The sequence below is a fragment of the Theobroma cacao genome, chromosome 7 (genome assembly GCF_000208745.1).
Source record: "Theobroma cacao cultivar B97-61/B2 chromosome 7, Criollo_cocoa_genome_V2, whole genome shotgun sequence".
Lineage (NCBI taxonomy): Eukaryota > Viridiplantae > Streptophyta > Magnoliopsida > Malvales > Malvaceae > Theobroma > Theobroma cacao.
In genome coordinates, this window is record NC_030856.1 from 14,086,486 (window position 1) to 14,158,574 (window position 72,089).

The 72,089-nt window shown below is 33.5% G+C and overlaps 1 protein-coding gene and 1 long non-coding RNA gene across 3 annotated transcripts; one reads left to right on the top strand and one right to left on the bottom strand.

Moving 5' to 3' along the window:
* Nucleotides 12,685–14,018, top strand: LOC108662905. The gene is made up of 3 exons (XR_001928764.1): nt 12,685–12,929; nt 13,171–13,245; nt 13,814–14,018. It is a non-coding gene; the product is annotated as an uncharacterized LOC108662905 (long non-coding RNA).
* On the bottom strand, nt 17,718–47,829 carry LOC18594886 (ATP-dependent zinc metalloprotease FTSH 12, chloroplastic). 2 transcript variants are annotated; one of them, XM_018125173.1, is made up of 19 exons: nt 47,209–47,829; nt 40,577–40,761; nt 39,538–39,764; nt 38,918–39,195; nt 37,118–37,195; nt 36,787–37,029; nt 36,558–36,698; nt 36,302–36,469; nt 32,559–32,671; nt 31,968–32,184; nt 26,426–26,497; nt 24,345–24,464; nt 23,728–23,844; nt 23,439–23,615; nt 21,643–21,762; nt 21,468–21,542; nt 20,318–20,425; nt 18,796–18,876; nt 17,718–18,433 (listed from the first exon to the last, which is right to left on the bottom strand). In XM_018125173.1, the coding sequence occupies exons 1-19, from the start codon at nt 47,605–47,607 to the stop codon at nt 18,356–18,358; spliced, it is 2,997 nt and encodes a 998-aa protein (XP_017980662.1). In that variant the 5' UTR covers nt 47,608–47,829; the 3' UTR covers nt 17,718–18,355. The 2 variants fall into 2 exon arrangements, with proteins under 2 accessions (XP_017980662.1, XP_007022616.2); XM_007022554.2 differs by lacking the exon at nt 40,577–40,761 and having other exon boundaries at nt 47,209–47,623.

Consider the following 72,089-nt stretch of genomic DNA (forward strand, 5'->3'; position numbering starts at 1 on the left):
TGCCGGGAATGGAAATTTGTAAAGATTAACAATTGAATTTTGGGCCCCTTATTATACTTTTAAGCCCAATTAAACCTTAGGTTAGCTTAAGGAACTTTAGGTTAAGTTTATTAGTATAAATAGGATATGTTTAACAACATTAGAAAAAAAAAACCTTTGAGAGATTCAAGAAACTAGAAGTTGAGGCTGAAACTTGGAGATCAAGACGGTAAATATTGTTTTGTTTTATTCCTTAGCTTTTATCGTTCTTGATACCTTCAATGGTTGAATTTTATACAATGTAATTTTATTTTGCGATTATGAGTAGTTAAATTTTCTTTTTCTAGGATTGCAATTGAACTCACATGTAGTATAAGTTTTTAATCTCTGTCTTACTTATTTTCAATGGGATTTGAATTGTTTATTTCAATTTGTTCTTAATACTTTTAATTGCTTGGCCACCAATTAAATTGATTTAGGAACCTAAACAAACTTGGAAAAGGGAGTTTAGAGTAGGCTAAAATTGGGATAGCATATGATCATATTAATTGATTTGCGCATAGGATAGGGATATACCTATAGGTCATATGTAGCTAGATTAGAGCCTGAACTTAATGAGTCTGTTTTAATTTTAATTCACATAGTGATATAGTGTTTTGATTAAAATAGATATTTTTATAGGACAAGTCGAGAGACTTTTATAAATAATTGAGGACTCTAGGTTAGCAATTCAACCAATTGAAATAAGTTAAGAAAGAGAGGTAAGATTTAGATGAAGTGTGAGGGATATTGTAATCCTAGGCTTGTTTGATATTTTCTCAAGTTATTATTTTGATTTTTCTTGTTGGTTTTAATTTTAGTTTTAATCAATTATTTAATTTTGATTATTTGGATAAGATTAAATTGTTCTAATTTTAGTACTTAGTAAAGTTTTAGATCAATTCCTGTGGGATCGATACCCTGCTTGCTAATATACTATCTATTCGATACGTATACTTGCGTAGTAGGATTTTAATTGATAGGCAATAAGAAAAAATCATAAACTCAGCAGAGACTATCCAATAAATTCTCTTAACTCTTTTAACTATTCTTTCTACTCAACCCTTTCCATTCACTGTGCTCCGCTACATTTTCCACCTTTTTTATTCCTCACTACTTGCCACTAAAGCACTTACGCTTCAAGGACTGCTCCAGTCTTCCTCTTTGCTGATTCTAGTGCATTCAACTTCACTTATTGCAACATGTCTTCTTCCTTTACTAGAAAAGCCCTTTACATTTTAACGACTCCACTGGGGAAGAGTGATTATAGTAAGTGAAAAAGTTGTCAAAAAATTCTTGCCAAAAAATATGGAGAGTTTTCCCGAAAGTTAAGAAACATCCACTGCTACTTATGTCCAAGAGCTTTTAAAAATGCTCTAAGCTTCCCAATAAATGATACAAGTGCTAGAAGAAAACAACAAATAGATGATGAAGACTATCACATAGTTTGCATCCTCAACTACCACAACCTCTTAACCTCCATCCCTGCTAATCGAAAATGTCACGAACATGGCCAACAATACAAATGGTAATGGAGGAAATGGAGAAAGTATGACTGACCCATTCCTTAATACCACCAATCCCTCTATTATAGTTGATTCGTTACAGTAAATCCTTCAACTAGTGCTTAGAGCTTTGTCACAAAGGAAGAGTTGGAGAAGTTGCTCGATCAGAAAAACAAGAGTCTCAATTTTTTAGAGTTTGACTAGAAGTTACCCTATCTTGCCAAGGTAACGGCCAAGTCGCATCTCAAGGATTACACTAGCCCAAAATTCAAACAATTCAATGGCAAGGCTGGTGATGCTCGGGAACATTATATGAAGTTTGTGGAAACCTTTGGAGTAGCATGCTTAGATGATGATTTAAAACTGAAGGAGTTTTTGGAGTTCCTTATTGAGAAAGCTTACACTTGGTACGTTAATCTCACTCCTGATTTAGTTGACTTTTGGAACCAAGTATGTAAGATGTCCAAGGAAAATTTCTTTTTCTACTTAAGAAAAAGTTATTCTTGTTGATTTGGGAAAAAAGCATCAAAATTTAAAGATCTCATGAAATACATCCAACACTTTAGAGAAAGGAGGTTGGACATATAAGATTCCCATCATGAGAAAGAGCTAGTCAAAGTCTACATCCAACGTATGTTCAATGAATATATGGTGCATTTGAAAAACTTACCTCTTTCTACTTTTACCATTTTAGTCAAAGTTGTACGGTGGACCAACAATACGAATTTTAGGAAAAAGGGAGCTAAATTGTTTTGAAAGGAAAAATACCCTAATAATAAATCCAATTCAAAGAAAAGGCAAAGAAAAAAAGAAACCATTGACCTCCTTTACATCCTAGAAGAGACAATCTAAGAAGAAGACAAGAAGAATAGATTGATTCTTCACCACCATTCTCAATCTCACTAGATGGAGTGAGAGTGCTTTTCCATGAATGGATAAGGATGTTCAAGTGAACTTACCCTTCATTTCAAAACCACCAACAATAGAAGAAAAGTCCAATCCAAGGTATTGTGACTATCATCGTACAGTTGGTCATTCACTTGTTAAATGCAGAGATCTATGCAAAAAGTTTTATAAGAGGGTGCAAGCAGGAGAAATAATGGTTGGAAACAACAAGATCAATAACAACTCGTTTCCCGCTCATTCATGATATGTCTATGTTTTCTACTATCGATTATTTCATTATTCAAAATTTAATATTTGCAAAAGAGAAAAGTTATTTTTCAACCTTAAGCTTTATCACTCTTACTTTGGTTGTAATGTATTGTTACACTTGGTCGCAAGCTTTATCACTCATTCTTTAACCATATAATTCATTACTCATATTTCAACTGCTAGCTTTATCGTTATTACTTTGGTTGTAATGTCATTATTGCAATCGGTATTAAGCTTTATCGTTCATTCTTTGACCATATAATTCATCACTAATATTTTAGCTACAAGCTTTAACGCTTATAATTTGGTTGTAATGATATTATGCTATTGGCTGCTAGTTTTATCGCTCATTTCTTAGCCATAGCTTGCTATTCACAAATAGGTCACAGCTTTAAATGCTCATATAAAAAAAAGTGTTATTTTCCTTCATACTAGGTTGAAGATTATTCTCCTAAATGTGAATTTAAGAATCCCTTTTTGGTTGCACATAATGATACATGTGAAAACATTCATATGCTTGGAAAGAGTGAAATATGAAACAGTGTATCTCAATTTACAAGTGAAGAAATAAAACGGACGAAGAAAGCAAAGTAAACATTTACTATGGAAAAGAAGTCTACAAAAGAAGAACAAATCAAAAAGTTCATAGAGGAGGAGAATCTATCATTCTCAAAATTAGAAAAGCTGTCTAATATTTTTTGCAACTTCATTTTTCGATCTTTCACTAAAACCATCTATACGTTCCAAAAGCTCCAAGTGTTGCGATAATACTAGAATACCATGAAAGTCTTCCAAATGAATGTTAAAATCATTAAGTTTACCTTCTATCACTAGAAAAGATAACACATGGAAATAAGAAGCGTTACAAGTTTATTCGGGACATCCCAAGAGAAAAAGAAGCATTTGAGTTATATTTGGAACACCCTAAGAATAAGAAGCATTACGAGTTGTATTTGGAACATCCCAAGAGAAGAAAAAGCATTATGAGTTATATTCGGAACACCTCAAGAAGAAGAAACATTACAAGTTGTATTTGAAACACTCCAAGAGAAGAAGAAGCAATGTGAGTAATATTCAAAACACCCATAAGAGAAAAAACATTGATGGAATGGCTTCTATCTAGAGCGGTTTCACTAATGATAACCAGTAGACGCACATGGATGACTATCCATTTGTTTTGCATTCATTACTTCCCAAAAGTAATCTTCTCCTCCTTCCCTGAAGACACTATCATCCTAATTTTCAAGTATAGGAGAGTAGCCTTAGTAGGCTTACCATAGCAAACTTTTTAGGTAAAATGAGTCTTGGCCATACGATGACACAACAAAATTCCTATAAACATGAACAATAAAGATAACCAGATAAGTATTCATGCATTATCATTCCTACTTATGCACTATTACGTCCTCTAAATTACAGTAATATGCTATGTTTATCTTTACCCCATGTTTGTTTGTTCATGTCACAACCCAAACCCGAGGGAGGGCCATGATCGGCGCACGAGCCTAATAAGCAAGCCCACTAGACCCAAGCAAGCCTAAGAGTTCAAATCACATTACACATATGCCAAGAGATTTATAATCAAATATTTATAACAAACTCAAACATAATACATTATCCCTGGCAGACAATACATATAAATATTCAAAAGGCCATACATTGGCCATTCAAATAGAGTTCGTATATAACAACCCTTACATATAAGTTCAAATGGCACGTTTGTGTCTACATACATCAAAGCCAACCATATGCGAATGCTCATGATAGACTCAGCGAAGCGACCAAAACAGAGGACCTATTAGATGCCAAAATCGATTTGTCTACAAATGACCTTTGCTAAGTTCCTTCATGGTCTATTTATTTGCACGTGGTACATAAATCAGCAAGCACTATACTACTCAATGAGTGGTGTAGATAACAAAGTCATACATATATTAAACTCATATATATAATATATGAACCATCCATGCACCTAGATGTTTTAGTAAACATTTCCAAATGTAAGGGATATCAACATCCTCAATCTCTCCAAAGATCATCACATATATCAATAAGCTTACCCTTTGAAGAAGATCAAGTCATTTGAATCATTCTCCATGGCACACTCTAGTTGTCAGAGTTTCACATTAGAATCACATCACAATTATTTAAGCCTTCCATGGCTATCTCATGTCATATGCATATCAAATCAATGAGTGGTAGTCCCCTAGACATAGTCAATCACGTTCAACGACCAACCGGGGGAGAATCAAATCACGCACAAGGCAAATCCGCTGGTAGAGAACAAATCATGTGCGTGCCAAAGCAACGGGCGGAAAATAGATCACTCTCAGTGCCAAAGCAGCTAACAAAAAGTCAAAGTCATCGACCTGAGTAATCTTTTGATGGTCGGCATCATACACTACAAGCTAGAATCATAGGTGGAATATCAGCCACTACCCTTGCTTACCACTGTCCTTAATGCACGAACATAATCACAGGGTCTTAGACTCCACTCATTCACATATCAGATCAACGTCCATAATTCATCCGTCGGACGAAACCACAAATCCACAAGTAAAGCTATCCTTCCTTTTATCATTCACATTTCCTCAACAAATCATAAATCATATTCATCGAACTTTAATCATCTCTAAGCTCATTAAGGTTCAAAGGGTCTTTAAGTCTCCAAGGCATCATTAAATCGAATCATCTCAACATATCATTCACCTAGGGTAGTTTACTCCAAGGGGTTCATCATAGCCTCTAGACATCTTAGTCTAGGCACACACATCGTAGACCATCCTTATGGCTCACATCACAGCACAATCAGACAAAATTCACATATATACATATATATACATATATTGTTCTCTAGCTTAGGTTCATTTGTCTAGACTTGTATACAAAATCTAGTACTAGTGTAGCGCATCTTCTATGAGTCATGCATTACATGCATTTTTGTTTAAACCCACTCACAATTACAATAGGAGGCACTCCCTGTCAAGCTCTGATCCTTAGCCTCCAATCATCATCTAGCTTGCCAATGAGTTGATTTAACTCCATTTTCCCTTTCAAACACACCAAAACATAAAAATGTTAATTTTTCCTAGCTTTCGAAAAGTGCCAACTTTTCACACAATTAACTAAATTCTAGCAATCCAACTATTCAAGCTCAAATCCTTCATCAACAAGCTAAACCCATACCTTAGAAGCTGGATTGCACTAGTCTTAGCTCTAATTCTTTAATCCAAGCCAAAAAGGAAAATTTACCAAATTTGGAGAAAAGTCAGATTCGAAGTTATTAACCAATTAACTTGGAAAATAATTAGTAAAAATGTTAAATCTTACATCCAGAATGGTTTCCCAAGCTCCAAATAGCTTCAAACGGTTTAGAAATTCAATTTGGAGGGTTAAGGTTTCGAGTTCCTAAAGAGAGAAAGGTAGAATAAAAGCTGAGAGAAAGAAATGGGCGAAATGCCCTTGTGCCTTTTTTTATTTTTGCCTTTTCTCTCTAATGTATTGATAGATTTTGGCAATGTATCAATACATTTGCCCTTATTTTGAATGAATGTATCTATACATAGGGGCAATGTATCGATACATTTCGTGCAGAATAGCCCTGGGTATTTTCTACTTCAAATGTATCGATACATGTTCATCTTTGGCCAAATCTATTGATACATTCTTAGATGTATCGATAGAATATTCTTCCTAGGGCCTTTGTTGTTCATCCTACCAAGAATGTATCGATACATTAGGGTATGTATCGATACTTTTACCCCTGTATGCAGTTCTAAGCTTCCCAAGAACTCCCAAAATCCAAGTTCAACACCCTAAAATCATTCCTTGTTAATATCACACCTCAAATCATTCACTTAACTTAACCCCATACATATATATCCCTAAACATAACATCAAACTTAGATCAAAATATCAAATTATGGGATTTATCACATATTTCCTCAAAGTTTTACCTAAGTGTCAATACATACACTCTCAAGCACTAGGCATACATATCATTTCATCAAAGTCCTTGAGACTTCACATATTTCATACATCATTCTTAGTTTAATTAATTTACATTGAAAATTGGGGGTGTTATAGTTTATTCTTATCTTTATGCCAAACAAAACAAATAAAGAATATATTTGTCGATTTTGTACATGTAAATATACGTATCAAACAAGTAATATAGAGAACAAGTTCAGAATTGTATCCCACATGGATTTGTTCCTAATTGTTCGCTAAGTACTAAAATTAAGGCAGATCAATCTTATTTAAGTAACTCGATTTTGTAAAAAATTAATTAAAACTAAATTAGATCAATAACTAAACTAATTAGCAAAAACTAAAAATTCATTAGATAAAGGCAATAGATTAAAACCTAGGATTATGGATTCATTCAACACTTCATCTGATACCAGTTTCTCTCAATATTTATATTCATGGGTGGTTTTGCTAACCTAAAATCCAAACCTATGCACAAGTCTCCATCGAGATGTTTGCGCAAATGCTTAACTTAATTGGATCACTATATGTCTATAGTATTCAATTAAATAAGGTTCATTATGCTAGTGTTTTAATTTGACTATGTATGGCCTATAGGTGTATTTTATGAGACCTCGACCCCTATTGACCCGTAACTAGCAATAGACGTGATAACATGAACTATGGGTAATTTTGTCATTTCTCCTGGTTAGCCTTTGAAATTTGCTTTCTAATGTTATTAAGGTCCAAGTAAGGCCAAGGAATGAATGGATGAGGATAAGATAATGAAGAAGATACAGATAATTTTCACAGTAGGGGTAAAATGATCATTTTACATCTCGGGATGAAATTTTTAAGTTTTCATGAACCCGAGTATTTCTAGACCCTTATGGACCTTGTCTCAATGTTAAAGAAGTAAAAAGATTGCATAAAAGCAATGAAAAAAAACAAAATGACATAGTTAAGGGCATTTTGGTAATTTTGCTAGAAATGGATAAACTTAAGCCATAAAAATCTAAGTTTCTAGGATGTTCTTCAAATTTTTAGCACTTCTTCTTCTTCTCCTTCCTCTCCCACGTTCTCTCACGCCCCATGGAAGCTTGCCTTGAATTTCCATAAATTTCCTTGAGTTAACCCCGATTTTTCATGTTTTTGTGTACCCTTTCCCAAAGTTCTTTGTGCTCTTCTACTTTTTCACCATAAAAACCCTTAAAAACCTTTCCTTATTACACTCTCTNAGTTTTGAAAGTAGTCCACTCACTAATTGATTGTAGAACTTTTAATTGACTCAAATTCCCCTAATGATCCAATTGGAATGATGGTGCTTCCTTAAAAACCTAGGACACATTAACATAAATAATGGATTAATTTACACACTATGAACTCTAAAAGCTATCTCTTAACTAGTTTTCAATTGCCACTTTAAATGGCTATCTATGTTCACTATCTTAATTACTAAAAAGTAATGAACATACTAAACAATAAAATAGCTCATAAATCATAATTACTAGCCATTTTCTGCAGCTAAAAATCAAAGTTGGTGTATCACTCACCCTAGGGTTCCTTTGTAGTTGGATTCTCTTCCAATAGCTTCCAAATCAATGGAGTGATTCTCTTTTTCTCTCTCTAGAATGCCCAACTAGTGAGAGAAAGTATCAAAACAAGATATTTCAAGGTTTTTGAAGTGAGAAGATGAAATAGCACAAGGGTTTATGGAAGGGTGCACCAAAAGCATGAAAATTAGAGCTAGAGAGAGAAAGTTATGGAAGTTTGAAAATCAAGCTTCCATGGAGTTTGAAGAAACGTGAGAGAGGAGAAGGGAAGAAAAAGACCAGCTGCTGAAAATTCAAGAAGGTGCTGGAAATTTCAAGATATTTATAGGCCATCTTATCCTTTAAAATTACAAAAATGCCCTTCCACCGATTAACTTACTCTTTTCCAATCTTTTATGCAATCTTTTTTCTCTTTTAACACTAGGACAATATCCATAATGGTCTAAACATGCTCGAGTTCATAAAAACTTAAAATTTTACCCCGAGGTGAAAAATGACCATTTTGCCCCTGTTATGAAAATTATTGAAACTTCTAGTTTTCTTCGTGTTTTCATTAGTACACATCATTTATACTGTCTTATGCCTATTTAGGCCTTAAAATCTCATAAAACTTTCTTCTAGAAGTTTATTAGAGAAAATGAAGAAACTACCCCTAACCCATATTATTACATCTATACTTAGTTTCAAGCCTATAGAAGTTGGGGTATCACATTTCTAATGACCCAACAAGCATGTCAATTGGACTTCTGTAGTGGGAGATATGCTTGAAAAATCGAAACATATGCAAACCGAGAATGCCTTTTGTTGCAGCGAGAAACATGCTGTCACATTGCTACCTTGCTCAGTTTTTTATATAATTTTTCTTCACTCTTTTATCTTCATGATTGACCATGGGTCTTTTCAACACTAAGAGTTTATTTACCAATGATCGAAACACAGGGTTTAGGGAAGAAATTAAACTAAACTGCGTTGTTTTCAAAACAAGTGCATCATGATTTTTAAATTTTCCTTATCAATTGCTTGTCCCTTTCCTATGTTCACTCACTGAGTTCATACTCATAGTTTTCAACTTCATGTTTTCATATCAGGAGGCAATTGGAACCCAGGTCAAGGTGTCCACATGGACTCATCTCTTTGGTAGGTATCTTGGCATTCAATAGCTGTACCTTCGCCAAGGTCGCTCCGTTGGAAGTCGAATGTCTTTATGCTATATATATAGATAAACGAAATGTAAAATTTTAAGATACTTGTCTTAGACAGTATATATATATATATATACTTTGAATGGTAATGCCATTATGAGTTGGCGATGGTTAGCACCATTTTGGGGTAATATATATATACATGCGAATATTTGATCATGATAGAATATCATTCAAGTACTTACAGTTGAGATCATGAAATGTGACTTTAGGAATACTCAATAGATTGATGAACAGGTTATATAAATAGGCTTGCTTAGACTTAGTGGCTATGCTCATTGGGTCCATGAGCCGGTCACGGCCCGAAATTTGGGTCGTGACATATTTCCACCCTAATTGCGAATCAGATCACTTAAGTAACGTGAACATACACTATTCAAATCTTAATCCAATCTAAAATCTCTTTGTCAAGTCTCAATTAGATTTACAAATCAATTACTTGTTATCCAAACAATCAATAGCATTAAGAACAAATTTGAATAAGCAAAACTATACCCATTCATAGCAAATAAAAGAGAAACTAATATTTAGATTACATGTTGAAATGTACCACGATTCTAGAAAGATAATTTAGCTCATAATAACTAATAAAAACAACATCCAAAGAAATTTAACTATGAATCCAAGTCAAAGAATATAAGAGAAATACAAAAGTAGAGAAAGAAACTAATAGTGGAAACTTTTAATCTCAATGGTCTGGTAAATGCTCTTGTTTTCTTGCTTTGTTCTTGGCTTTTTTTCTCCAAAATAGTTGCTTGTCGTCCTCTCTTGAAAACCTCTGAAAACGTCCCTTTAAAAAAGCTTCAAAAGACCTAATTTCCAAAATCCCCATTAAAATTTTATTTATGGAAATCTCTCTAGTACAACGGCTCTGCCTTCCTTGGTACTACGGCGTCATGACCACGAGTGACAATATGATGCCTTGTGGTGTTCTGGCCTTGCTCTCTTCAACGCCGTGGCACTTTACTTTCAGGATCTTGTATGAGGCTTTTCTTTTCACTAGTGTCGCGACCTTGCTTTCCTCAACACTGTAGCCGTGCTTTCCTCAGCATTGCAGCCTTGTTATCCTCAGTGCCACAGTGCTTTGCTCTCTAGATTTTGTATAAGGCTTTAGTGCATCACGACACTGTAGCCTTGAGCAACTCAAGGCCGTAGCCATCATTCCTTAGTGTTGCCTTGTGCAAAATTGCAGTAGTCGAACCACTTTCAACATGATTTTCACCTTGATCTAATCCAAACGAAGTGAAGTGATAAATGAAAGTTGTAGCCATGTCTCTTATTTTTCCAATGGATTAAGAATTATATCAATTGGACTTTTGTAGCTTAAGTTTTCCTTGAAATACTACAGCATATATGAATGAAGTCATCACCATATTTGCACTGATTTTTATCAAGTAAGCCTTTCTCGTCAATTTTCCTACAAAAGCAATACGAGAAATCAGTAATAACTATACTTAAAGTAAACTAAAATTAAATAATATAAAATTAAACTAAAATAACTTAAACTACCAAACATATAACAAACTTAACTAAGAGAAACACCTAAAATACTAAAATTTGACCCTAAAATCTCAAAGACCTAGCTACTTAAGCCCCCAAAAAATGTGTTAAAATAACTCTATATACTAGAGTTCTCATATATATATATATATATAGCTCCTTTCTAGGAAAGGCTAGCAGCAATAGTAAAAAAAAAAAAAAAATTTCTTTTCTTTCTTATGAAAGCTGCGTTACAACAAATAAAAAATATATATATTGTTGAAAAGGGAACTTGTTCAAAGAAACCGTAAGGAAAAATCTTAGAAGCTTATTGTGAAGTTTTTACAAAACTATTCTCTACTATTTATGATTTTGGGGAATTATTTTCCATATAACGATTTAAATTTTCTTATCAAATCTTTTTCTACATCTCATTGCTTTTCCACATATATCTCTACTTTGCTCTCTTATTTTGAACTTTTCATATTATCATACTTTATTAAAAAAAATTGTAAGGTGTTCAAGTCTAAAATAAGCTCACATCTTACTTGCCCAACCAAAAAAAGAAAAAAAAAACCTAGAACAGTTCTTTCTCTTACTCAAGTTCACGATAAATAAATAAATAGATAAATATATAAAATGAGATATGAAAAATGGTTTCTTGTAACAAGATCAATGCTTGAGTCCCTTTCCCAAGATTTTTATAATAGTTTGCAAACTACCTTCCTCTTCCACTAATATCTAAGTGTTTCCTAGGGACATTCCAATTGTGGAAATGCACAAGGGTGTTCCAAACATGAAAACGCACAAGGGCATTCCAAGCGTGGAAATGCTCAAGGATGTTGCAAGCGCAAAAATGCCTAGGGACATTCCCAAGTGCATAACACATAATGACAACAAAAAATAATAAAAATAAATAAATGCATAAATTTTCAAGCTTTTCTTGATTTTCATATATATATATATATATATATATATATATATATATAAGCGTTGCCTTGCTTATTCTATGTACATCTTCTTGTTTTATGAATAAAACTCCTTATAAGAGCTTTTATGTAGGAGCAGAATGTAGATACTCAATTTTGGGTTATTACAATTTCTTGAAGTATTGTGTTATGAAAAAGAAACAAGTGCGGAACAACTATTTCATATGTTATGCTACAGAATAGGAATAAATGTGGAATAGCTATTTCATATGGATAGTGAAAGTAACTCATAATGAGTGGCAAGGTTCATGGATTATCTTCACGTTTGGGATGTTTTAAAGAGCTTGGCTTGAAGGTTTAGATATGAAGATAGTTAAGGATACTTATTCTAACTTTTTCTTGAAGTACATGTGCTTTTGTGAGACCTTGATTTTTATAGACTCGTAGCTAGAAGTTGACACGATAACACAAACTAGGGATAATTTCGTCATTTTCCTTAGTGAGCTCTTAGAAGTAGGTTTTCTAATATTATTAAGGCCTAAGTAGGCCTAAGGAATAAAGGAATGATGAAAATAAGGATAAAATGACGAAGGAAATAGCAATAATGATGATTTCCATAATAAAGGCAAAATGGTAATTTTTCATCTCGAGTCAAAATTTTTAAGTTTTAGTGAACCCGAGTTTTTTTTTACTACTTTGGACTTTGTCTCAGTGTCAAAGAAGTAAAAAGATTGCACAAAGGATTGGAGGAAGACAAGCTAACTTGTTAAGGGCATTTTCATAATTTAAGTAAAGTTTGGATAAGCTTTAGCTATAACTATCATTTCTTCCAGCAGCTTCTCTTTCTTCTTCCTCCCATCTCACATTTCTTTCATCCTTCATGAAAGCTTCTCTCAAAGCTTCCATCACCCTCTCAAACTTAACCTTAAATTTCATGCTTTTACACACCTTGTTATAAGGCTTTTCACGCTCTTTCACTCTCTCACCTTAAAACCATTAAAAAAAGTCTTACTCCCATAATTTCTCTCACTAGTTAGGTGTTTTAGAGAGAGAGAAATAGAGACTTTTCATGATAACTTGAGTATTCTTGAGAAGGAATTCAACTACAAATCCACCAAGGTGAGTAATGAATGAGGATTGATTTTAGGTTGTTGATAATGGCTAGTAATTAGAGTTATGAGTTGTTTTATTATTAAGGTTTGTTTATTTATTTCTAGTGTTATTAGAGTAGAGAGAATAGATAGCCATTTAATAGTAGTTGGAAGCTAGTTAGGGATGACTAGTAGAACTTGATTTAAGAAATAGCTTTTAGAATTGTATTTATGTAAATTGGGTTAGTTGTGATGTTGGTGTGTGATAGGTTCCAGCAAGACCTCACATCTTCATTTGGAGTAATAGTCGAAGTTGGAGTCGAGCAAAGATTCAACAAATACCGGTGAGTGAACTTGTATTTCAAAATATCTTTGGGAAATGTAAATGTTTTTAGATGAAACATTTGAATGATTTTATCCAACCTTTCTTTAAAAATATGTGCCAGGGAACAATCCCTTGATAAAATGTTTTGATGTTGTGAAAATGTGAAATGTGTAAAAGGATGAATCCATGTGCTCCTGTATTATGTTGGTATGTATATATATGAATATACATTGTGCATTGATGAATAATGTTGTGTGATGATGTTAAAGTGTGCGAGTAGGGAGTGCACACACGATGATGTTAAAGTGTGCGAATACGGAGTGCACACACGATGATGTTGAAGTGTGTGAGTAGGGAGTGCACACATGATGATGATATTGCATTCAGTTGAGTGTGGCGGGATGGTATGCATGATGATGTATGTATATATATATGTGTGTGTTATAGAAAGTTTATGAAAATATTTGTGATTGTCTTGCATGTTGTCATTGTTAATTGCTCCCAAATTGCTTTTCATTTCAGCAAGAAAATGGCTTTTTGATGTAACAATACCCTTTTTAACTAAATTGCTCTGTTTCTCGTTGCAGCGAGAAACTTTCAAGCTAAGAGGGGTTACACTAGCCTGGTTTTCACTGCAATGAGAAATTTTCTAAACATTCTCACTGCAACAAGAATGAAATCTCTCTGCAGCGAGAAACTCTCGGGTAGTTCCAAAATCTTGGTGCAATGCTTTCACTTTGATAATGATTTTGACTACATTTCGGTCAGAATTGGGCAAAGTGGTAAACATAAAAGTTGTAGCCCAATCTCTTGCTTTCTAATGGTCTAAAAATCATGTCAATTGGACTTCTGTAATGGGAGATATTCTTGAAAAACCAAAACCTATGCAAACTAAGAATGTTTCTCGCTGCAGCGAGAAACTTGCTGTCATGCTTGCTACCTTGCTTGATTTTGACATATTTTTCACCCATTTAACTTCATGGATTGATCATGGGTTTTTGCAACACTATGAGGTTGTTAATCAAAGTTTGAAATGAGGGGTTTTTAGAAGAAATTAAATCAATGGCATTGTTTTTGAAACAAGTGCATCATGATTTCCAAGTCCTCCTTATCGATTGCTTGTTCCCTTCTTATGTTCACTCACTGAGTTTTATACTCATGTTTTTAAACTTCATGTTTTCAAAATTGGAGGCAGTTGGGACCTGGATTGAATGTCCACGTATGCTCGTCTTCTTGATAGGTACTATGGCATCTCAGTAGCGGTATCTTCTCTTAAAGTCACTCCGCTGAAGGTTGAGAGTCTTTTGTCTATGTACACGTATATGTAATGTAAACTATTAAGAGTCATGTTATAAATGAAGTATGTATATGTTGGATTGATGATGATGCCCTTATGAAACGGCAATGAATGACAGGACTTTGAGATAATACAAATATGAATATTCGGTTGCTATAAAATATTACTGAAACATTAATCGTTGAGAATTACAACACATGGTTTTAAAGATGATGGATGGAATGAGGAACAGGATCTCATAAAGAGGCTTGCTTGGGCCTAGTGGGCTACCCATGCGCCGGTCATAGCCCAGAAATTGGGCTATGATAGCTTTACCCTTTTTTTTTCTTTCTTCTAATAGAGTGCACGTGGTGCACTATCAAGTGTCACTACTCCACTACCCAAAACTTACGCCCACTACCCAATTACTTGGTCAGTTTTTTAATATCCCATAAGTTGTTCTTTAACACGCTCTTCCATGACAAGCACGTTCTCTTATAATTGAACATATTCTCCCAACTGCTCTTAAAAAAGTGTGCTTGTTGAGTGCAAATATGAAAGCCTTGGAGGTTGAAGGTAAAATTCCCTCAAAGCTCTTCCTACTATTCTTTTTACTTAACCTTTTCCATCCGTTGTGCTCCACCGTTTTCTCCATCTTTCTTATTCTTCACCACTAGCCACCAAAGCACTTATGCTTCAAGGACTACAATCTTCCTCTCTGTCGCCTCTAGTGTATTATGCTTCACTTATTGCAATATGTCTTCTCTCCCTACTAGAAGAACCCTTTACAACACTTTATTCCAGAAATAAAACTGGTTTTGTGAATGGAACGATTAAAAAACCAAATGTTGAATCTCTAGATTTACAATCATGGATACAATGCAATGCAGTGGTTCTTTCATGTCTTACAAATGCAATAGCTAAGGAGCTTTAAGGTAGTGCTGCCAAGGTTGAAATTGTGAGAGAAATATAAGTAAATTTAGAAGAAGGATTTACTCAAAGCATTGAACCAAGGGTTTATGAGTTGGAGCATGCCATAGCTCTTTTACAATAAGATAAATCCTTGATCTCGTGCTATTACGGTAAATTAAAAAGCATTTAGGGTGAGTTGCAAGGTCTCAATCTGATCTCGTTATGCAAATGTGGATGTACTTATGGTGCGGTGAAAAGAATGCGGTCTATCAATGAGGAAGAAAAGGTTTTTTTTTATTTTTTATGGGACTTGATGAAGTGTATTCAACTTTCTAGTCACATATATTGAGTGTTGACCCATTGCCAAATCTTGGAAGAGCTTATACCATTGCAACATAGGAAGAAAAGTAACGTTTGGTTGTTGCAACTTTTGCAACTATTATTGAAGCTACTACCCTGTTGACTAAAGAAAATGAATTGTGACAAAAGAAGAACGATGATGGGAGTTGTGGCCGATTTCCATCTTGTATCCACTATGAGAAGACAAACCATAGTAAAGAGAATTGTTACAAGGTGATTGGTTATCCAAATTGGCACAACTTTGGAAGGAGGAGCGGCAAATAGAGTGGTGATCAATTGCGTTCCCGAGGAAATCAATGGGATGACGGTGCTATGACAAGCATGTCTCTAGAAGTTGCTTATGTTGCCACCATGGATGGAGTTAGATCACCAATTCCAAGTTTGACTTCTACGTAGCATCAACAGCTACTAACTCTACTAGATAATCATGGAGCATCAACAGCAAACATGACAGCCTCCGATAGGTAGTTTTTTGTAAAGCATATTTATGAAACGAAAGCTTCTTCTACTTTTCAAATATATATATATGAACAACTTTAACTATGAAATTCTGAGAAAAAAAAAAAGAAAGAAAGTATGAAGCGAAAATGCTGCATAAATAGAGAACAATCAACAGAAAATGAAGAAAGTCTTGGTTTCCCATATTATTTCTTAATATTTTTTGTTTTTTGAAAATTAAAAGATTTTGTTGCTTAACAGGGAACGAAAAGTTCCTCGGATCATTACAATAGCAAGACCTGCCTTAGGTTGCTATGTACATTACACATATCATCCCAAAAATAGAGGCATTAGCCTCGGCAGTTCAAATGAAAATGATCACCTCAATGTCCAAAATATTCACAGCAACCATCTATATACATTCAGAACAAAAATCAGAACTTAAGAGTAAATTTTATTTTTTGGGATTTTTTTTAGATTTAGGAAAATTGGATAAATTTTAAAAAATTATGATTTTTTGGAATTTTGAAAATTGGATAAATTTTTTTAAAAAAAAGAGTTCTATGATTTTTTTTTTTTGAAATTTTGGACCACCGAAAACATCGACTATTGATAGTAATGCTGGCTAGAATTTGAGTTTGGGGGGCAAACTTGGGAGAGAGAAAAAAAAATGGAAAAAAAGAACTAAATATGTTTTAAATAGAAAGAATTAAAAAAGAAAAGTCACATAGCCAATTTTTATACTTAAAAAAATTTAATTTGACATGTCAACACCCTGTTAGCATCGTTTGCCACGTCAACATCATTAACAATCAATTTGAATGAAATTAATTACACCCAATATCAAAGTAAAATGATTAAATTGATCCGTTTTTTAGTAAAATGATTAAATTGATGAAAATACTCTAAATTTTATTCTCAAGGATTAGTGTCTCCATCTTGGCTTGAATGAGGTCCTATTGTAGAGGTTCTGAATTCAAGTATACTCAGTGGTCAATTGTTTAAGAGAGTGGTAGTATGACTTCCCCATCATGCTTAAGTGAGAGATTTTGGACTTCTGGGTAACATCCTATTTTACCAAGTCTGTTAAAAGATAAAGATTTACCCTTTTTTATCTTGATAAATTTAAGTTACCATGATTATATGATGATTAAGTTATCAAGATTATCTAATATTCGTCTCACCAAATTATTTGACAAAAAAGATTTTATAAATAGATTTGAAGCTTTTTACCCAACAAGAACAGTAAAGAACAATCTGAAAGTAATGTACAACAAAAACTGTACTTAAAAAAGAAAAGAAAAAAACTCTTTCTTCTCCCATCATTATGTTGAAGGTTTTGCACTATGAAATACGGGATTACTGTTCGATTCTGTAACAATTTCCCGTTGTGGATTTTCCGAAACAGAGAAGCCTGTAAATAGTGAAGCTACCAGCTTAGTTCTAAAGTAATGGATCAACAAGTATTCAATCCCCTGCCCACCATCCTGAGGGAGAAAAGGACAGAAAGCAACATGGCTCAAAAACAATATATTTCTTATTTAAAGACCCGAGACTTAGTACGGGTTCTCTTTTTCTTTTTCTGCATGTAAGCCGCCATGAAGAATAAGACTCAACTAAATCTGAATGCAAAATTGACAAACCTTTCAGCAAAAGCACAGTTTACAATTCAGGAAAACAAAAGAATACAACAAAGCTACAGTAAATGAATCCATTACGTATGATGCTTGCCTCATTGCCGACCATAGATACATTCCTGGATTTCCTTCCATAGTTAAACGAACTGCTTGGAGCTGGCTAACCGATGAATATCGAGATCTTCAAATCAATTCTAGCAATCAAGATTCTAATTTGTTGAAAAATCTTAACAGGAATACCTCTAGCATTTATGAAAGCTTCAATGAACTTCAGGAGAATTATTCAATCATGACTATGAACAACCTAATTCGCAAGCCTTCACAACAGAGAAAGTAAACAGGCCTCTTTTTATGTAATAACTCAAGCAACCATCAAAATCCCTATGTCAGGTAATACAATTATGAAAATTTGGGGGGTGAAGCAGGATTTCTGGCCTATTAATGCCCAACAACCAAAGCAACCATAATACTTGCATGCCAGGATTTGTCACCGAAATTTAGGACCATTAACATCTATGAAGGGGAGCAGGATATATGTCCACAGGTTGATATCGTAAGTGATCATTACGAGGCAATGGTCCCTCCTGTGAAATTTAACAAGAAAGTTCATTAGGTGATGTCAAATTTGATTCAACACAAGGCAAAGAAGATTTAACAAGACAAGTTAGCCAAAGGGACAAGCAACTTGTGACAGAAAGAGGAACAAAAATACATAAAGAACTATGCCATGCAATCCCAAATGATACAGCAAGGGATAGCCAGTTTAATTAGCCTACATGGGCAGATGTTGAATGTCCATACAAAGCCTGCATCTCACGTGCTAAAAGAACTAATATCACATAAAACAATTTCCAACAGTTAGAAGGTCCTCAATTTATTTTCCTTTTTCCTTATTTTCTCAAATCTGTAATGTTTTATACAGTTGTTAAAATGCATATAAAAATACCTCATCCAAGTTGATCTGGAATGGCTTGACAAAATCCTCAAACATCACTGGAGAGAGTCCCTTCATTTTCTCTTCAACTTCCTATGGGAAGAAACATCTCAAGATGCTTAGCAGGGCACATAACAAAAAATCTAAAGCCAAGTTATAAGAGTTCTATAGGTGATACAGCAGCCCATGACAGATGCTAAATAATATAGAATTTTACTCAGGGATCGACATAATGTCTCAATCTTATTCTGTTCACGTCATAATCTAATAATCATGGTCCACTAGACTAGTCAGTTTATTTGGAAAGAATTCCCTTCTTGTGAGGGCTGCCCTTTACCATTTGGTAAAATTGGTATAGTTTCAACTTTCAACATGCTGTACAGCATCGTTTGGTATATGCTTCTGATAGCATTTTGAGATCTCCTTCTACATTTACCTAGTTTTCTCATACTCTAATTTTTTAAGCTAATTCATTTTAAAGAAGGAATGGACTTCCCTTCTGTAATCTCCAAGATTTGAAAGAAAATAATACAAGAGAAAGCAAAAATCATGTACAAAATATCAAAAATAACAGCTACATGTAATGATACATCCAAATTGTCTAAATAGCAGTCGTGGTTAGTGAAATTCCGATAAATAAACTGCAGAAGCATTGGTCTTCCTTTTGACAAGGAGTGGCTGGTCACTTTAATTTAAACGCCACACTCTGACCAAATCAACTGCAAAAGTTCAGCAATCATTTTCAACAGGAACCTAGTAAGTATTGACCAAAGGCCAATTTATTTTCACAAGTAACAGAAAATTTTAATGTTTATTGACGATGGACATGTGCTTGAAATAAAGCACCAAGGCACTTGACAGTCAGAAAGATCGAAGTACTGTAATAGGCCAATTTATTTTCACAAGTAGGATTGTAAAACCGTTGTCAATTGGTGGAATATCAATTAAATACAAAGATAACAGTTGTCACTGTGGGTATAGGAATTAGCTATAGTGGAAATATGTGTGTTGATCTCAGGAGGGCTACAAGACACAATGAAGAATGATAAGTCTCATCTCAAGAAGTGTTTTAGTACCAGATCTTACTAGCCGTAACAGAACATGATTATTATTAGTAATGTACCCACACACCATTTTTCTCCTCACCTTTCCTAATATAATTCTTATAATCTTACTTTGCTTTCTGCTTTAAGTGCTGTATGTTGTTTTCATACAGTTAATTTTCAGGGATAGGATGTCAAGAGCCTCTTACACTTTAAGAATAGGCAACCTTGGCATTTTCCATGATTATAAGATGAATATGTAACTAGTGAACTGCATCTATGGATTACCAGTTTCTGTAAAACTTTAAAAGGCAATAAAAGAGACCAAAAGAAAAGTATAGAGGATAGGACACAACAACCGAGGTGATTGAAGGGCTGAACTGAATATGATTTATGCTAGAGGTTGGTCCCAAATTATCAGTGACAACAAATCAGAGGAAATATCTGAAATTAATTAAACTAATATATTAAATAGGTGTTTGTAAGCATACCAATCCTGTTATCCTCGACTCTTCCAACAGTTCCTTTGCAATCATATCCAGTATGTGCCTGTTGTCTTTCAAAGCATTTATTGCAAGCTCTTCTGTCTCTTCAATGTACTGCATGAACACCAAGAATCATAATTTCATTCAAAGTTAAAAGGTCAGAAAATTAAACATGTATTTCATCTTTATACTTCGAAAGGAAAAGAAAAAACCATTTCTTGAGTGTTAGCAAACAAAAATTGTGTAAGACACTCACAGATACCATAGAGGCGTGCACCTCTTTTGCTGTATTTTCTTCAACCATCTATGAAAATGTGGACCAGTACCAAACACAGGAAAGAGAAAATTTAACTAAGGTATAGAACATCTATTTTGAAGTGAAACCAATTTGTTGGTAAAACAAGGCCTTTTTGCTATTACGTAGCAAAATGCAGTTTTTTATGTTAAGAATTTCATAATATGAAAGTTGGTTTTATATGTCACAACTCCATCTTTCATATCAATTTCAAACAGGTCATCAGGTACTTAAATGATCAAAGTACAGCGAAAGTTACTATTGGTCCAATGGGAATATCACAGCAACAAAATTGTTTTGCAAATTCTACCTAGTTTCAGCAGGGACATTCTTTCTTCCTCTTTCTTATATAAATATAGGTGTGTATGTGTGTGTGTGTCTGTGTGTGTGTAGATAATATGAATGTATGGCTATGGCTCAATTCAACTCAAATAGCTTGCTCAGTGCTTCAAACTACTTCATGACACTTAAACAGATGAATACATAAACAAATGCAGTATATAATTATGAGGTTGCTGTCACATGCTCATCTCTGTGCATGCATATGACAAAACCAATTGATCTTGCAGTGAGGAATCTTTTTTGGCTGCAAAGTAGTAAAATCTAAGACTACCATGGAGGATAATATCAGGTCTGTCAACTAACTAAATATTTAAGAAAAGGTCTTAAAAACTTCTCTTCTTTGTATGGCTTAAATAAAAAGATGTTTTCACCATATTTTTTTATTCATAGATGGAAATCAGATTATAAAGAAACAGATATTTGTACCTTCTATGCAGGCAGTAGCACCTATTACTGATAGACTCTACTTTGTCACAATAGCATAAAACAGTCATACAAGATAGAGCAAGCTAAACTTACCCTTGTCAACTCTCGAGTAAATAGCTCAGATACTTCAAGCGTCATATTGGCAGGAATTACATGAGGGTCATCCCACTAAAATAATAAAGGAAAAGGACAAAAATAATTACTTTAGAAAAATTAGGAAAACTTGTTCAAAATTTTTTTATTAAAATTTCCAACTAGGAAGTCATACCCTATATTTTATTAATTCACCATCTGGGCTATCTGGTCGATCTAACAGTCCCACTCTTTTCGTTAGTTGAGTAAGCCCTAGCCTTGCGTTTTGTGGACTGATCACCATTTCCCTTGCAATCTGAAGAGACACGTTGAGTGAGGAAAACAAGAGTTGAAGGGTATTTTTCTTATTACAAACAAAGATATAGACCATTGTAAAATTAAGATAATCTGAAATGCATTTAGTTTAGATACTTCCAACCCAAAAAAAGAGAAATATGATGCTAAAATAAGGTGCATCTAGAAATACAAATCAAGACATTTGTAATTATATGAAACCAAAAGACAAACATGGTTGGTTGACACATGGCATTTTTAATATTTCTTTTATTTTTCCTGCATTTTTTAGTACTAAAGGCATTTCTAATATGTTCTCTTATATTATTTAAAATTTTTTCGGCAAGTAGGAAATGAGGAGATAGGAAATAGGAGATAGGAGAGAGAAGAGCTATAGTGAGAGAGAAGAAAAGAAATGAGGAAATATGTAAGAAAAATGGAGAATAACGAAGTTAAAACTAAAAACATTGGGTTAAAGGTGAAAAACAAAAAAACATGATCAAAAACATTATTAATACTTATTTTTCTTATTTTCCCTTATATTCCATTTTCATTCCTCCTTTATTGTTTCTTTTCTTTTTTCTTTTTAATTATTTAAAAAAACATTTATGATTTGTAATAAATTGAAAAGAAAAAAAAGACTAAAAATTGATTTGATCAATCAATTTGTGTTTATTTTTTTTATTTGTCTTCACAAAAATTAGAACTTCTACACATAGCATAGAGAAAATAGAGAAATGTTTATCTGTCTTACTAAAAGTAATTTTACACCTGCTGCAACATGAGGGCCCTTTACTAGTATGATGCTACAAAGGTGCATCTAGAAATACAAATCAATACACTCTTATTAAAAGCTCAGCTGATACTTCATAGAAATCATTTCCAGGAGCCTAAAACAAAGTGAAAAGTGTACTCTTATTATCTAAAGGTTATTTGCAAAAATGTAAAAAGCCATGAGGCTAACAATGCCCTAGGGCCACAAAAAAAAAAGAAAAGGACTGAAAGCAATCAGACATTCTCTACATTGTTCTTAACAGAAGAATACATGCCTGTTCTTGTTTAATGTGATCTAGTTCTCACTTGGGGCATTCTTGAGTACTGCATGTGGACCAATGTTCATGCAACTAGACAAGCTTCTAACAAGATTTTAACATAATAAGCTATGAATGGTATTGGTGCTAAAATATGAGAAAAACATATTCAGAAAAGAGTTAGAGCATGAAATCTCCATTTGCTCCATTTCCATAACACTCTCTCATTACAGTGCATGGTGGAAAAGGTAAACTTGAACATGAGCCTTAGATATCAGATATTGGTCTATTTGAGCTCTTAGGCAACAATATGGCAGCACGTATCTCAACTAGCTTCTCAGCTCACATTAGTGTGAACCAGTGCAAGAGAAAAGATATGAAGCCATATTAACAATTAATGTGTTTGAAAATCCTGTTTAACTTCTGAAAACATTTCAGAAATTTCTGCGAACAGTCTTTTTTCTGATTCCTTCTGAAACAAACCAAACAAGTGATGACAACATTCTCAAACCAAATCATTAAATGCCAAAAGTTCCTCAAGGTTTGACAGAGTACAGTAGCACGCTAGGGGGGTGGACAGACTAACTGGACAAGAGTTATATTTCTTAATTTTCCTCTAAGTAAGCAATTTATTTAAATTATGGTATCAAAAAGTAACTGCAATCACCTTTGTTATCTTTTCCAGATCATCCCTTCCACCATCACTTATGTCATCACCAAACACAAGAAGCTCAGCACAACGTCCACCATGAGCTACCACCATTTGCATTTTCATGTAGCCAAATGTTGTATAACCTTGGTCTACCATGTCCTCACGGGGGTAGAATACAGATATTGCAGTTTCCTACTCATGTTGGGATTAATAAAAGCGAAAATAATGATAAATGGAAAATACAAATGGTAAAGACCATTAGAAAATATCAAATAGAAACCAATTGCTCATATCAGATGTGTACCTTGCCACCGGGCAGGAGCTGAGAAAATGCATGCCAATCAAATCGTGGAAACAAGTGAGCTAAAACAATGTGACCAGCTTCATGAACAGCTAGAAGTCTCTTCTTTTCAAAAGATACCTATATTAAATCAACTCAAAAAGTCAGAAAAAAAAATAAGCTACAGACTCTTTAGTCCATAATGTCAGCTTCCCTTCGTTTTCAAATGCCCAATAAAAAATGGTAGAAATACCTAAAAGGGCAATACTAGTTATTCCACATGTTTCTATTACTCTCCACCAAATGAATATCCTAAGAAGAATTTTATCCTAAGAAGAATTTTGATGAAGTTCAATTTTTTTTTTTCATATTACCGCTGCAGACCTCTAGAGCTATGCAGTATTAGGCTTCTAGGAGAAGATTTCTCCTGAAATTTCATAACTAGTAACCATCTACATGTAGATGCAACTTTAGAATGGAAGATATAAAATTTAGTAACCATCTACATGTAGATGCAACTTTAGAATGGAAGATATAAAATTCATACTTCTTAAAGTTTGTGGCCCATTACAATATACAACAAAGAAATTTCATATTCAGTCTGATAGCACCATTTGTGAATGATAAACTTCAGCACTTACACTTGCTTCACATTTCTGTTGCTCTTCCTCCGTAAGGAGTACACCCATACCTTCAAGCAATTGTTTGTCTAACACATCAATAATATCTTGCTGGAAGATCTTGGAATGTCCTTTTCTCACCTGCAGTAAGATATGTACTTAAATGTAACAGAAACTCAAGAGCTTAAGAAAACCATTCAACAAAAAACTTCTGCTGAAATTGCATGAGAAACCACCACAGTTTAGTCCAAAGTTTTTCAAACAAGCTTGAGGGCTAGGAAGCATGGACATAGACAAATGACAATGATACGATATGACATGGACACAGCTACACAAATTAGGACTTGGACAAGGTCACTGACACGATATGCCACATATAAATATTTTTCTCTGTGTGTGTATTATTTAAAATTTTACGATTAGTTTGACAAAAAAGGGAAAAAAATATACAATAATGTTTTTTTGTAGAAATAATATACATAATTGAGTATGTCTTTGTTAACAAATTCTTAAGGTAAATTTATTATCATGTAACCATTTGCCATTGGGTTGGTAATCTTCAAATATATCCAACCTAATAGCTTTGTTCATCTAAGTCTTTAGCCCAATACGCTTGAAATCTTTTAACCAAAAGCTCAGTTGATCGAAAACTTTCAAAACCTAGTACGTACTATTTAAACTCATTATTTCTTTCACAGCAGCTGCCACAAGCTGCAACTCAACATCATGGCATCAGCTTCTACTCCCTTATTGCATCATCTACATTGTGCTCATCTCTAATCTGAACCTCAGCTACAACGATTTGACACTTGAGGCAAAACCAAGGCATGATTAAACAGTTGTTGCAATTTCTCTCTCTTCTCTTCTGTCTCTTGCAGTAAATATGGTGGCAACAACTATTTGTTGCTTCACTAGCACATCCATCGCATGTCTGTTGTGCATTTGTCTCATGTCAAGAATAATAATTTTGGCATAAGTGGTAGTAAGTATCTGACATGTATCCAGCCATGTCATACATTTAACCATATTTGTCATGGATATGTGCATAAAGCCATGCAATGCTTCATAACTTCAGATACAGACAAACTAGAAAAACCTAGATTACCAAACTTAACTATTCCAGTGTCCAGGTTTATGATTCGCAGGATTCAAACAACATTGATGTTAAAGACTATGATTAGACCTGACAATTTGTATTTTTATGTTTTAAACGTGTCAGACACGATTTGACATGAAACACGTTAAGGTTAAACACGAACACGACATGAATAATATTCATGTCTGAAATCTGAAAAACGTACATGTATACGTTTAATAACCGTATAACATGACAAAACAAGATTAACATGTTTATTAAACGTGTCAATATAGGACACAACACGATTAATAACACGATTAACATGTTTAATACGATTAAATAAAATTTTATTATTTAATTTAAAATCAATAATCATAAAAACAATTATAACAAAACAAAATAATAATAACATTAAATATAATAAAATTTAACATAAATAAAACACATAAAATTCATTATCATATAAAATGATAAAATCCATCATTAACATCTAACCTTAAAATGCTAATAATATCTGAAATGATCCAAAATGATAACAAAGCAAAATTTCAAAATTAGGGTTTGGGCATGGCATAATGACATTACTAATACAAATTTCTAGGCAACTACAGAGAATGGACAGGTTAAACATAATCCGCTGAAATAGCATTTTCTTTTTTGTGCTAAACATTGAAAGGATGGGGATTGTTGGTTTGGAAAGAATCTATGTTTTCTACATGATTTATATTTGGAGTTGGTTGAACTGCAAAACCTGGAAAGACAACAGATCACTTTAAGGAGGTTATGAAAAAAGTTAATTTCTCATTTATGTTGCACACACAAGGACGATAATAGGCACCGATAGTAACACAACCAGTATGACATGCTCAACAGTTAAGCATCTACTGACATGAAAATAGCTATATCTCAAAGAGAGCTGCTATGATGGCTTGAAGCATACCTGAGACTAGACAAAAAATGTAGACTTCATCTGAACTATATAAGAATGCATTTATTATTGGATATAAGACCAATGAATACTTACTGACATTATTGCTGCTTCATTAACAAGATTTCGAATATCTGCCCCAGAAAAACCAACAGTGCGAAACACAAGCTGCAGCATTGGATAAGAGGAGACAACAGTTAGCCCAAAACCAAATTTCATCCATTCAAACTCAAACAGTTAGTGTGTCTATCAGAAACCAGAAGAAAATTCATGTCATATTGTGCATGTCACTGCATCAAAAAGGGCCGCAATCAAGTTCTCTAAGGAAACAACTCTAATCCTACATCTAAAACTCACATTCCTCTTTTTTTTTCTCATTATCTCCTGAAATACCATTTGCACATTAACAGCTAACACATTTTCTCTCCTCCTTTTTACATGTATTTTAAAATGTTGATTACTTAAGATTATTTGTCTATTTAATCCTTATTACCAGTGTGTGGGTTGTGCAAATGGCTGGGCACCTAATAATGGGGTTCGTTTCAAGACTAATAATGTAAAACAAGAAGACAGCACCACATAATTACTTAAACTTAGTTGCCAATTCCTTTTTTGATCAGCTGAAAGTCAGTAACCAAGGTCCATCAGATAAGGATCATTTACACTGTGATTATTGCTGGAAGCCAAGGCATACAAAGGAGACTTGTTGAAAGCTGAATGGCTGATCAACTAGGGGTCGTGGAGGTAAACAGATGGGCTCAACAAGACCACAAGCAAACCTTTCCGAAACAATAGAAATACCTAGAGAGACAACTAATACTGGGAGTCTTTCCAATGAAGACAAACCCTAAGGCGTCTTTTGTCTCAACTTGATTCTCAATCGACCACAGTTGCTTCCAATTTTGTCAAAACAGGTACTGCTTTTCTTGTCTAGATTCTGAAGCAAACACACATATGACAAGCTCTTCCAATAAATTCTCAACTTATTCTCCGTGTTTAGACAATAATAAAGTCCATATAGCAGATGGATCTTTAGCCTCTATATCTAGAATAGGTTCTGGTAAACGTACTCCCACCATTAATTTATCTTCAGTCCTTCATATTCCTAGTTTTCTTATTAACCTTTTATTTTTTAGCTCAATTACAAAAATGTTTGATTGCAAAATTGAATTCTTTCCTACTCATTGTGTTTTTCAGGACCTAAAAACAAGAACGATTGGCTTTGGTAGACTGCAAGATGGCTTGTATTTACTACAAGAAGGTTGCAGTACTTTGATTTCTGGTATAACCTGAGCCCTGCAGGAGAATCTATAAATGTTAATGATGCTAGGGCGTTGTGAAGACACCAATCGTGGCAAGGTTGGAAACCCCACTAAGGTGAATCACTAATCTTGGCAAGGGAAGAAAACCACACTAAGGTGAAGAATAGCAGTAATCCCACTTTGGTTGGCAAAGCCAAAGATACTAAAACATCTTACTCTTTTAAAAAGAGTCTAGAGAAATAAGCACTCTTACTTAAGAAATATTCTTTATTAATTCTCAACTTGAATGTGAATAAAAACTAAGCCTAAGGGTCCTATTTGTAGTATTATAGGCCCACATCTCAATAAAACTCTACTTCAAGTTGTCTAATACAACTACAGTAATTAACAAGAGATTTAAATAAAATAGGTGTTCTATTCCTAAATTAAACATTTTTTTTTTAAAGTTATTGTTTATTTCAGAGCAGAGGGTACCAAAGGTTCACCTCTGGAGGAAGTACATACTTGATTAAGGTCTGTTATTCACCTACTTGGGAATAACAGCACTTAATCCTCACAGCACCAGCAACCAAGGACCTTTCTAGAAAGCAAAAACAAAAGCATATCCCGCCACCATCCTAACATATCAGGTGAGCAGGGTCATAATAATATACACAGCATTCCAACTCTACACAACCCAAGCAACCTAACAAAATAATGAAGTAGCCACATAGAACAAGCCTACCCCAAAACGCCTAGATCCCCCAGGTGGCTGCATCAAAAAAGAGCTCCTAAGCCATAAATCTCCTAAATTAAACATGACTAGCCTAAAGTCCTAGTACAAGTAAATTAAATAAAAAGAAAAATTCTATCATGCCTATAATTCATAAATAATAATAATCTAATAATATACTACTATATCAGTTAACCAAGAAATAATCCAGTGGCATAGATGATTAGGACACCCATCTTTTTCTATTTTAGAAAGATTATATCCTAGTTTGTTTAAACTATGCAAGTTGGATTTATTATTTAGTGATGCTTGTGAATTGCTAAACACACCAGACATTCTTATCCTTTAATTAATAATAAGAGTTCAATTCCTTTTATGACTATTCATTCTGATTTATGGAGACCTAACCGAACATTTTCTCTATCCAATTACAGATGGTTTGTTACCTTTATCGATTGTTGTACTAGATTAACTTGGATTTATTTGATGAAAGTAAATAATGAGGTTTTTTCTTGTTTGCACTATTTCACAAAACAATTTGTACACAATTTGATGCCAAGGTTAAGATTTTGAGAACCGACAATGGTACATAATACATGGATGGTGTGCTTACAATGGGATATTGCACCAAACTAGCTGTGTTGACACCAATGCACAAAATGGAGTGTCTGAAAGGAACAGGAGGCATTTATTAGAAGTGGCTTCATCTCTCATGCTTACTATGAATGTTCCAAAGGTTTACCGAGGTGATGCAGTACTTTCAGCCGCACACCTTATTAACAGAATGTCCCTAAAAACACTTAATTTTAAGAGTCCTTTGGAAGTTCTACAAGGTAGCAATTCATACACTATTCCTCCAAAAATTTTTGAATGTGGGTTTTGTTCACAAGCAAAATGTAGGTAAATTAGAACCTGGGGCTCTTAAATGTGTGTTTGTTGGCTATTATGCAACTCAAAAGGGATATAAGTGTTTTCATCCACCCTTAAGAAAGTACTTTGTGAGTATGAATGTTATCTTTAGGGAGTCTGAGCCTTACTTTTGTACACCTCAATTTAGTCAAAATCCTAGTGATGACAAGGAATAACCTAAAAGTGGACGATTGGATAGGCTAAATTTAAAAACCTACACACGACGGGATAAGACAAATAAAGCCATAAAACATGTAATACCTAGTCAAACGCCATCTTTAAGTTCAAATCTTGAAAATACATGGGATGAGTCTCCTTTAACTTTTGATTGCCATAATTCTAATTCCATTGCTAATGATCTTGATGTTCCTATTGCTATCAGAAGGAGTCAGAGCTTGTACTAAACATTCTATTTCTAGCTTTGTTTCCTATGATTCTTTGTCTCCCTCCTAAAGAGCATTTGTATTATCTGTTTCTTCTATTTCTATTACACAGGGTTGGCAAGAAGCATATCATGATCCAAAATAAAAAGAGGCAATGGTTGAAGAGATGAAGACTTTGGCAAAAAATGACTTGGGAACTTGTTACTTCCTCATTAGGAAAAAAACCAGTTTGATGCAAATGAGTGTTTAAAGTGAAACATAAGGCAGATGGTTTAGTAGAAAGGTACAAAACTAGACTAGTGGCAAATGGCTTCACCCAGACCTAGTGGGTGGACTATCAAGAAACTTTTGCTCCTATTGAAAAAATGAATACTATCAGAATCATGTTATCATCTGCAACTAACCTTGATTGGGACCTACAACAATTTAATGTCAAGAATGCCTTCCTATATGGAGACTTGGAGGAAGAGGTGTATATGGAAATTCCTCTAAGAGTTGATGATTAGAAGATTAAAGGGAAGGCCTGTAGATTAAAGAAGGCATTATATGGTTTGAAGCAATCATTTAGGGCATGGTTTGATAGGTTCAGTAAGGGCATGATCTCATTTGGATATCATCAAAGCAATATTGATCATACCTTGTTTATTAAATACTGTGATGGTAAAATCACACTACTTATTGTTTATGTCGAAGATACAGTTGTGACTGGGGATGATAAGGAGGAGATTGCCCGGCTCAGGAAACTTTTAGCTTAAGAGTTTGAGATTAAGGATTTGGGTAAGTTACGATATTTCCTTCAAATAGAGGTTGCCAGATCAGATAAGGGAATCTTTATTTCTCAAAGGAAATATATTTTGGATCTCCTTGAAGAAACCAATATGTTGGGATGCAAACATGCTGACTCTCCGATTGAAGCTAATCACAAATTACAAGCAGGAGTTGGTGAGTCAATTGATTTAGGCCAATATCAGAGGTTGGTTGGGAGATTGATTTACCTCTCACACACCAGACTAGACATAGCTGATGCCGTAAGTTTGGTAAGTCAATATACGAATGACCCTCGGGATTCTCATCTAGAGGCTGTTTTCTGCGTTTTAAGATACCTGACATCTGCACTTGGAAAAGGATTGCTCTTCTTTAAGCATGGTCACCTAAAGAAAAAAGCTTTTACAGATGCAGATTGGGCTAGATCTCCTGATGATAGGAGGTCAATGTCTGGTTATTGCACATTTATAGGTGGAAATTTAGTTACTTGGAGGAGCAAAAAACCAAAATGTGGTAGCTCGGTCAAATGCAGGTGTAGAATATAAAGCTATGGCTCGGTGTTTGTGACTATGGCTGTAGAAAGTAATGGAAGAATTGCAATTGTCAAAAAGGAAATGTCTATCCATGTTCTGTGGTAACATGGCTGCTATTAGTATAGCTCACAATTCGGTTCAACATGATCGAACAAAACTTATAGAGATTGACCAGCATTTCATAAAAGAAAAAATAATAGATGGTTTTTTGCATATTTCTCATGTGACCTGAGAAAAACAAGTAGCTGATGTGTTTACTAAGGGACTTAGCATCAGACAATTTCATACTTAAGTTTGCAAGTTGAGCATGTGTGACATCTATAGACCAACTTGAGGGGGAGTGTTGACTGGTGGAGGATTTTTAAGAAAAATTATTATATATTGCATCAATATCTAATTATTAGGGCCTAATATCGTGCTTTCTATATTTGTGATAACTTCCTGTTTTAGGGTTAACAATGTGCGTGTGTGTATACGCTACTGTAAATATTTTCATGACAGAGAATAAAAAACTCTCTTGGTTTTTTCCTCTGAACACAAGGAGTTCACTGTTTTGATTCTCTGATATCCACAACTGATTTTCAATTTATTTATTTATAATTTTATTCTGCATGCAGATAACAAAAGCATATCTCCCAAGAAACTAAGCACTCCTGTGCTTGGAAACAAAAAGAACATCAATACCCTGCATGAGTGGCCTACATATCATAGCAGTATGATAACTATCGAGAGAGATACTCTGACCCAAACTAAATTTCTCTACATTTGAATGCATTAAAGAGGAAAAAAAATCCAAGAGATGATTACTACAGTCCTACAATTTTATTTTACAATATAGAGAATGATAAAAAAAATTCTGAAAAGCAACATAAGTGTGAGATGCAATAATGATGATGATAAGCAAATACATTAATTTACCAGCATCAGACTTTTTGTCCCTTTATATTCTATAGTTGTATAATACATGAAAATACAGTTAACATGATTTTGAGAAAGTTTAAGAAACACAAGAATAGAAACAGTCACAACCCAAAATACATAGACACATGCTCAAATTACGATGAATCAACTCACCTTTTCAAAGTTCACATCTTCAGCTAGCTGCTTTCCTACACTATGCACACCAAATATCTGCACCCGTTGCTTTGCATCTGGCAAGCCAATGTACAAACGACGATCAATGCGCCCGGGGCGAACAAATTCAAGGTCCAATTCATCTGGCCTATTGGTGGCACAGATGAATATCACCGCTTGTCTGAGTGAAAACCGATCAACACCAGTTTTTTCCTTCCTACAGGATGTCAAGCTGAATAAGAAAACAATGGAGTTGAACAGAAATATGGTTTGACTCTGCAAAGTCAAGAAAACAACAAACTATGGAGCTCCTTTCACTGCTTCAAAAAATTGCCATTTCAGAATTCAAACTGCAAGTTGACCAGATGCTCCAGTACAGTACCAAAAAGAGAGTAGTTTAACATTGTTCATAGAGTAAACAAGAAAACTTAGCAAAAAAAGGTGAAAAGAGAAGAGAATTGTGAGCTCAAAAGCTTGGGGGGGGGGGGGGAGAGGAAGATAATTGATTATTATTTTACTAATGGAAGTTTGCCTCAAGTCGTTATGGGAGCAAATACTACAGTATGCATTGAGGTAAACTACTATACTTACTCCCCATCAAGCTGAGCAATGAGAGCTTCAAATGTTGCCCTTCTGCGTGGATCCTTTCTTGCATGCCTTCCAGCAATGGCATCGATTTCATCAACAAATACAAATGCAGGTGCCTGCACCAAAGGATATGTATGCAATTCTCATAAGAGAAGGACAACTGGAAGATACACAGTAAGATAATCAACAAGTGTTAAAGAAAATTAGAATGACATTGCTGGTAATAGCCTCTGGAACTTGAAAGTTGAAAATAAATGCCAATGCTGTCAGCACTCAGCAAGAAAAAATTGTATATATATGGAGAATAAATTTCAATGTAGCATTTGGTTTCATTCACCCATCATTAGAAATTTGCTGCTGAACTAAAGGCATATAACAATCACAACAACAGGAGAATTAGATTATTTTAAATATTTTCAATGGAACCTTTTGAAATGCAAGTGCTCATGGACCGTAAAGAATCAGGAAGATGATTGATTGATAATTTAAAGAGAAATATAAAAACAACCTTCTGACCATTACTCCTTGGGCTAATATATGAGAGACAAAAGAAAAATTACAAACTTTTAAGGGAGGTTGGTCAGCCAACTTTGATTGATGACACTACCTCAAAAGCACCTGTCATCGGTATTGAAGTCCTCTCCTCTCCATTAATAAAATTAAAGGCTCTTCCATGGCCAAGGGGATATGATATAGAGACTAATATGGTATTAAAAGGAGGTTCCTGAACTAGCTTTCTAACCGATCTTAGGAGATTTGATTGTCAAAATGCTCAAGAAATTGAGTCCCGGAAGAAGTAACAACAGTGGGGCACAGGTACAGGCTGGCTTGCACTCACCTTTTCCATGAAAGGGACTTTCAGGAACCAGAAGTAAACTAGACAACATGCTTACTAATAAATATCAAAGATGTATGGAAATATTGGCCATTGTTCAGATTATTCATCAGCATGACTGCTATTTATTCAACAACAAACAGAAACACTAACACATAGAAAATCAAGCACAAACAAGAAAGAAACATTATCAAGATTCAGTTATTAAGAAGTAATTGGATGCATAGCATTCTAAAGAAGACTTGTAGCCGAGTAAAATTTTTATCTTTGGGGATTAAATTAGAATTTTAGTCATCACAGAGACATGCACATTTTAAGTAGGAATACTATAATTTTGTTTTTTCCTTTTCTTTTAAGTTATGATTTCTAGTGGAGTCATGTCAATCAATTATAAATTATGAAAAAATAATATCTCAACTAAAACAAAAAATTACTAATTGTTAAGGAACTTTCTTATCTCTTATTTAAGGACTCCTTTTGGTAAAACAAGCTAAAACAAGCTCACCAAGCTCTGAGTTGTTGATCTTCATTCTGGTTTTCTCATGAACTCAAGTCTGTTTTCCGAGCCTTGTAAGACCTGTAGCTTCTATCTGGTTCTCTTCATTATTACTATGAAAAGAACTATTATTGCAGGGTGGAAATTGATACTAATATGCTTAAGGGAATTTGGTTGAATCAATTCTGGTTGCAACGGTGGCACAAGTTACAACAGACAGGGTTGGTTGGTGTCATAATGGAAGTAACGTGGCCTGTTTTTGTCTGCTGAGGTTCTTTTGTTTGAATGTGTTCAAGGAGTCAGTAGGTGGTGGTTTCTATTGTTTGATCTTCTGTGATTAGTTGTGTCAGAACAGTAGCTGTTTTTGTGTTTGCATTTGTTCTGATAGTTTATAGATGTGGCAGAGATCTTGTAAATAGGTGTTGGCTCTGTTTCTCTTTTCGTCCTGATGATGATGGCCTGATTTTGGGATGGTATGCTAATGTCTTCATAGCATCCTAAAATCAGATTCTACTTTTGTTTATCTCCAAGGATACTCATCCCTTTTTTCAGTAAGGAAATGTGCTTAACTTTAAAAAAAAAAAAAAAAAGAGGACTCTTGTTGGTAGAAGGCAGTAAACTTTTATTATTATCAATAAATTTAATCTAGTCTTTGCTGCAATCTCAGACTCCCATCCGTAGGAATGAGATGCTGTTTCATTAACTTGATTTAGAGCTTTGAATCACCATAAGAATTGGCTACATCAGAATTAGAGCACAAAATGGTCCTCGTACAGGGTTTTTTTTTTTTTTTGGATTTGGGGGAAAGGAAATTCGAGTCTTGCTTTTTAAGCAAGAAAATCATGCACCAACCAATAAGCCTAATGCTTAGGTGCTGGACCCTGTACAAGGGTTTATCCTTGAAATTATTTATTATGCACTTCTCTGGGGCTGTAATAATAATAATAATAACTAACATGTTTGCTCGTAACAAAATTAAAAACTTATCAAACAAAAATATTACATTTAATGATATATTAATGCATTCTTGCAGTTGCAGGTATGTATATAATACATATGGATGAAAGTAACAAAATAGTTCATAACAAAAGTATAGGTTGATGACAATGATGATGAGTTATAATAAAAATGAAAACTAGTCACGGTTGGAATTGGTTATGATACTACGTTGCAGGGGCAGCCATGGACTACAGGGCAATGATGGTGGTAATTAAAAGTGTCAGGTTGCCTGCTATGGATATGATGGTGTTTGTCCCAAATCGGTAGAACCAGAGTATCACTAATGGTAGTCCTAGAAGGGTGAGGTGACAATCATGGTGTTTAATAAAAATGAAAACTAGTCACGGTTGGGATTGATTATGATACTAAGTTGCAGGGGCAGCCATGGACTACAGGGCAATGATGGTGGTAATTAAAAGTGTCAGGTTGCCTGCTATGGATGTGATGGTGTTTGTCCCAAATCGGTAGAACCAGAGTATCACTAATGGTAGTCCTAGGAGGGTGAGGTGACAATCATAATGTTTAATAACTAGAGTAAGATAAAATCTGCTGGTTGTGTGATAATGAGCAGTTGAGATGATGGGCACGAGAAAGGTGGCAGAGCCATGGAGGTGTTGAAAACTTGGAAGTCACTCCCAATGGTGGTACTCATGGAAAGGTAGTAATCATAAAATACTAGTAGAATGCCATATCTTACCAAAAAAAATTTGTTAATTGTTTTCTCTTGTTTCTACTTCTTATGAAAATATAAAGATAACTTTCTTGTTCTTTCCACATTTACTAAAACTTTTTCTTAGATTTCAAAAACTAAAACATCAAATCGGTCTTCTAGTTTTTTATTTTCTTTCATTTTATATTTAATTTGAATAGAAAAATGAAAAAGAAAAAGAAAAAAAGGACAACAATAGCAGACAATCCCTGTATTCATCAATTGTTCTAATTATCAGTAGAAAGAATCATTAATTTTGGCGAAAAAAAGTGAAATGACTTGTTGTTTGCCCCAAACAGTTGACTTTTACTCACCACTCTATTTCTTAAGCATTTTAACAGCTATTAATGGAGACAATAAAGAGCGAAAACTTGAAGGAGCTATTTTTGGACTGCGCCTGAAATTCAGCATATTTAAGTTTCACAAAAATTTAAAGAGAAACTTTACTTCAATAAAATATCCAAAACACACTTGGAATTATATTTGTGAAAACATAACCTAATCATTTTTATGACTTAGGTGAGTAAAGTATTTCAAAAGCACTACACTACCAGATTTGCAACAGCATAAAATAAATGAGCTCCAACTTGTCAAAGCTTAAATAAATGAGCACTGAATAAATTCTCAATCTACCAGTGATAATCGATTTACAAAATTTTTAAACAAAAAGAGAAGAGGGAGGCAAGGGAAGAGAGGAGAGTGCTTACATTTCTTCTTGCTATAGAAAACATCTCATTGATCCTAGCTGCACCACTTTTTTCACTATCTGTAAACTCAGCACCAGAAGCAAAAACAAAAGGCAGCCCACTTTCCTTTGCTAGTGTTCGTGCAAAAAGTGTTTTTCCTGTCCCAGGAGGTCCAGAGAGAAGAACACCCTGTCATCACATAACCATGACATGCTTACGTTATAGTCCAATCAATACTTGAGGACCGAGAAAACATCTATTGAGTATAAAAGTTTACCCGAACAAACTGAACACCTTTTTCATAGTATTGCATGGGATTTCCCATATAAATCATCAGCTCATCGAGAAGATCCCAAACATCACCCCCCAATACCACTTCTTTATACATGGATTTTGTTTCACCAACATCTCCAACAGGCTGATTAAGTACAGAATGCAATAACAATTTAATAACAGGCAGAATTTGACAGCAGGGCAGAAACAACAGCCAAATTTGAAACTTTTACCAGTATGAAGTTTTCTGCATAAGCCATATCAAATAGTTGGTTATACTTTTTGTAAAGAAAACGCTTAGAGGTGACATGAAGAAGCATTGCAGACTCCCTAATAAGCCATAAAACTAATATTCCAGGCACCAATGCAATCACAACTTTCAGAAAGTAATGGATCTGTCGCTTCTGAAGGAGGTCTACTTCAACTCCAGAACTTGAGATAATCTCAAATAAGTAAGGATCAAGGGGAATATCGACCTACCAAATAATCACAGCAACAAGAAATTTTATGGAAAGGATGTACACAACTCTGTTTCAGCAAAAAGGAATGAAACATTATACTTACAACATATTCTAATGGAAAACCTTCTTTCATTGTTACATACAATCTTTTCAAGTCCTCTGTGAAAACAACAGCAGTAACCTGTTTTAAAAAGAATGCATGATCACAAACTTCCTCCATAGCCATTTTGGTGCCCCACAAATATCATATAGTAGTAATTGCCTTCAGAACAAATATAATGTATTGACACATGTTTAAACCTCTGAATTTTGCATCAGAATATTTCCAGTCCTTTCTTTTATGTTGTATTTGCACCATTTCTAAAGTTAAGAGGAATAATATAAATCCATCTAAGTCCTTTGCCCTAAATAGAATATATAATGCAAACATGCTTATGAATATCAGTGTGCAAGTGCAAGCACATGCGTGATGCTCATGTTTTGATGCATACATGACCCAAGCCAAACATGTCTACATGTATACAAATATATGTGTTCACACACGCACACACAACATACATAAAGTTTGCAGATAATGCACCAGTTAGCATTCTGTTTTTCTTAGAAAAGTGGTACATACTGGTACCATGTATTTTGGTAGACCATTGCAGGTTTATTGGTACATATATGTACACACACAAACATATAGGTTGTTGGTACCATACCAGTCAAAGTTTTGGTCTTCTTAGAAAAGTGATGCATACGGGTATGGATATATTACGGTGTACAATTTAACATTTATCAGAATATATAATTATAAAAATTACAAATACATTTGTTCATATGCATAACAATAGAAGCAATTAATTTAATTTAAGTTACATAATTCATAATAATTTTAATAATATTAATACTAGAGCAAATATAAATGATAACACTCTTTGATTATAACAATATCAACATGTAAATTTGACATAATATCAGGTTCCTTTAAAATTAAAAAAACTAAATTTCGTAAAACAAAGTAATTAATTAATAATCCACCAAACAAAACCTTACTTCTCACTTAGTGAAACACAACATTCAGGTGAAGACATTTAATTTATTTAATAGGCAAACAGCCAGCCCATTCAAATAACTACTCACCTAGAAGATAAAATTGGAAATGAAAAATATTGAAGCTTTTACTTTCTAGTATAACAAAACCATAAAATGCTCATCTTAAAGACAGAACGTTAAGCTCTGGTTTTCAATAAGCACAAAAGGTTAAAACAACTCTATTTTTCCTTGTGAGTACTGGTATTTCCACAGTAACAGTTTTTATGGTGGTACTCTTTCCTTCCTCATGGGCTTTCATTTTGCAAATCTCTCTCTAACAGCTCCTTAGCTCTCTGAAAAGAAAATTGAAGCATTCTTCTCTCTCTACAACACAAATCCTCTCTCTCTCTCTCTCTCTATGCATATTTGTTGGTGTTTGTCTTTTCGTGTGATAAGCTGGCGGTTCCAAGTGATTTTATGAGATTTGTAGCAATAGGTTTTGAAATGAAAAAAAATAAGAGAGAGAGAGATTCGTGCTGACTGAAACATAATATTTCAACCAGTGAAAACATGCCAGTACATCGAAATAAACATACGGTTATATAAAGCAAAATGGAATGTACCAGCCGGTACCCCTGATCCCTAACACCTATTATATAATAAATAAACAGATAGACAGACAGATAGATAGATAGATAGATATATACATGACACACATGTTCATTTTGTGGGTACACTATGAAATTTACCAATTGAATACAAAATAAACTTGACCTAATAAGGTAAAAAGAATGAAAAAAAAATATTGGGCAATGCAATGCCAAAAATTGCTAGGTATTTCCTCAAAAGCAGAGAAGATTAGAAACAAGATTGTACACCAACTTACCTCAGAGCATTCAAGTTTTTGAAGAAAATAAGCGTAAGGGAGTTTAGGACGATAGCGCCACCATCTCTTAGATATCCATAGAGCTCTAGTTCCCTCTGTTTCTGTTACATTTTCAACTACATCCTTGCGAAGGCTGTTTTCCACCTCTTTCATGTCAAATTCAACTACATACTTGGCATTTATGGAATCTAATTGCTCAGATAACTTTTCCTTTCTGAGGATCGCCTTCCATGCTTGAAGCCTTTCACGCCATGTTCCCATACTTTCTGGAACTTCACCTACCAGAGCAAACACAATGAAACAGGCCGTCAAGAAACACAAAGGTCAGAATATTAAATCATTAGCCAAATCCCCCACAAACCTATGTGACTTTACAAAGATACCAGTTGTCATATATTAACTTCAAGTTATATACCTGCCATGCAGAAAATACCGAAGCAGAAAGCAAGTCATTGCTCATGTAATGGAGATAAACTGAATTACTACTAGAATACAACATTTGCAATTAAAAAGAAAATATTCAAACTAAAATGCAAGATAACTATTTTGTATGGATAAAAAAATAACAAAGCTGGCATTTGATGCTTGACAGTTATGTACATGCATGCACATTAACTGACCTGAGATGCCCAAGTCTTTACTTAACTCATCCTTTTCCTCTGCATTTAATCTTGCATCACTGTCAATAATTTGTTTCACTTTCTCTTTAGAAGGCTCTGGATCGTCATCCCATGCATTTTCTCCAACATAAGAACTATCATGAATAAGCATTCCATTAGGTCCTTCAATGAACTTTTTCAATTTAAGGCCTTTGGGTATTGTCTTCCTCCATAAACTCTTCTTAAACCTGCAACAACATGAATAATGGAGAATATAAGAATTCAAGTTGGACAGCCATGCTGTCAAATCTCTTCATTGGTTTCAAGATTTTTAATGTTTGTACCACGAGAAAGCATTCAAGTTAACAAAGTTCACGGACAAAGAAACGAGAAACGCGTAGATACAACAACATATTATCTATAGGCAAAAAATGTACTTCATAATAAACCAGCAATAAACTTACATAATAAGAAGCAAGCTACTTGTTTCTCAAAAATATTAGACACTAGACAAAAATTATTAGGAATAGTTTGACTACATGCAGAAGAAACCACTTGCATTCCCTTAACAAATTCAGCAGATTTATGCACAAAACATTCTTTCTTTTTACCACAACAAATCACATCACTTACGAGTATCCAGACCTTTATTCAGATAATCTATGTGCCTTGTCAGAAATTAGATTCATAGACAGATATTTACCAAAATTCTTTATTTTCACAAGATCAATAATTTAGAAAATCTCTTCAAACACATGAAATGAATCAACACTTCAAATTCAAGAATATAAATAAACAATAAGCAACAATGTCTAAAAGGTCTAAAACAAATAAAAGCGACAATTTAATTATATTTTATTTCAATGACTTACCTCTAACATATGCATTGAAAGTTGTGAAAATTATATAGGAGGTAATTAATCTTTCATTCAACATGAACCTAGATTCTGATTGATAAATCATGCAGCACTTCACAACTAGATAGTTATGTCTGATACATTATTAGAATATAAAGTAATCAGTAAACTGCATATGCAAGTAATAAAAGAAATGCATTTACTTTCTAATATTACTAGGAGAGGGTTCAGGAATCAATGCCTCCATATAAGCCTCTGTTAATTCTTTTCTTTCTCTACCTAGTTGAGGAGCTCGCACGGCAGCATACAGTTTTTGACAAGAAATTATTGCAACAAAAATATAGAGGATCAATGCAGTAACCCGTTTGGGCTCCCAATTCTTGAAATCCTGAGAATAATTAACCAATTATCAGCTTCACAATAATGAAATGATCAAGAAAAAAATTAGAAACGCAGAAAGCCAAACCAATTTGGGTTCATATGAATGAGCTATATCCTGCAATTCAATCTTTTGAGTAGGCCATACAATAACCATGAAAGAGCAAGATTATGCAGATAGGCATTCTGACCAACATTAGTAAGTCTTATTTAAAGATTCTTACAATACTTTTAAGTTGGTTTATTTCCACACAAATTTTTTATTTTTCAATTTAAAATTAAAAACCAGAAGATGTTCTGAAATTTGTCAAGTTTGTTCTCCAACTGTATTTGACATTTTACACATTATTCTAACTTTATATAAGAGGTCCAACAGTTGTTTGGCAGGAACTTAAAATTTTTCGAACATGGAAAAAATTCTATGTAGAAGTACGATTGATAAGGCTAGTGTTTGAAAAACATAACTGAGGCATACCTCAAGGAACGGTGGTGAAAATGCCTAGAAGCCTATTTATTAAAGTTTGTAATTAAAAGGTGTACACCTTATCCAATAATGTGCATGCTTTCTAGTAACATGTTAGCCTTTTGTGCTTTATTTTGTTAAGGGTACATTTTATTGGTTCAAAAAAGACCGATAGATCTTTACTAGGCAGGGACCCACTTCCAAACTCTAAAGAAGCAAAATGGATTGTAGAGACTAAATGTATCTTTTCATGGATCAAATGTGGCTTATTTAGTTTTGTCGGATAGTTAGGCTCGATGGTTATTAAAGTCAAGCCAAGGAATTGGTTCTTGATTTTTAGGAAATAGTTTCTGATTTTATTGTTTAGATATTTTCAGTTTTTCAGAATAAGAAGATTCCTTAACTTAAGGGATCTTTTCTGGTGCCTAGAATAAGGGGATTCAATAACAGATTCTGTTGTTATGTTTTCTCCTATATATTGCAGTTGTTATTCAGCAGAATGAGATAAGTTGAATCAAGTTCTTTTATAAACTTATGTGGTATCAGAGCAAGGCTCTTGACTTTTTTTATGGCCAAATCGGCCATGACTGGGGCAAGAAGAACCACGGATTCTTCTGATGCAACAAACAGAGCAGACTATTTTTCCTAACATCTTTCTAGTTAACCTCCCACAAACTGAACGGCAAAAACTACCTAGAATGAGCTCAGTCTGTGAAGCTGGCAATTGATGGCAAGGGAAAGCTTGGGCATCTCGGATGTTTTATTTGAAAACAAAATTGTGGAAATCTAAACTAGGGGAACGTGAAGTTACTATATATTATAATGAGATAGTTTCCCTTTCGCAAGAATTGGATCAATGTTACAATGATGAATGGGATTGTCCTATTGATAGTGTGAAAATCATGAAGAAATAGGAGAATGACCATAGGTACTTGTTTTTGGCAAGTCTCAATTATGATTTTGATGAAGTTGGGTCTAGGATCCTTGGAAAAAAAACGTCTACGATCACTTCGTAAAGCTTTTTTAGAGATTAGAACATAAGAGACTAGAAGGAAGGTTATTTTGAACAACCAAGAAGCAAAACCTGGGACAAATATTCAAAATTGAGCCCTAGTTTCAAGGGGTATTAAATCCAACAATGACAGAAAGAAAAAACCTTGGTGCCATCACTGCAAGAAGCCATGGCATACAAAGGAAACCTATTGGAAGATTCACGGGAAACCTCCAAACTAGAAAAAGAAAACAAGGGGCAAAAACCTAGCATTTCAAGCCTACCATGAAGAGAACTGCGGACAGCAAGTCGCCCCAGAAGCATCTCCATTCACAAAGGAACAACTAGAGCACTTGCACAAGTTTTTCCAATCTCCACAGTTCTTAAATTCCTCTTGTTCCTTGGCCCAAAAAGGTAAATTTGTTACTACCCTTCTTAGTGTCAATTCTTCTAATAAAACCACCTTTTGGATCGTAGATTCTAGAGCAACTGATCATATGACAAGTCACTCCAACCTTTTTGCCACTTACACTCCTTGTGCAGGGAACAAAAATATCAAGATTGCCGATGGGTCTCTCTCGGCAATAGCTGGCACAGGATCCATTGTTATATCTCCATCCATAACTCTGCATAAAGTTCATGTACCTAAATTGTCTTGTAATCCTTTATCCATCAGTAAGTTAACTAAAGATCTCATGTGTCAAGCTAATTTGTATCCCTCTCGGTGTAAGTTTCAAGAAATGGTCTCGTGGAAGACAATTGGCAATGCTAAAGAAAGCGGAGGTCTCCATTTGTTTGAATTTGAACCTGATTCGGGAAAACAAGTTAAAAGTACATGTTTTCAATCTGTTTCTGTTCCTAGTGATTTTATGCTGCGGCATTATAGATTAGGACATCCAAGTTTTTATTATTTAAAACACTTGTTTCCTAGTTTATTTAAAAACAAAAGTCCATCTTCATTTCAATGTGAGATTTGAGAATTAGCCAAGCATCATCGTTCACGTTTTCCTCCAGAACTATATCAGACATCAAAACCATTTATGTTAATCCACAGTGATGTTTGGAGACCATCTTGGGTTTCAAGACCTTTTGGCAAAAAATGGTTTGTTAGCTTTTTTGATAATATTGTGAGGGTAAGTTGGGTGTATTTGCTAAAGGAAAAATATAAAATAGAAAAGGTTTTCAAAATCGTTTATGCCATGGGGGAAACACAATTTCAAGAAAAAATAAAACTTTTTAGAAGTGACAATGGCAAAGAATATTTTAACAAAGTCCTAGGCGATTTTTTTTAAAAAAAAGGCAAAACACACCTAAGTTCTTGTAATGACACTCCTCAACAAAATGGCATAGCTAAAAGAAAAAAACAAACAATTTTTAGAGGTTACTAGAGCATTTTTGTTTACAAATAAGGTTCCTAAGTATTTTCAGGGCGAAGCTATTTTAACTGCTACATATCTTATAAATCGCATGCCTACAAAGATCTTAAGCTTTCAAACACCTCTAAGTGTTTTTAAAAAGAGCTTTCCTATATCTAAGTGGTCTTCTGACTTGTCTTTAAAAGTGTTTGGATGTACTGCCTTTGTTCATGTTAATGATCAAAACCATGGGAAATTAGATCCACGAGACGGAAATGTGTTTTTGTAGGTTATGCTCCAACTCATAAAGGATACAAATGTTATGATCCTAGTTCCAAAAGATGTTTGTCACAATGGATGTCACCTTTTTTGAGTCTAAACTATTTTTTTACACTCATCTTTAGGGGGAGACACATATTGAAGATTTGGAATATTTTGATGTTTTTCAACCCAAATATACCATTCAATCCAAAAACACCACATCTGATGGGCCAAATTTTTTTATAAACACCGAACTAGTGTTTTAACTAATGAAAACTCAAGTCCAAATTCTATAGGGTCATCTCATAATTTTGATAGGAACAGCAATGGAGAAACAAGAAGTATGAAAGAACTTCTTATTTTATTCACAGAGAAAACAAAGTCAAAGCAATGAGATTAATGCCTCTCAGCACTGTCAAGAGTTAGAACCACAGACTAATCAAAACTCCACTGAAATTCCAGGTAACCTTCATACTTTACCTAATTCCCAGTGAATTCACTCCGAGTATAGTATGTTCGACCTTGATATTCCCATTGCTAATCGTAAGGGAGTCAGAACTTGTACGAAGTATCCCATGTCAAATTTTGTGTCTTACAAAAATCTGTCACTTACCTTCTCTTTGTTTACCTCACAGTTGTCTTGTGTAGAGATTCCAAAGACTGCAGGATGCTTTATAGGTCCCTAAGAGGAAGATGGCTATTCTTGACGAAATGAAGGTCCTTGAGAAGAACAAGACATAGGAGGCAATAGATCTTACAAAAAGAGAAAAAGACAGTTGGCTGCAAATGGGTACTCACAACTAAGTACAAGTCAGATGGATCCCTTGAGCGATACAAGGCACGCTTGGTGGCTAAAGGTTTCACTCAAACATATGGTATTGAGTACCTTGAAACCTTTGCACTAGTGGTGAAGTTAAACACAGTGAGAGTACTTCTGTCAATTGTAGCCAATCTTGACTGGCCTCTACAACAGCTAGAGGTGAAGAATGCAGTTCTTAATGGTGACTTGGAGGAGGAATTTTACATGGATCCACCACCGGGCTTTGAAAGGAAGTTTGGGTCAAAGGTATGCAAACTAAAAAAGTCTCTACACGAGTTAAAACAGTCACCAAGATCTTGGTTTGAGAGGTTCACCTAGTCTGTAAAAGGCAAAAGATACATTCAGGTACAGACAAATCCCACCATGTTCACAAAGTATTCAACTAATGGGAAGATAGCTATTCTCATAGTGTATGTGGATGACTTGGAATTTTTAGCAGCAAAAGGCTCCAAGTTTCATTTAACTTTTTTATCTAATCAAAACTTTACCCTTTCATTATCAAAATCACACACCCAATTACCACTTCAAGCCCTAAATTTACAAGTTTTTCCCACTAAATAATCAACCTTTTTGCTATTTTATTCAAACAACACCCATTCCCCACCCTCCTCAACTAAATATTAAAAAGAGAAAAAAGAAATTCTAGCAGAAACATGAACATGGAACTGCACCCCCTTGACACCCTGATATAAATCCACAAGCGTCCTCTCCTTCCCTAGTTAAAATTTTAAGTATTTATATTAATCAAGGTTCTGGAGTAATGAGTTCATCCATATTGTGTGATTGAAGTCAGACATACAGCATTCATGGTGGAAACAAAAAAGGGGCAGATTTACAAGACCCAAGCATTCATTTATGGGATATGTTGAGTTAGGTTCCACTCAGAACTTATGCAGAGCTACTATTTATAGTGTAATAGTGAGGCATCGTCCACAAGCCCATGGCTCTGCTCATGGTTGAATTAAAATATTCTTTGGGCTCTTGAATTCATGTTATTTAGATTACAATGTGTCACATATTAGGCCTTCTTTTACTCTTTGGTAAAGATTTATCTTTATTAGGGTCAAATTACACCAGCTCACTTTGTACAGGCTTTCTATTGAAGAACATAAGAATCTATCAGTAGCTTGGTGGTGCAAACCATAGGAGGAGTGATACTTTCTTTCCTTATGAGAAATTCAAGCCTATTTGTACAAGGTCAAAAAATATTCCATTCCTTTGTTGTCTTCATCATCTTCGCTAATCATTAAGAAAAGCTTCAATAGGGATTCTTGACTCCCAAGCCTTGCTTCCCATCAAATCCCCCAAATGTTTCCTTGCAATCCTAAGGCGAATTCAATTACCAAGTTCCCCTTTATCATCCTCCATCATTATGATAAGGTTCATGAGTGAGATTTCTAGATTCCAATCATGACTTCAAATTAGAAAAAGAAACTATAAAACAAATATGCTTGAAATAACTAAATGAAACAAAAAGAAAATCTAACAACATAACCTCAAGAAAGCAGTTCTTTCTTGTCAGAATATGTTCACACAGTAAAATCATAATTCATCCCTTCCAACTCAAAAATATACCCTTTTTCTTTTCTTTTGATTTGTACATAGGGCCAATACTCATGGTTTTTATTGGATCAGCTTGTATATAACGAATGCTTTCTCCATGATCTTGCATGGTCCAACTCTGTCCCATTTCTAAGAGCTTCTTTAATTGAATCTAAAAGATTTTTCTCCATTTATTAGACCATAATGTTCTGAAAGAAGAAACAGCATTTACCTTCAACTTTGCATGAATTTCAGCATTTCAGATTAAGAAACGCTATCTTAGACAACTAGTCTGTTTCTAGTGGTTTAAACCTCTATTTCTGTTATACTGAGAAGGAATGATCTGTTAATAGTGGAAATCACATTGGGCGCAACTAATATCTCATCAGATTGGTTCAAACAAAAAAAAACATGTTACTATTGAACTCAGTTGGAAGCAAAGGGTACCTATAGCCAAAACCATATTTGATAAGAACATGTAACACGGCAGTGAGTTATGTTTCAATCATTCTCAAAGCACATTGAAGAAGAAATGGAAGCCTTACTGAAAAAAGATAAAACACCAAAAGGCATTGGCTCTTTTTCATAATGGGCCAACTGGGAAAGGCTTATCCTTTTTTCAGAAGTCAGAATATACAGTAACAGAAAGAAAATGCAACTGGACCTGGACACATCTATCCTGTGTTTCACACAGAAACTGAAGTTTCATTTCAACTTCATACTTCATGTAATTCTAAGAATGTTGTCATTTAGTATGAATTTCATTTTTCATTATCCCCTATCCTGTCTACAGATACAAAACTCTAAAAATCCACAAAAGTCAAACATCCAAGAACAGACTTGAACTAAGCCGTTGGCTGTTCAATCTAATTAATGCAGATATCGATCAATACCAGCCATTCATTTCCAAAACTTTGAAAGTGTAATACCAAAATTAATTTCAGCATTTGCTACGTTAGTATTCCATTCATTTTCAATCACTCAAAAACTTAAAAATAAAAATGAAATAACCCAAAAAAGCTTACCTTCCAGCGCTCCCACCGGTTCCAGCTAACAAACTCGGGAACCAACTCAGTCCACAACCGAGTGAACTCACCCTCGCCTTTCCTGAACCCTTCCTTAACTCGTCCCACCAGCTCATCTACCCTTACATTCGCCTCATCCAAATTAAACCCTGTTTCCTTCTTAACCGACTCCCCAAATTTGGACCAGAACCGCTCCGACCCAAGCCGGAAAGAGCGAGCAAGGCTGAACCAAGAGAAGCCATTGGAGCCAGACCCGCCGGGATTCGCAGAGGAAGAAGCTCGGATTTTGAGCCTGCGCCTTGTGGGGACTTGAAAGAAAGTGAGATTTTGAGGGGTTTGAGTGATTGGTATGGAAGAAAAGATAGGAGGGTTCAGTCTGATGGGGATTGCAACCTCCATTTTTGTTGCTCACGAAAGAATTTGAAGCGAGGTTCCTAGGACTGTGCTTTATAGGAGGGGGTTTTTGAGGGGTTTATCCCCGTGTTGGGAGTAAATGGCACACGTGCGTTGCGCACGTCTGTTTTGCGCTTCACTTGCATGATACTGGATTGTCGCCCCTGCCATGGTGGGGTAAACTATCATCCTTCAAATTTGTTTCACTAGTCTAAACTATATGTCGGTGGTTCTTATCTACATAGCTTCTCCACATTTAACACCTATACCTTATATTTTATTAGGTTTAAAGGGCATTTTTGAGTTTTTAGTTCTTTTCGTTTCTCTCATCAATCGCCTGGTGCTTTTGCTTTTCACTTTGTTTTTGCTCTACACGTATCTCAATAGTCAGCACCCTTCTCACTTGATCCGCCAATTAACCATTCTCTCACCAATGATCGTCTTAGGGTTTTTTTTTTTTTTTGTTTCCGCTATCAATTGTTGTGACAATTACGTGTCTTTGCTAGTGATCCTTTTCACATGTGGTTTTTGTGTTGCTTTTCTCTATCGACTTAATGGCAATTCTTTTGTTTCTTGATTGAGTGGGGTTCTTATCTTTGTTTTGTCACTTATATTTTCAATGGATGGTGAAATGTTTTCTATCAGCGGCGAGTTTTTTCTCATGCCTACCTTTCTTTCTGTAGGTCATTGTGTTTTTTACAAGGCTTTTCACTTTTAGCTCCTTCATTTTTTATTTTTATTTTCCTCATAATATTTGTGCTCATATCTATTTTGATGTTGGTGTTGGTGTTGGTGTTGGTGTTTATTTTGTTCTTAGGGATTTGGTGAGTTGAACTTTTGCTTCGTGGGGTTCAAAGGTGGTTCCCTATTGATATTTAATACTTTTTGAACCTCTTGCTATTACTTTTGAGGCTTCCTACGATCAAAATCCTCTTAGATTTTGAAGTTTGGAAATCATGCAGGCCTTGAAACTTTCGATGTTTTTATGTTGTAACTGTTTTTGTAGATTTTAGCTTTACAACTCTTAGTACGTATGGTGTGAGCATGATAATTTATCATTGTAGATACTATGTTTGAAGTCATTTGAAGAAGGATAAGGATCAAGCACAAGAAGTAGAAGGAAAAGAGTGAAATTCCTCTGTTTCTTATTCTTATGTTTTGTATTTTAAATCCTTCATGAATAATTTGTGCAAATATGTATGTGGGAAACAAGACATGGGAAATTGAACTCTAATTTTCATGTACAAACAGGACAAAAGCTAATTTTCTTTGCAAGCTTGAACTTTATTTACCTAAAAACAGCTAAGGGCCAAAACCAGTGATAGCTTTCGTAACCGGTGGAGCTTCGATAATTGGGTTAATGATTTGTTGTATTTTGACAATGTATATTTGGACGTGTCATAGAAATTCTTGATGTACCAGCACATAGCTCCCTTTTAGTTTTATTGGAAGATTAAAGCTTCTATTTTGTTGTGTGATCCTTTTTTGATATATACTTGCTAATTTATCCTTGATCTGTTTCATGAATTTTTTCCTTGATATAGTTATAAAGCATGGGGTTCTTTTTTAGGTCAACAGCTGTCAGAAAAAGACATCATTCTAAAGTTCTTGGTGGGCCAATCATTTGTCTATTTGGTCATGCAATGATCTTATAATACAATTTCATTATCTTATTTTCACTTAATCTCACCTCAAACTTCTTGTGAATGCCATTGGGTACGATGAAAAATATATAGATATATGATAATTAGATAGTTCATATTTACTGTGAAAAGTAGTTGATAATTATAAAGGGGCAATGCTTGGACTTACATTTTAGATGGAGCATATAATAAAAGAAGAGAATATGATGGCTATGTAGGAGATCCTCAACCTCTTTTGTGAGCTTATTGTTGTCTATCTTCCCAACATCAAGACTCAAAGGTTATTGCTTTAACTTTTTGCCTTCTTTTTATTTTTTCCCTAATTCTTAAATGTTTTGAATTTACATTCCAATTGCTTTGGTTCTGAATCAATTTGGCAGGCAGAAATTTGCAATGCAGGTCGGTGGGCAATGTCAACTTTACATCAAAATTTAGTTTGCATGATGGGGTCGAATTTTTGTACAAGGGGTCTGGAGCAAGGGCGGACCTACCTTAGAGGGAGTAGAGTCACATGACACCACTCATTTACCAAAATTCTTTACTTGTTATACTATTAACTTAAAGTTTTATGTAGTTAATATAGTAATCAATCCATTAATTTTTTTACAATTGTGTAAGAAGTGGGGTCAAAGATTCCAAGTGAGAATAGATTTATCAAAAGTAATTTATATATTAATATATAAATACTATATGGAAAGACAAAAATTTCTTTTTATAACTCCCAGTCCAAAAATTCAAGTCTTATTTTTCTCAATTCTTATTGTGTTTTTCACTCTCTTAAAGTAACTCATCTAGGCTTCAATTGTAAGTAATTTTCAATCTAAATTAAGTTCTTAAATACATCATTTCTAAATTTTTTTGATTAATTTGATAGTTTGGGTTCATAATTATAATCTAGCTAATAGACAATAGTTTTGCATGTCAAATAATATCTTGAATTTATGAGTCTTTTTTTTTATTTTGTAGATATATTATTTGATTATTTAATTTTTTTATTTAACTTTATGTGGTTTGTGGATGGTTATACTTAGTTTTGATCAATGGATATAAATTTGTCGAATTGTTAGTCGTTGAACTTGATAATTTACTATGCAAGATTATATTTTATTTAATTCCAATAATTTAGTTTATGCTAATGAGAAATGAATAGTAATTTTTACCAAGTTTTTAGATAAATTTTTCTTGAAAAGATATTTTAAAATACAAAAAATTATCTTACAAAACTTAAGTCTTGGCCAACAACAACAACAACATAATTCTACTAATAATGGTACTCAACAATCTTCGAAGCAAAATCGTATCGAATTTGATCTAGGTACTCTTTCAGTAGATCTTGGATTGAGGAAAATTTTTTTTAATTATTAGTTGTTATTTTAGTTATGACACCACTTAAAAAATTTTCTGAATCCGCCCCTAGTTTGGAGCTTGAGTGATAGGTGCTATATTTGTTCTTCCATTACATTGAAATATTATAGAATACATTCCTCACTATAATACTAATAATTTTGGGTTTCTTATAATTTATTCTACTTTTCATTTTGCAAATAGATAAGGCTAATCGGGAAATCTCTACTTCAAATTCAATTCACCAAAGGAGATGTTCGTCCTTGTCACACGGCAAGGATTCTTCAAGTAGTATAGCTTGCAAATTTTGGGTTTTTAGATGCTATATTTGTTCATCCATTATACTAAACTATTGTAGAATACATTGTGAATTGTAGTTAGGAAAGCATTCTTTTATTTAATTATTCTTTGGTTTTCAGTATAAGATTTTCCTATATTTTGTTTTCTAATATCACATTTTCTTTAAAATTTTCTTTGTTATTATCTTTTAGAGCTAGAAGTAATGATCTTAGCTATTCATGCTTATTATTCGTTTTTTGTGAATGAAGATTGTTCATAATTGAAAAAGTCAAACAAAAAAGAGATCAAGTTTTCAAGTTATTGCAATTTGTATTTTTATAATTTAAAAAATTTCAATTTTTTATATCTTCTCAAAACATAAATTTGCTTTATATATGTATATGAATTTGTGTGGATGAAATATTCATATATATATATATATATATATATATATTCATATTTTAATTGATGTAATGAAATTGTTGGGTTTTCATATGTTATTTGTAACATATTATTACTGTAAACCCTAAAAAAGGAGGGTATAGCATATAAATGCAAATAGGGGCAATAACCTTTATAAAATTTCATTTAAATGTTGTGTTCATATTTGATTTCTTTTAGTTATTGTTTTTTAAAATAAGATATGAGAAAGTAAACGAAGGTAATGAGATTTAGTACTTACCGCATTTTACCTATATATAATTTCATTTAAATGTTTTGTTTATTATTTGATGGAGATAGTTTTTGTTTTAACTTTTGTGAATAAGATTCTTTATATTCCCAACTTATACTGTTAGTTATTTGAAATGAAGGGTTGAAATCAACCCAAACTTGCAAGATGAGCCCACACTTGTTCACAGTTTTTTTTGTTAATTTTTCAATTTCATTTTTTCAAATATTAGTTGAATTGTCATTATTTTTAGTTATTGATTTTGCTTTTGTGATCAAAATGACTTATTGAGTTGGTAGATTCTCACAAACTTCAAGTTATAATTTGGAGACTTCATTTTCCTAAATTTCAATGATACGAAATTTGCATTAATTGCTTTTATTTTGTTTGTTTGGCCACAAGAGGAAGACTTGTCTTGGTTCCAGTAAGGGTGTTGAAATCTTTTCCTTTAAGTAAACGGGAATTTATTATTCAGTCTAAATTATTACAAATAATTTCATTTTTGTGGATTGAATATTAACTTCCTTATAAATAAATACCTTCATTTTAATCTCTTCAAACAATCTACAAAAATATCAATAACTTCAATTTTTTACTCAATTTCTTATACAATTGTTTATAAAATTTTAAACACTTGTTGCATAGCACAAGTGCTCTTCTAGTTTTTCATAAATCTAATGATCATTTACAACATAAAAGTAATAAAAATTTTTTTATCATCACACAATATAGAATGATCCTATCAAATTCTAAAAATAAAAAAGAAATATATTATGCAGTGAATAATGTATTTTTAATATTTTAAAATATAAAATCAGATGATTTTAATTTATTGTAAATTATAAAACTTTTATAGCAACATTTGTAAGAAAAGAAAGAAAGATAGTGGTAAATTGTTTGTTAAATAAATAGATTGAATTTTGATATAAATGTAATAATAATTTTAATTTATTTTTGATCTTATCCATTCTAACATTCTCCTATTTTAACAATATCCATATGTCCACATAGCATTTTTCTTTATTTCTTGATCTTAAAAATGGAAAAACCAACATAATCCAACTAAAATACACTTATCCTTTAAACTCATCTACATGTAACGATGCCAAAAGTAGTAAAATTGTACAAATTATTTTATTCTAATTTGAAATTATGTAATTTTGAATTCTAGAATGTGTGTTAAACATGCTAAAGCCCATTCATCTTTTGATTATGAATGGCTTCATTTTGTATTTTAGTATCTATGATGAAAAAATCCTAACAAAAGCTTATTTGTCTCTTTTTTTTCTTCTTTCTAAAAGACTAATCATGTCATTTTCTTCTTCTATGTCTAAAATCAAACTCTTCATTGTTTGTTTTCTATGATTCGCTCTTGTTTTTTTTTTCTTTTTCGAAAATATTATTTCTTATTTATTGTTTTTTTCGTCCAAATCAAAGTTTTCTTTGATTTATTTTTTAGTTCTTGTTTTCTTTTTATTTTTGGGTTTAGGGTTTTTTTTAAAGGCACAGTTTCTCTTCGTTTTCCAAGCACAAAATATCAACAAAACATACGAAAATTTTAGATCTGATATTTTTAATTTAGTTTTTATTACAGGTTTTTTTCCTTTTTTCCAAAACAAATTTTCTCTACTTCTTCTTAAGAGGCTTTTTTTTTCCCAAGTTAAGCTATCGATAAAATATTCAAAGACGCATGATGTGATATTTCTACTTAATTCATCGTCTTCAATGGACATTAAACTGATATATTTATTCGCATTGACTTAACAAAAAGTTCATAGTTATGAGTGAAATAAAGTTCATGATTCGTTATTGTATTTTAGTTAGCGAAAAAAGTTGATGAGTTAAAGTTTGTTGATATCGAAGGAAATATTTACAAAAGTATGTATGCACGAAAGTAAATGTAGTTTCAAACACAAAGCGGAATACTATTTTATTTGATTTGATAGTATAAGCTCAAATTTATTTGATTTGAAAGTAACTGTAGTTTTAAACACACCGTCCTATTTATAATATGGGAAGTGAAAATACACTTTTATCCTTTTTTTTTTTTGTGAAAACGGCATCATTTATTGATAGATTGAGGTTATCTATTAATAGATGAGCTTTAGAACCCTTTTTGGAAGCTTTCTGCTTGCCATCTATCGATAGATGGGAGCCATCTGTCGATAGATCTGGCCATCTATAGATAGATATGCTCATTTTTTCATAGATGTTCTTTAGGGTAGCTTTGATAAACCCTTTATAGGTTGTATCTATCTATAAATGAAGAACATCTATCGATAGATTGGGTCTATAAAGCAAAAATAAATCTTAAAAACATGTCCAATTGAACTCCTTTTAACACCAAACTTTGTAAGTCATCTTAATGCATCAAAACATGAATTTTTTCTAAGATCAAAACTTACTTTTGAACATTCCAAACACAAAAATCATTTCAAAACATTACAGTATGAAATTTTCCATTTACAAAACTAAATTTCAAGCTTTCAAAACAAAATTTGACTTGCTTATCTAAGGATTTCTAACTTAGCAAATCCCATATTAGGATGAGGTTTCACAATTATTAAGTAAATAGAGAATATAATTTCATTGTTAACTTCATCTAAATGAGCAAAAACCAATAAAAATAATAAAATAGTAGAATAAGCATAAAATATAAATCAATAATAAAAGAACATAATTGAAGATAGTTTTTTAATATTAAAAAAATAATAATAATAGTAAAAGAACATAATGCAGTTTGTTGATTGAGCAAAAGAAACCATCGCTGATCATACACATACACAGAGTTGAAGGCACGCGAAAAAAAAACACACATTCATGGTCAAGGCAAATATGAAATTACTACTTTTATGATGTGAATAGAAAAAATCCCCCTTTTTTGTGTTAAAACCAATTGCAAGATTTTCAATTTATATTTTTTATTATTCCATATTTGCAAAGTGTTTCCTGCTATGGCTCTAATGTATATAATATAATATAATAAATACTTAATTTAATATTGTATATTTTTATTCCTTATAATTCCTTAACTTGGACTAAAGTTTGTGAAGAAGGCATGCCCACTTGAAAAAACAAAGAAAAATTGTAGCAAAATATATGCCTTGCGAACAACATTCACAGTCAATAACATGTTTCAATACAATATGACCACTTAAACCTCACCTAATGTCCTAAATCTTGGTTGAATAAACAATCCTTTCACTCAAGTTCACTGCAAAGGGAATTCACAAAGAATCAAGAAGAGAGTAGTTGAAAAATATAAAGCAATAAATATAGATAATATGACAATAAAACAAAACATAAAATAAACGGGTCCAAAAAACAGGAAATAATTAACTTTGAAACTCAAGACAATGGCTTTAATAAACCAAAATCATTAAGTGCATAGAAAATATAATTTTGTTGTTAAATTCACTTGAATAAGCAAAATTGTATGGATAACGATAAAGTAGTCAAAAAGCATAAAATCAAAACCAATAATAAAAGAGCACAACATGCTTAGTTCACTAACCCAAAAAAACCATGGCTGATCATATACATAAGCCATAACTAATTACAAACGAAACAATCAAAAACAAAATAGAACAAAGATCACAAACTTGATAGAGACAAATGATAAATCATTGCTTATAAAAAATTGTTAATGAATAGTAATATTAAAAAGGTAGAACAGAAAATTGAAGAGAAACAAACAAAAATATACAACAAACGTTACAAGCTTAAACATGTAAGAGGAGATGAGCAACACCAACTCTAAAAAAAAAAAAAAACAGAACTGATTTCATAGATCACAAAAAGGAACAAACCTCAAAATAAGCATCATCACAAATAAAGGTTTATTTTTTTTTGAATAGTAAGAAATTTCATTGAACCATCGGGTGTGAAAACTCACTACCCTTAGAAAAATCAACTTACAAAATCTCCATATGTGAGAGGTTTGGTTGGTATATCCACATATAGGCAGGATACCCAAACAAAACTCACCATCCCATACATGTCAGATTTCCATTATGTACAAAGAAGAGCAAAATATAACCCACAAACGTAACTGGGGAGGAGACCACTATACATCAAAACATGGCTGCAAACAATCCGTATACACCAAGTGGCAAAACCTCCCTTTACAGGGGAACATTTTCCAGCCCCAAAATAAAAGAAAATTCCCAGCAGCATGCACTACAGATAAGAAAAGAACAGAGAAAGAACCAAATAGTCCATCACTTACCACCCCCATTCCTACCTTACCACTTAACCACACTTCCTCAACAATTCAGAACATGCAGAAGGTGCCCTGGCCAAGAGTCACTGCATTTTTAGCCAGGGTGTCAGCCTTCTAATTCATTTCCCTGGGGACATGTCTAATATCCACTGGCCCCAACTGTTCTTCAACTCTTTTAATAAGGATCACCCATTTTTACAATCTTCATGGCACCTAAGAGCGATTTTCAACCCAATTGACCACATTACTAGCATCACTTTCGATTATCAAGAGGTGGCTTTCTTTCCATTTCGAAGCAGAGAAGATGTTGAGAGCCTCCATAACAGCCATAATCTCAGCTTGGGAAGAGCCAGCCATGCCCATAGGTTTAGAGAAACTAATCTTGATTTCCCCAACTTCATTTGTCATAATTCCACCTATTTCAGTTGGTCCGGGGCAACCTTTAGCAGAGCCATCGACATTGAACTTCATATACCTCTGCTTCGGAGCAGACCACTTAGTTCTCTTCTTCACATTTTTCTGCCTCATCTTCCCATAACTACCAGTAGAGGGATCAAAAAGTATGTTCGAGATTGACCCATAATCCAACGACCATTTTGCATTAGCCCATGATGCAATTCTAAACTTGACAAGCTCCTAGCAATGATTTTCGTCCCATTTCTTCCCTTCAAAAACCACTTTATTCCTACATCTCTATATTGTCCACACAATAGCATAATAAGCAAGTTTCCACAGCCTCTAGTCATGGTTTCCAATAGCACAATCTTTCCAAGAAACAAAAAAAGCTTTAACTGTTCTCGGGGTTACCCACTTAATATTGAAAATACAGCACCACCTTCCCCATATCTTCCAAGTTTCACCACAACTATTAAAAAGATGACCGCATGTCTTTTTTCCTTGCTTACATAGGGCACACAAATCTAAGACGTCTCGTAGCATTCCTCTATCAGCCAACTCAACTTTGACACTAACTTTCTCATACAACAATTGCCACACAAAGGCTTCAGCTCGGTGTGGAGCCATGCCAGACCACACCTCCTTCCAAATCTTACTCTTTTCGCTATCAATATTAAGTAACATTTTACAAAACGATTTTGTCGTATACCTTCCACTGGGTTCACCTTTCCATAGCAAGGCATCCTTCATTTCTTTACTAAGCTGAACCTCCTTCAAGGTGTCCCCTAATACATACCATTGGCTCCTCTCCCAATCAAACAACCTCTTTCGCAAAGGGATGTCCCAAAGCCAAACATTCCCTGACCAGCTTCCAAATTCTGCCACTTTCCCACCTTTGTTTGAACAGAGTGCATAGATTTGAGGGAAAGCCTCAGCAAGCACTACTCATTCAATCCACTCCTCCATCCAAAACTGAATATTTTCTCCTTTCCTATAACGTAGACCAAATTAAATGTAACTTGCAAGAAAAATCTGTTAGTGGTAATAAGAGGATTAATAATTGTTTTCCATTGAGTAGAGAAATTCCTGTTAACTTTCGTGTTTGGCATAAGGATGGAAGGATCACTACTGGTTTTTTTCGTAATCAACTTCCTCCATAAACTCCCTCTTTCATTCCCATATCTCTACATCCATTTATCGAGAAGGGCTCTATTCCAGATTCCCAAATCAACAATCCCAATCCCTCCATAATCCTTGTAATTGTTAACCACATCCCATCTTATGTAGTCCACTCTTTTCTTTTCATCACTGTCACCCCATAAAAACTTTTTTTGCAGCTTGTCAATTATGACCTTAACAACGGTCGAAAGATGAAACAAAGACATGTAGTAACATGGGAGGTTCGCCATAACGGATTTTAACAAAGTGATACGTCTTCCCATCGACAAATATCTAACTTGTCATCCCGCAAGCTTGCTTTCCACCTTTTCAATGATTGGGTTCCAAAAACCCATTGAATTATGTTTAACTCCCAAAGGGAAATCGAGATAAGAATTAGGGATTCTACCTACTCTGCAATTTACAACTCTTGCCCATTTTTCAACTATCCACTCCTCGATTCCAATGCCTAGAAGCTGACTCTTATGGTAGTGGATTTTGAGCCCTGAAATGCTTTGGAAACACTTCAGGATTCTCTTTAGAGCTATCAGCTAATCCAATACATTGTTATAAAATAGCAGTGTGTCATCCACAAACTGAAGATGTGAAATACTAAAATCACGTTTCCCCATTCGGATCCCCTTACAAATGCCCCTCCCTTCTGCCTTTTTTGTCATGCAGCTTAGAGCTTCAACAGTGATGATGAATAAGAAAGGTGACAAAGGACAACCTTAGCGAAGCCCCCTTTCCATCTTAAATTGTCTCGTCGGGGATCCATTCACTAACACCGACACCTTAGCCGTACTAACAAATTCTCCAACCCACAGCCACCACTTGTCACCAAATCCCATTTTCCTCATGACCCGATCAAGAAACCTCCAGGAAATGCAGTCGTAAGCCTTTTCAAAATCAATCTTAAACATTAAACCCTCTTTCCCTTTTCTGAAAGCATCCACCACTTCATTGGCCACTAGTGAGCAGTCCAGAATCTGTCGACCTTGCACAAACGCAAATTGATTTCTACCAATGATTTTTTCCATCACAGTTCTCATCCTGTTGGCAAGTATTTTTTCTACAATCTTGTAGACACATCCGACTAAGCTTATTGGTCGATAGTCATTTAATTTTGTTGTGCTTGAAACCTTAGGGACTAGTGTGATAAAAGATGAGTTGACACCCCTGCCAAGCTTCCTGTTACAATAGAACTCATCCACAAACTTCATCATTTCCTCCTTTACCACAGACCATTTTTTTTTGAAAAACTCCAAACTATACCCATCCGGTCTCGGTGCTTTCTGACCATCGCAACTTTGAACAACATCCTAGATTTCTTCCTCTGAGAATGGTCTTTCCAGCATCTTCATTGATTCACCTTTGAGTACCTTAAATTGACAACTCATATATCTTAACTCAAGTACTTCCCGCTTCGCAAAGTGGTTCTCAAAGTGATTCACAATTTTATCTCTGATTTCTTGTGGCTTCTCGACAATTCCTTCCTCACATTTTAATTTCTCAATGAAATTCCTTCTTCTCCTTGCTGATGCCATAGCATGGAAATACTTGGTGTTCCGATCTCCCTCTTGAACCCATTTGCATCTCGATTTTTGTTTCCATTCTGCCTCCTCCATTTTATACAGCCGCCATAGTTCTGCCTTTTTCTTAATGATTTCCATTTTTTAATTTTCCTCAACTATCTTTCCTTGATTAACCATTAACATTGTCTTCAAATCTTCTTCCACCCTATGGATTTGCTTACTTGTGTAGCCAATCTCCTTTGCTTGCCATTCTTTGATTTTTGACTTTAGGCTTCTTAGTTTTTCCCATAACTTCTGTTTGCCCCCTTCCACATCGTCGCCACTGCTCCAATGGGCCTTAACCACTTGCTGGAAACATTTATGATCAAGCCAAAAATTGAACATTTTAAACGGCCTAGGCCCCCATGAGAAAGAAGTTGTCCTTAACACAATCGGATTATGGTTTGATAAAGAGCTGGGAAGACAACTCTGGATGAGTCTCGGTTCAATCTAAAGCCATTCAACCCCCCAATAGGAACTTATCAATTCTGCTATAGGCCCACCCATCTCTAAATCCACTCCAAGTAAATTTATCCCCTGAAAGTTCAAGATCAACAAAGGCAAGGTTGTTGATAAATTCATTAAACAATTCCTTTGATTTACCCATTTCTCCTTTCCCAACTCTTTCTTGATTGTTTCTAACTGTATTGAAATCTCCCCCCAACATCCATTTAATGTCCTTGGTTTTTATTAAACACTCAAGGTCTTCCCATAGTTTCCTCTTAAGTTTTTCTTCATTGGGACTGTATATGTTAATAAACCCATAAACTTTTTCCACTCCTCTTACTATCCCTATAACTACGAGAAAATGTCTATCTTGCACTTGTTCACTCAACTAAAAAAAATCCTCCCTCCACACATTGACTAATCCCCCTAATTGTCCTATCGAAGTAATAAGCTTCCACAAATCTTCTCCCCTCTGATCCCCCACTATGACTCACATAGATTCGTCTTAACTTTTTGTAACTTAGTTTCTTGAAGAAAAATCATATTAGGCGTTTGATTATTGACTAATTTCTTTACTACACATTTTTTCTCATTCCCATCTAGACCTCTAACATTCCATGAAATTATCATATTCAGGATAACACCCAAACACACACAAAACGTTCAGAATAGAATACCTGCTTGAATCCCTTACAGTCTGATCTCTTCCATGGCCTCAAAAAATTCCAGAACCTCCTCTTTTCCTTTTACAAACTCTAAACCCACCAATTTACTCATTTCAAATGTCAATTCATTTTCCTTGAGTGTGACTACCCTGCCCCGATCAACATTCTCTTCCTCTTCTGAGCATAAACAAGCGGTATCTCTACTACCTCTACCGTTTCTTTTCTTGCCCTCTCGTTTTCCTTTCTTCTGGTTCTTTCCATGCGCACAAATAAAGCTTTATTAAATAAGACATAGAGAGATGTATGAAACTCTTGACAGAAATGAGACCAAACAAAGAAGAAACAGTGACATTAGTCAAAAAATATAAACCAGTAAATATAAATACACAGACCCATGACTAATGAGAAAAAAAATAATTTACCAGTCATAAAAACCATCCAAGAATAGAAGTATTTAAAAGGCATAACAGAAAACTAAAGACAAACAAATAAAAATATGCAATAAGGATATCATGCCTAAAGACCCAAGAGTGGAGAAACATCATCATTGGAAAAATACAAAACAAATGTCATAAAAGACAAAAGGAAAAAACCCCTAAAATTACCATAATTGTAAACAAACGCTAAAGGCATAAAACATCGAAGATATGTACAAATGATTACAAATCAGCAAAGGAAACTGAAAGTGAAATAAAAAGGAAAGAAAGAGACACATGAAGGCTTACATACAAACAACCCAAAAATTATCAGTCGAAAGGTAGAAAAGTGCAGGGAGAAAAATGTGAAGAATTGAAACAAAAACCATTAAGAAAATTGTCTTGGTCACAAAAACCCAATATGAGAAACCTTCGAAGGAAGCTTCAAAGACCCATAACAAATTGAACAGTGATTACACCAAATAAATGACAGACATTGAATAGACAAGCCCAAGAGCCCAGATACGAAAACAACTGCCAGCCAGCCACGTTTCCCCCATACAACCTCCATCAACTGGACACAAATACCGAAAAACCAAAAATCGTCATGTGATACTTTAAATGAAACTTAAGAGAGCACAATAGTATGAAAACTGAAAGCAAGACTGAAAGGGCACAAACGAATGAATTACAGAGAGAAATACCCAAAGAAAAATGAATCCTCCACAAAAGTAAAAAAGAACACGAGCATAAGCACGACCAAAGGAACCTGAGGAAAAACGAAAAGAACGAGGGCATGAAGCCCACCTAACACAACCAGAAAGTAAAACCATCTTAAAGCCCATCTTGCACTGCCAATTGTCAAAATATTAAATAGGCCACTTGTAAACAAAAAGAAAGACCACATGAAAACCGTACAAAGCTTCCTTTAAATGATAACTAGACTATGGCCCGTGCGTTGCACACGGGCCTCTTTTTATATGTTTTTTCTTTTTCTTTTTTTTCTTTTTCTTTCTATCTCTTTTTTTCTTTTTTTCAATACTTCTTTTATTTTTTCTATTACCTCCATGTGGCTAGAAGGGGAAGCCCCTTTGGGGCTTCCTTTTACTTATGTAATAGATTATAGATAAGAAAACGTAAATAAAATGGTTAAAGTTTAAAATTATGTATTTTTGTATAATATAACCTCAAGATCCACCAACCTAATTCCACCCACCGATTTTGAAGAACAAACATTTTCGCAAGGAATTTAATGAATATTGTTACATTGAGGTGAACTAGCCCATAGAAACCTTGTTTGCAGCTTTATTCAACTCCTCTATCATTCCTTTAGGCATTTGAAATAAAGACATAAAAAAGATTGGCAAGCTAATAATTGCTGACCTTAGTAATGCCATTTTACCTTTTTTTGATAATAATTTAGTCTGCCATCCATCTACCTTAGCCTTTACATGTTCCAAAACAGGATTCCATACTTTCAGAGAAACTTGAGAAGCCCCAAGTGATAATTCCAAATAAGTTGATGGGAGAGACCCAATCTTACAGTGAATCTTATTTTCCCATGATTCCAATTTATCCCAATCAATACTAATGTCAATTAAACTACTTTTGTGAAAATTTATCTTTAAACCAGAAATTATCTAAAACCACCTCAAGACCCTCTTCATTTTCAACAAATTCTCCAAATTTAGTGGACAAAATAACAGAATGTCATTCGCATATTGGAAAAGAGACACATTTATACCTCTACTCCCTACTTGAATATCAGAACACACATTTATCTCCTTAGCCTTTCTTATCATGCAATTAAAAGCTTCCATAACAATATTGAAAAGAAAAAGAGACAGAGGGTAGCCTTGATGCACACCCTTTTAAGCTTAATAGGTTTAGTAGGAAACGCCATTCACCAACACACTTACAGAGGCAGACGTCATACATTCCATAATCCACAACCTCCAACGTTCCCCAAAACCCATTCTAGCCATTATAACATCCAGAAAATCCCAACTTACACTATTGTAAGCTTTCTCAAAATCAATCTTAAACATAAAACCCCCTAGCTTGCCTTGCACAAACGTAAATTGTTGTTCCCCAATCACCTCTTCAATAACCATTTTCAGCTTGTTCACCAACACCTTTCCTATGATTTTATTAACACTCCCAACAAGACTAATGGGCCTATATTCACCAATTGAATATGGGTTACAAACTTTAGGGATTAAAGTAATAAAACCCTCACTTACACCATGGCCAAGTTTTCCAAGCTTATAAAAATCTTCAACAGATTTCATAACATTAGTTTTCATCACGTACCATTGAGCTTTGAAGAAGTTCAAATTAATACTAGCTAGACCTGGTGCCTTGTTCCCAGCACAACCTTTAATGACCTCCCAAACTTCACTCTTTGTAAACGGACATTCTAACTTCTCCATTGAGGCAACCTTTAATTGATTCAACTCACACTTCAAATTTGCCACTTTCACAATCTTTTTATTTGAGTAAAGCTTAGAGAAAATAAAAATTAAATGATTAGAAAGAACAAATTTACTTAATTTTTTCTTTTGGTATAAATTTTACTAAATTATATAAATAGTATTTTTGCTTTTAATGAAAATAAAAGTATAATAAAGAGTTTAAGTTTTAATTATATAATATAAAAAATTAATATTTTTAATTTAAAGATTAATTAAAGTTATTAATATTTTAATCATAGTAATATTTAAATTATAAATAAAATATTAATAATTTAAAATATTAATCATTAAATTGTAAATAAAATATTAATATTTAAAAATTATAAATATTTTAAATAAATTATAAATTATTTAATATTTAAAAATAAAATAAAACTTAATATATAATCATATATTATAATAAAAAGTATTATTATTGTCTTTTTATCACTTGTTCCTTTGTTATTCTAAAACTATTTTTACCAACCAAATATTGCAATAAGTCATAATAGTAATTCTTACCTTATTTCATTCCGTCAACCAAACTACATAATAATATTTTTATGCTATTTCTACTTTATTCTATTCTTACAAAATACCTATTCTATTCAATTCCATTATGTTCTGTGAACCAAATGTGCCAGTAGAGTTACCAAGACATTATATAAGAAGACACAAGTTAAAAGGTTGGAGTTTAGAATTATGTATTTTTATTATTTATTGTGTTGACAAGTTTAAGACATAATAATTTTGTAATTTAAGCACGTTAAACTTGTTTAACTCGATTAAGATTTGTTTAAATTGTGTTAGCTTTTCAATTCTAATAATTTGACACATATAATTCAGTTATGAATTCATTTACTATAATTATTTAAAAAAACTATTTTAACATTTTTAAAAAGATTTTAAACAATTAATTTTAAAGGTATTTATTTAATTTTTAGAGGGTAATTACCCAACAAACTTGAATTTTTCCTTCTTTCTTTTCATTTTTGAAAATCTTTCTTTGTTTCTTTCTTTCAGTGGCAACAACACAGGCCACGACAACCTTTCCCTTAACAAAGCACCCATACTATATTTGGCAAGAGCTTTAAGCTTTTCAGAAATAGTTAACAAAAAAATTCAAGCAACTTTCTATCCTTACAATTGCTAACAATTTATTGTTAAACTTTGTGTATAATTAATTGTACTAATCCAAAATTTACCATATCAAGAATTTAATATATAAAAATGCACTTGATTTTTTATACATGATTTGACAAGTTGAAAATAATATTGATCAAGCAAACTATTGAGTTTCAGTGCACTAGGATCTTACTCAATCTATTAACTTTCTAATGAGTGAGAATTGTAATGTTTTTGTATAAACAGGAAATGGGACCTAGCTTTACTTTTATATAGTGAATCTGTAGTCCTATCCGTTATAGAATTTAAGATATTATACACATAGAAAAGGACTACACTTTTAAGCCCACATGTAACATGAAGTTTAATCCACTTTATTAGATTGTATTATGGACTATAAGATTATCTCTTTATCAAGACCAAATTAATTTACTTGATTTTGATAAAGTAGAATAAATAAATAAGTCCACACTTTGATTTTACTAGAAAATCTATCAATCTCTATCATGATCGATTTCTAAGGACCCATGAATAGCGCAAGGACCTGCGAATGTATGGCCCGCTAGGCCTAAGCAAGTGTTTTAGTCAACATGTGTGGGCTTGTCATCCATCACATTCGTCCAAACAATCATTCAGTATAAATACATTCATATTCACATAAATATCATCACATGTTATGGAACCTCTCAATATAAGTGTGGCATTTCATTCACTAACATCATTCTTATATAAAACACTCTGATCTACATTTGAACCCTTGGTACTTATACGAGCTCTCAAGGCATCATCATTCACAATGTATAAATTCATACAAGTATAATTCCAACCATTGGCTTCACAGTCAAACATATTGCATCACCTAACATACACCAAGTCACATTCCATGTACTACACCAAGCTCCCCATAATCCCCGGGTTTCTTTGCAGTGGAAAAAAATGATGAACTGTCTCATGGTTGGCATTGCACAATATACAAACAGAATTATTTCTACTTAGCATACCTCTCTTAACAAGTTCACTTTTCACAGCAATTTTCCTTGAGCTGCCATAGAGAAACCTCAACTTTATGTGGTGCCATATTCCTCCATTCTAACTTCCACACACTCACTATCCCTACCCTCTCCTAACACCATTTTGCAGAAGGAACCAGTAGAGCATAAGCCACTAGCATACTTTTTCCAAACAACCTTGTCCTTCAGCTCAACTCGTGATGGGGTAGCTTTTGATAAGTTTAAAATTAAGCTATTTAATAAATTTACTTTTATAAGCTCTTTATTATAGATAAGTTGTTTGGTAAAATAACTTATATAAGCTCTAATTTTGATTAAAATTACCATAAAGGGTATTTAATAAATAACTTTCTATTAATCACAAATTCCTTTGTTTGTAATAGACAAAAGTTAATTTTTTTTATCTATTTAAAACAAATTTTTGGAAATATAAAAAATATTTTATGAAACAAGTCTGTTGCAAACTTATATACAATTTCATATCTTAAAATCAAAGAAATCCATACATAAATGAAACAACTCTCAAACTTTGTATAGTAGTAATAGGATTTAGATTTTTGTTGATCTAGTAAACAATCGGATCATGATACTTTAATTCCCCAAGGAAAAAGAGAAAAGAAGAAACAATGTATTTGACATTAAAATCCTTTTTGATCAAGAAGAGAGAAAACTTTTAAATAGTACGTGAATGCACTTTGAAATTTGGATCTTCTTTTTTCTTAATATTTGTAAGAACAAAAAAACCCATATTTTGCTATTCTATTGCTAGGTTTTCTATTTTCGTTGTTTAGTAATCTTCGTAGAGAAAGGTAGAGGAGAGGGAAATTACGATTTGCATTGGTGAGGGTGATTTGCAGTGGGAGGGAGAGGAGAGGGAGATCGATTGAGAGAGAGAGAGAGATATTTTCTAAAAAGTTAGCATATTTTTAAAAGAAGAGAAAAGGAAGCTCCTCTTTAGAGCTTTTCATTAAGCTTTTTTTTAAGATTTTTTTCTTTAAAAAAAGCTACATTTTTTTAAGAACTTCTTAAAAAGTTGAAAAAAGTCGGGTCAAATAGGCACTAAATAAGCCAACAAACAAAGTAAAATAACATTAGTTGAATGAAACCCATACATATTGGAACTTGAATCTTATACCTAGAAGTTTTAAGATTATATGCATAAAATTGAGAGAAGATATAGTCAATTATTATATCCCAATATTGTACTTCTCTTGATCAATGAATAAAGTTTTGACTTGTTGTTTATTGATTGAGTAATAAATCAAAGAAACGGTAGGAAATCTAATTGTAACTTAACTAGATGCAAAACCTTGTAAGGATGAGAAGAACAATGTGTAGGTAAACAAGCCTTTGACAGACAGTGATATGGTGAATAGGAACAAGCTAATTAAGGGAGGGCAGAGGAGGTGTGTGAAGTGAGTAGGATGTCTTGGTTGGAAGCAACACCAGATGAAGAGAGTATTTTTAAAAATTTAGAATAGATACATGAGGCTTGAAATGTGTGATTGGAAAAGCTAAGCAAAGTAAGGTTAAAGAACCCAAATCTAGTTGTGATTTATTTGTGAGATCTAAAAAGAGAAAAATGGATGAGAGAAAAAAAGAAGATAGGAAAAGAATAGGAAGGAAAAAAAAAAGAGGGGATAAACATAGGAATTTTGACAGCAAGATGGTGACATATAATTGGGCATACTTTTTTGTAAATTTATTTTATCCCATTGGCTTAAGGTTTGCCTATATACTGTTGGGTGTGGAATTTAGAGAAGAGGATGTGTGGTTTTAAGGCATGTGAGTGGGTTGGTTAGGATACGGCTGAGTAGGAAACGCAGGTGAATAAGGAAAACGTGATATAGATGTGTTTGTTTATGTTTTATCTAGAGGTTGAAGTGTAGGGAATTAAATGGTGTAAAGCATACCCAAAATGAGGGTTCTATCATGGAATTTGAGGATGTGTGATTTTTTTTTCTTAAGGATGTAGTAACTTACTTCGTACTCTTAGTCTTTTTTTTGACTAATTTTTTATTTTAGATGCTAGGATTATGGATTGAGAGATGATCGAAGATTCTCCTGCAAGTAGTCTTTGCTAAAAAGAAAAAAAAAAGACAACAGAAATAGAAAAGAAAAGAAAAGAAAAATATACTTATACAAAAAAAAAAATGAAAGAAAGAAAAGGAAATGAGAAAAAGAAAGAATTTGAAACTGTTGCAATGGCAGAAAAAAATGGAAAACAAAAACAAAGAAACTAAGAGATGGACTGGAAATAAAAAAGGGCGTCAAGTTGATTTACAAAGAATTTTGATTGGCTGAGACTACGCAAGACTTAAATTTCTCACGTAGTGATTGAGGCCCCATTGGGGTTGTTTTCTTCCGGGGTTTTTTGGTAGGACTTGCTGCTTTTGTTGTAACAACCATTATGTGGATTGGGGTTGGGGAGGGGTTTGATTTCAATTGGTTTTCTTTTTGGATAAGAGGATTGTGGGCTAACTTAGGCTTGTTTTTGTAACCACTTTGGTTGGGGTGGGTAAAGCTGGATTGTTTCAACTTAGTCCACCTTTACAGGGACTCTTTTTGCAGGGTGAGTGCTTAAGCAATTGATGGTGGGGGGGGGGGGGGGGTGGGGATTTTTCTATTTGATTGGCTAAGGCTCTTGGTTTCCTTCTTAGAGCATGTTTGGTCTAGCTTTCTTTTAACTTAAAATCTATTATAAAGCTCTTATAAGATAATAGTTTTTAAAACTAAGTTAAAGCTGTTTGGTAAATTTACTTTTTATAAGCTCTTTTTTATAAATAAGCTGTTTGGCAAAATAATTTATATAAACTCTAATTTTGGTTAAAATTACCATAAAGGGTATTTAATAAATAACTTTCTATTAATCACTATTTCTTTGTTCAAAATAGAAAAAATTAACTTTATTTTTTATCTATTTAAAATAAAATTTTGAAAATATAAAAAGCATTTTTATATAACATAAAGTTTATAATTAATAATAAATCATAAAAAAGAGTTTCATAAATAATTCATAAGTAACACATAATTCATAAATAACTCATAAATTAACGATTTCTATTTTCTATCAATGTAGTAGCTATTTGGTTGTGAACTCTGCCCATGTAACTATCATCCAATGCTCTTTTAAAAGTATATGAACTCATTTCTTCATCATTACTTCTTTCTTCTTGACTTTCAATAATATAATTGGGATTATGATCACATTTGTCGTAATGAACTCCTCATTTATAACAACACTATCTAATGTAGTTATGAAGTGCCATTGTTGCAACAATAATCTTTTATTATTTTATCAACAGAAATAGCTTCATATCACATAGAATATGCCACCTATTCTTCCAAACTCCAATTGTTTGTTTAATGACATTTCTTAACGAAGAATGTGCATGGTTGAATGTTTCTTCTACACCTTCTGGCTGACTGCAACCTCTAAAATCAAGAATGTGATATCTTTTACCTTTACAAGGTGCTAGATACCCTTTCATATTAGGATAACCAGCATCCACTACATAATATTTATCTAAGAAAATGGTTAAAGCTTTAAGTATTAGTTCATTATAAAAATTCAAGAGATAAATATATAAAATGTCAAACCTTATACAATAAAAATTATAAATTGTACCTTCTAAAGGGTGAGGGAACACGTTTTTTATTTCTTCAAACACAGTTGAAAAGATACAGGTATCATGTGCAGTGCCAAGCCAACCAATAACCACAAAAGTGTATAGCATGTCAAAATTACACATTAACATGACATTGTGTGTTGGATATCCCTCTTGAGCAATAAAACGAATTTGATCATTTACAAGAGGAATAGCAGGAACATGTGATCCATTTATAGCACCAATGCACCCTTGAAAATAAGCCCGATATCTACGTTCATTTTTAATTTTGGATGGACCTTCTGCAAATTGAAAATTTGAAGCCTTGACAATTTCATTGGCCAGTAAACATAAACTATCTAACACTTCATTGAACTTCCGACTTACAGTCTCTCTTGATTTTCCAAATTTATTTTGGACATTACGATTTGTTTCGCTGTGTGCACAAGTCCAAAGAAACATAACAACCGCCTCCAATGCTGTCATGTCTTTAGATGGATGTAACCATCCCTTATTTATCAATGTCTATGTAAGTTGCAATACAACATGTGATTCCAACCTAAACATTCTATAACTATCACCTAGAGTTTGTAAAGTTTCACGTACCTAATTCCATCCATCAGAATAATTGAATCTGTTTTCTTGTTTCATTAAGTATTTCATGTGATATACAATTGCAATAGCAGCTCCTCCATACATGTTTTGATAAAACCTTGCACATTTTCTTCTCTTTACAACTTGTATTGATGCTTTGACTTCATTAGAAGACATCTGTTTAACAATATCAAAATACATATGTAAAGCCTGACCTTATAAAATACTTGTCATGACATGCATGTGATGGATAGCATGTTTGCATGCTAGGAAAGCCCAAAAAATCGTTAAAAGCCGGTGGTGTACTTAATAGTATAACTAAGTTGAACTAAGCTTCGAAATTGATCAAATAGAGAATTTAAGGTGAAATTAAGAAATTTAAAGTCTCAGAATGACTTAAAATGGTGATTCGAAGTTTGAGGATCGAATTTGAGTCAAATTGGAAATTTTGCTATTCAGGGGTAAAATGGTAATTTTACCACTTGAGGACAAAATGGGAATTTTTTTGAAAGATTTTGATCATATTTGACCTATTGGAGTATAATTTGAGGTTGAGAAGTGAAAAATTGTAATCCTGATATTTTTCGGAGCATAGGGTAAAATGGTAATTTTGCCACCCTAAGGGCAAAATCGTAATTTTCCACCACTAGGACACTTGTCCAGCACATGGTCTTCCCTTATCCTCATTTTGACCTTTGACTAATCATGTGGTGGAGAATGGAAGCATAATTATTAAAGTATAAAAAAAAAAGAAAAATGGACTAATAAGCATGTGACATGTGTCAAGTAAGGATATTTTATTATTTTCCATAAAAATCAGCCCATATTTATCCCATTTTCTCTTCATGTGGCCGGCCATAGTAAGAACAAAGAGAGGAAAGGAAAAACACAAAACCTAGGTGGGAAATTGAAGAAAAAGTGTGGGATTTCAAGGAATCAAGCAATCAAAGGTAAAATTTCTTGATTTTGACTTGTGATCTACCTTTCCCATGCATTTCTCCTTATTTTTCATGATTAAATTTCATGTTTTCATGGTGAATTCATGGCTGACCAAATGGGTATGGAAAGAGAATGAAGTTGGATTGATTTGATTCTAAGTTACGTTAGTGTTTTTAGTTAGTTTAGCATATTTAGAAACAAAACAACAAGAAAAAAATTTATTTTCTTCCATTACCTATAAGAGGCTGAATTTTCTAGGGAGAATATTGAGGCTGAAATTGATGATATTTCATGATATTTTGGTGATATTTGATATTTGGTGAGGCTAGAAATTAAATGGGAAATTTTGGTGTGAAAATTTAAATTTTTACTCAATGTATAGATATGTGTGATTATTGACCCAAGACTGATAAATTGAACCTCATTCACAGCCACTGAGGTAATTTAGGTATAATTGGAGTGTAGAAAGTGAAAAGAATTGATTTGGAGTGAAATTGAAAATTTTAGCCGATTAGACGAGTATAGTGTGACTTAGGTCGAATATTACATTTAAGCGATTAATTGGACATTTTGCATTCCATATCATGCATTAGTAGTCTAAATTAGTTTAATTTCAATTTAGTACTAATGTGATGAATTTCTCGATTTTGTACTGTGTCAAGGTGCTGAGTCCTCCGATAAAGGTAAGGGAATTGTACCCGAGGACCAGTAGTTTGAGTATTTCGAAAATCCCCACTCTAGACATTGTGAGTAACTTTATCATCATTTTAATTACCTAAAGTATATTTTTATTCGGTCTGGTGAATTTTATGAAAATGAGTTCAAATGGTAAATTTTTATATTTTGTAAACAAAATGTGTTTAAATGAAAAGACTTTATAAATTGTCTTGAAACGAAATAACGATTTTGAAAATAGAGTAATTGGAGACCACTGGTATGTTGTAAATTTATGATTGGAAATTGATGGCTTATGTTATATTGTTATTGTGTTGGTATGACTGGTTGGGCTGTGTTTTATGAATTGTATGAATTGTTTTATTTTACCCTTGCAGGCTGGGTAGTATTATATTAGCCCTATCATGCTGTTAAATTTTATTATTTGGTGGGTTTAGCTTGCTGCAGTGGGCGGGTTCTGTGGACCAGCCTATTAGCGGGGCACAGAATCTGGATATATATATATGTACCTCGGTTGGAGAGGCGTGTAAGGTATCTCCTGAGGTATGGTTAGAGTTCACGTCACGCCGAACCACCTCATGACGATGAACTCCGCTAACACCAAGGAACGACTGTGTTTTTCAAACTAAAAATATATTTACATATATATGAAATTTTTAATAACCTTGGCGGACTTGGTTAGATGCCTCGGCCAAGGTATCCCCGAGAATGATTTTGGCAGGAGCCAAGCTTTTAAAATATTCATAAGTCATGTTGACTATTTAAATGAAATGAATACTTATGTTATGAAAAATATATTTGGATGAAATGTTTTAATAGTCTCCTTTTACTCGGACTTTAGATTTTTTGAATGATATTTGTTTACTCATTGGGATTTTATAATCTCACCACCCTCATTTCCCTCCATTTCAGGCTACTATTAGATTGTAGATAACTGATCTCATCGAGGACTACCGTTGGGTTTGCATTCTTCAAACTGTAGGTTTATAGTCCTCTTTACTTTTGTTTATTCGAGGGCCCACTTATTATTATAAATTAAATTAAATACTTTGGCTTACTGTATTACAGTATGTATGAATTTATTTAACTTTTACGCTACAAAAATTATTTACGTATAACTCTAAAAATATTGTTTTATAAGAAAATAGAATATTTTACTTAACATTTCTTTTATTTTCTTATTATATCCAAATAATCGAAATTTCGTTTTAAATGAAGATTTTAGACTTTAAAACTCACTTTTGATTATGAATTATATGTTTTGTACTCG

What these genes read in the sequence shown, in the direction of transcription:
- LOC18594886 (XM_018125173.1), bottom strand. Translation starts at nt 47,607, where the DNA reads ATGGAGGTTGCAATCCCCATCAGACTGAACCCTCCTATCTTTTCTTCC. An exon ending in ACCGGTGGGAGCGCTGGAAG is followed by an intron (nt 40,762 to 47,208) that starts GTAAGCTTTTTT and finishes AATTATTCTCAG; the next exon opens with GATTTCAAGAATTGGGAGCC. An exon ending in AGCTCCTGCCCGGTGGCAAG is followed by an intron (nt 23,616 to 23,727) that starts GTACACATCTGA and finishes CAACATGAGTAG; the next exon opens with GAAACTGCAATATCTGTATT.